Here is a 70,873-nt window from a genome sequence, read left to right on the forward strand (position 1 = left end):
TCTCTGTTTATCTATATAATAAACTGAAAAAACAAAAACAAATTTGAATCCCAAAGTTGATCATACCAATCAAATGTCATATAAAATAGTACTAACACATCAACTTTCAAAGTAGTGTGGCACTCGTAATCTTCAAATTAAATCCTGGATCCGCTTCTGAATCCTTAACAAAATGTTAAGTAGTTAGTTATCTGTGGTTTAATTTGCAGGAATTTTTGTCACTGCCGGATCAACTGGAAGAAGCCGCGAATTACATAAAGAAACTGCAGATAGATTTGGAGAAAATGAGACTCAAAAAAGAAAGCTTAACAGCAGCTGTTGGTACTTTAAATTCAAATTCAAGCAGTAATACTAATGGGAGAACATTGGAAAATACATTGCCATTGCCACATATAGAAATTCACAGTGTGAATGCAGCTCTAGAAGTTCTTCTAATTACTGGTTTAGATTATCACTTCATGTTCAACCATATCATACGTATGCTTCATGAAGACGGCGTACAAGTTATTAATGCAAGTTATACTCTCGTGGGTGACACCATCTTCCATTCCATACATTCTAAGGTAATTAAGAGCATACGTCTAAATTCTGAATCTGTCTCAGCGTATTAAGTTTGTGGATTGATGTGTTTGTTTGGTAATGTATGGTTAGGTGGGAGAAAGTGCAACGTCGTCGTCAGGATACGGAGCTGCAGCAAAGATTATCTCAGAGAAATTAAAGCAGTTTGTGGGTGCAGCTGCTACCTAGCAACCAACCAAGTTATAATGTTTTCTATATTTTGGGCACGTGTTAAATTATCTAGCTAGCTGTTTTAGTACTTGTTCAAGGACAAGGTTTATAATTTCCTGCATGATGATTGAAGTTCGACTCTTGGGTTTTCCAGTTAATTTATAATAACTATTTATTAATCGATTGATCACTTGATAAGTTTATATTATAACTGGTACAAATTAATATATATACATTATCGAGCTTGTAGGAGTATTAGATTACAAATATTTAGGAGTTTAGAATGATTTTGTGTTGTTCCACCCATCACTTTCATTTTGGAAGTTTCTCCTCAAAGAAAAACAAAACAGAATGAAGAAAATAGCTTTTCTAATGAAAAGATGGAATAAGCATTTCACCAAAAATGATCTTTAATGGTGATAGCTCAATTGCCGTTAGTATTTTTTAGAGGCATGTTACTAGTGACTACTATATTTTAGCACTTTTTGGAAATGTCGTTAAAGCTTATAGCTAGTTATATTGTATCTAATGATAATTAACTAATGACGATAATGACTTTAACAATCCTTATTAATATACATATTTATTACCGCTAAAAGTTATTTTTGTTATAGTGAGTTGTACAAGTAATATTCCAACTTCGTTGTCTCTGAACCTCACCCGCCCAGCTTATGTTTTTACTGCTTTAAATAAAAGATAGTTCTAACACCACTATCTCTTTAGTTAATTAGCCAGCCAATACCCAAAATGTGTGTATGTACATTCTAGTGAATAATCTTTATATAAACTTTAATTAGGACAAGCAAACCTCATTCATTTAATTAGGGATAAGTAAAAAAGGTAAATGATAACAATGCTTTATTTGTGTTTCACTTCAGCTTAAAGTTTATGTCATTATGTCTTTCTTTATTATTATATAAAATAAAGGATCATATTTCTATATATGCCTTTCAAATCTTATTGATCCAATATAATAGTGCTGTCACTTAAACATTTGGAAAGGTAATGTTAGTGACACGTCACGTCATCTGAAAATATACATTATTTATATTTTATAGTATGGTTTCATTGATCCATGAGTTTAAGTTTTAAAAAATGAAAAAGGTATAAGGTACTTGTGGTCGTAATATAGGCAACGTGGCTTAGTACAAATTGTCCTTTAGTAGTCTCATCCCTTCCACACACTCCTCTTTTGTACTCCATAATAAAGTGTACATTGTTTTAATCACATCTTCTTTCCAAAGGCTTCTTTAGCATCTTCATTGACTTTAGATAAGACACAATGCTCTGGCTATTTCCGATACCGTTTGAATAGACTTATTTTTATTATTTTTAGGGATGGCAATGGGGCGGTGTAGGGCGGGGCGGTGCAGGTTGAGCTTAATCTGCAAAAATTTTAATCCTTCCCGTCCCGCCTCGCATAGCAACTCTTTTCACTTTCAACCATCCCCACCTCGCCCCGCATAATTTTTTTAATATTTTCTTTTTCTAGTTATGTTTGATACTAAAAAAAAAATTCATAAAATAAATTCATTTTTTCATTAAGTTGTATTATTTTTATAGGATAATGACTTAAAATTTTATTTTTTCAAGATCAATTAGGAAACATGTAAGAAATTGTATTATTTTTTATTGAACTGGTCTTAAGCATATTTATATGCCTAAGTTGTCAATATTTTCCCATGAATTGATTAGATTCAAGAATGATCTTTAGTTATTAGCTTGATTTTTGGTGTAACTTGTGATGATTGTGCACTTACACACATGATTAGTTGTTTCAGGAACTCTCGAAGGAATTGGAGTTGAAATGAAGGAAGAAAGGAACAAAGACATGCAAGAAAACGACTAAGGCAAGAATTAACAGTGCCTGGCGTATTGTTGGGTGCGCCGAGCCAAGGCCTGAAGGACAGAGTCATATTTGTGGCGTGCTGAGAGGCGCGACGCGCCAAGGGACACACTTTAGAGACACTTCTCAGGCGCACTAAGAGGCGCGACACACCAAGGAGAAAATGCAGGGCACTGCCTGGCGTACTACCAGGCGCAGCGCGCCAACACTGATACAACTGGAGCATGTTCGTGGGGCGATAGGAGGCGCGACACGCCAAGGAAATCCCAATTTTTCTAGCTTAAGTTGTGTTAAAAAGGATTCCAAGTTGAAGTAGATTTTGTCTCCAATTTTCCAAATCTTATAAATAGACCCCTTGGGCTACATTATTAGGGTTCGACTTTTATTGGGTGTGCAAGAGCAAGATTTCACGTTTGTAATAGGTTTTAATCTTCTAACTCTTCTATTTTCCGGAAATCGCATGAACAATTGTATTTTGTGGTTTTCTAATAGCATGAATGGCTAAACGCCCTTGTTCTGGGGTTGTAGCTACAAATGAATTGTTGATTATTAAGGGCTTTTTGAATTAATTCTTGGTTGTCGTTATAAGTTGCTTCTATATTCTTGTTTTAATATTTTATACTTGATCACCATAAAATAAATATATTGTCTAATCTTAAAATCGGGAGAGGAGAGGTTAGATAGACAAGAGAATATAGAGAGCTCGGTCCACCCATTAGATTGAGGTGATTAGTGTTCAGGAGTGACGCCTAGACGAACACCTTGCTTGGTTACGAAATAGGATGAAATATAAATGTTCTCCAGTTAGTCTATTTATCCCCGGTCAACGATGTAGTTAGATAGCTAACTGAAGTAGGCGACGAGAGGTGTATAGCCCGACTCATATAATTAACCCTATAAATCAGTAACTTGACAACTGAAATTATTTCTAAGTCGATAATATGATACATGATATTCAGTATATGCTGCAGCCCTGGAATTGTCTCTTACTTGCTTGAAACATCATATTAAAGTCGTTCACAATTGGTTACTTTTAGTTAGTGCATAATTTGTATTAGTTAACAATCATCACAATCTCTTAAACGGTTACTTTTTGCTTTTATTTGTAGAATTAAGTGTTAGATATAAATTGATCATAAGTCTCTTGGGAATGATAACTCGTTTCTTGAAGAATCTATATTACTTGCGCGACCACGTACACTTGCGTGTATATTGGGGAGCAACATGAACCATTTTCATTTATTATCTTGAATATTTTAGTAGCTTTAATGAAATTATCTTAATAAATGATGCTCTATCACTCTTATAACATGTAAAAAGTTAAAATTAAGTTTGAACTCACATAAAATCACATATACCCGCAACCCACCCCGTCCCGCATTAAGTAAAAAAAATTCACTTCAACCCTCCCCGCATCCGCCCTGCCCCACACAACCTTAAACCCACCCCGCCCCACATAGCCTTAAACCCACCCCACCCTGCATCTGCCCTGGCCCATTGCCATTCCTACTTATTTTAGGTATTTTTAAGTTTAAATAACTTTCAAAATGTTTAGATAGGATTGAAAAGTGTCTTTACGCATTTGTTTTTAAGTTGAAAAATATAAGTTGGAAACCTAACTTTAATTCTTTAGCTCATAAGTTATAAGTCATATTCAATAAGTTCATCCATCGTGGTGTTTCAAATATCTTGAATTTAAAATATAGTTAATTATTTTAGTACCAACTTAAATTCAATAAAATTCAAATGTATACGATTAAAACATATTCCATGACTGAAGAGGCTCCGAATGAAACTGAATATATAAATGTAAAGATTATATAAATCTCATAGTATTATGAGCTAATCACATTTTATCTCTATTATTTCCTAAATTACAAAAAAACCATAAATTTCTAGAATCTCGAATACATTAAGAAATATGTGGATACATAGCTCACGGATTACAAATGATATATCACTTAATGGAGGATGTATTAGAGACAAGATTTTTATCACTATTTTAAATAGTAGAAATTTTTAGAGATTATGGTAAAATAAGAAGCTTCATCGTAGTGACAAAGCATGCATACTCCGACACAATGCTTTGGCGATTTCCGATACTGTTTGAATAGACTTATTTTTGGGATGGCAATAGGGCGGTGCAGGGCGGTGCAGGTTGAGCTTAATTCGTAAAAAATTTAATTCGTTTTGCTCCGTCCCGCATAGCAACTCTTTTCACTTTCAACCCGCCCCGCATGAACCCGCTCCGTATAATTTTTTTAATATTTTTTTTCTAGTTATGTTTGATACTAAAAAAAATTCATTTTTTCATTAAGTTGTATTAATTTAATAGGATAGTGACTTAAAATTTTATTTTTTCGAGGTCAATTAGGAAACATGTAAGAAATTGTATTATTTTTTATTGAACCATTTTCATTTATTATCTTGAATATTTTAGTAGCTTTAATGAAATTATCTTAATAAATAATGCTCTATCACTCTTATAACATGTAAAAAGTTAAAATTAAGTTTGAACCCATATAAAATCACATATACCCACAACCCGCCCCGCCCCACATTAATTTTTTTAAAAAACCACTTCAACCCGCCCCGCATCCGCTCCGCCCCACACAACCTTAAACCCACCCCGCCCCGCCCCATTGCCATCACTACTTATTTTAGGTATTTTTAAGTTTAAATAACTTTCAAAATGTTTAGATAGGATTGAAAAGTGTCTTTACACATTTGTTTTTAAGTTGAAAAATATAAGTTGGAAAACCTAACTTTAATTCTTTAGCTCATAAGTTATAAGTCATACTCAATAAGTTCATCCATTGTGATGTTTCAAATATCTTAAATTTAAAATATAGTTAATTATTTTAGTACCAACTTAAATTCAATAAAATTCAAATGTATACAATTAAAACATATTCCATGACTGAAGAGGCTCCGAATGAAACTGAATATATAAATGTAAAAATTATATAAATCTCATAGTGTTGTGAGCTAATCACATTTTATCTCTATTATTTCCTAAATTACAAAACTTGAATGAGCCCATAAGTCGCCCGGGTTTTTATCGTTGGGACACTGTATAGTTAGGCCCAATCTCAGGTATATCATTTGCAAGGAAAATACATACACTGTTAGTAAATGATCTTACGTTTGAAGTAGGGGTGTGCACTACTTGGATTAAATCGAAAAATCAAACTGAATTCTAATTTGAATTGATTTTTTGGATTAATAATTTACTTTGTTTGAATTCGGATTTAGAAAAATGAAAATCGAAAATAATAATAATATAATATATATATAGAGAGAGAGAGGGGTTTAGAATTAAATTGGAGTTAACCATTTTGTCCTTTTTTAGTTATTGTCCTTCATTATGATTTAGTTTATTTTTTATGTTTGGACATCTATAATTGATATACCTTTAAGTATTGTGTTTTATATTTTACTTGTGATATACATATATAAATATAATATATTATTATTTTCAAATTGCAAATATAATTTTGATTATGTTTCTAATTATTGAAATAACCGAATAACCAAGAATAAAACCAAAGCGAAAAGAGAAAAACCAAACCAAATTTATTTTGGTTCGGATTGGATTACACTTGTTCAAAACCAAAAATAAAAATATCCAAACCGAAAAATCAAATGCACACCCCTTTGAAATTTTGATATTAACAGCTGTAAAATTGCATATTCGATATGCTTTATGGCTTGTACGCTTTTGCTCTAATTTTTTGTTTGTTATTATATCACAACACATATATCTATTTATGGGAATATAATATAACATGTGATTTCCACTGAACAAAGAGAAAAAAACGCTTATACCCGCAAAAACATGATATATGAATGAATATATCAACTCTAACAATTTTCAAATAGATTAGGCTCTTTGAATGGCTGAAATGTAATTTCTCTATGTATAATAGGATTGTATTAAATAAAGAATATGTTACTATTTCAAATTCAACCAATTTGATGAATTATTCTTAAAAGCTAACATTAATTACTTTGAAAACAAAAAAGGTAAAGTTAAATTTCTCTGAGATAGTATCTCAGTTCCAATAAAATGTAATTAAGTAAAGTATGACTCAAAATATGACCTGGTCGTAACATTGTTATATCTTTTAAATGGAAAGTACGTGACTCATTTATTAGCCACTTTAATAGATCAAAGAAATTTCAACAAATAATGTTTATGTAGTATTTCGATTGCAGCAGATAGTTTGAAGTTTTATAGAATTATGAATCAACAAAATTATGATTCGCATATTCGACTGAATTTTTTCAATATTTTTTCCAACAAACAAGACGATGTTGACTCTACAAAACAACAGGTGCACATGCTTGGTTTCAAAACTGAATCCAACATCAGTGGGAGTGTGTTTGCATATTGTTTGGTTTCAAAATGAGACATGTTTTGTCTATGTTTCTCGTGATTTTTCGACGATACGAAAGCTTCTAGATACTCTCTAGTTCTAGAGATTTTTTTTTAATTAGTGAGTTAGAAGGATGGACCACATCTCCAAAATCCTCCAGGATCTTTCAAAGTTTCAATTCACATGAACCATGATATCAAAAATATCCAGCCTAGGTAGCATGTGAGCATCAATAGTAACACACAAAACATATATGTATATATTTCACTACTTTTTCCACTTCAAATTGTCAAAAAGGAATCACGTTGCATCTTTACATATTCTAGTAACATTATCAATATCACGGAGACCATGCAAATGATGGTTCATTGAACGTTAAAAAACCAGTCTCATGCACAAACAATAATATAGTTGAACGACGATTCATTATCAATTCACATGAACCATGATATCAAAAAATATCCAGCCACTGGTTTTTGATATATTCTCCAATACAAGATTCATGCACACATACAGTTATATTTCCTTTCGTTGATTAATTAGAAAAGAAATGGATTACGATGCTTTCCATGAACAGGTTCAATTACATGTATAACATGCAAGTGCAACATTAGTAAAGTTCAGTACCAACTTTGTGGTCCTTATATACTTTCTGGAGACACAACAACAGGGATAATAAATGCGCGATATTTAATTTCCATTCAAGATGGAGAGGAGTAGATGGGCTTACATACCTATAGGAAAGGAAAACCAAGTCTCTGCAAGTTGATGAAACAAGTAGCAAGTAATTTAATGTGCAGGATGGCAATCACATTATCTTCTTTCCTTTAAAAATGTACGGAACTATTGGCCCGGGCTATCTTCTCTGACCTGCAACCTGCATAGCAAAAGTCTAGCAACACATGAAGGATGCAAGAGGGTGTTGGCATAGTTGGAAACAAATGTTAAATGCAAACAAACAAGACGAGTGATGCGCCTCAGCAGCACCAATTCATCTTCACATATCTACTATTTAATGGTGTAACAAGTGTGTCCTGTGTCAATTGCAACAATCTCAATTATGCAAAATATGTAATATAGTCCCTAAAAGTTTATTCATACAAGCCTTTGGCAGACAGATATAATGAGTCGCTAAAATAATCCAATGTTAACAAATCAGCTCCTCTAAATCAACATTGTTAACTCTAAAATGATACCAGTTTACCGTGTGGCAGTGTTTCAGTTAATATTACCAATAACAACATGCAAAAGAAGAGTAGAAAAACACATGTCAACAATTAACAAGCAGCATTAGTTATGTCACTAACAATCAGTAGCAGTGGCTTGTAGGTATCAAGCTTCAACAAAATATAAATCCGAAAATCACAAACCATCATTGACTCGAAAATCACTTGAAGCAGAAAGCAGACAATGCATTTCGAGGATCTTAAGCAAGCAATACGCTTGCAATATTGAAGGTAGCAGAAAACTTCAAGAGTAATGTGTAATGCAAGTACAAGCACTATTTTTGTTAATCAGCAACGATTGTCTTGGCTTAAGAATAATAGAGAACCACTCAAAAAGTGTAGAATTTATTCTATTCAGCTTAACCTAGCCTTACCGATGGTGTATTTTGTCTGATGATCATATTTTATTTCACTTAAAAGTACTATAAGTTTATTAGCAATGGTTTTCTGATAATCTTACTTTGTGTACCTATCATGCAAAATTACAAAGGCCTTACCAAGCCTTACAAATGGCACTTGCATTCAAGAACTGATGATCATACTTTGTGTACCAAAATAGGTAAAATTACAGAGGCCACCTCAATGCACACCTACAGCCTAATAATTCACATTCGCTTAATGATGGAACAGAGATATACAACAGTATTTAACCAAAAGAAGTTTAATTACACAGAGACCTGGTAAAACTACAAAAGTCGGATCATCCAGAAAACTCAAGCGAACTTAGGTTTTGGCATGGGCATTGATAAAATATTTTGATGTAATGAAGCATTTTGATGTACATGACCAAGTTTTTGGATCCAATGATGAAGCCCTTTCTTGTGATCTAGACACATCGTCTTCTGAACAAGATTCAGAGTTCCGTCACGAGCGACTGATGATTCAAACTGCTCCAGTACCTTCACAATCTGCCAAAACTCAGGTCTCTTATCTGGTTGCAAAGCCCAACACAGTTCAATTAAAGCTCTCATGGCTGGAGGGCAGTCCCCATGAATAGGTGGTCTCATATTCTGAAAGGTCCCAAAAACAAGTTCTTTTAGGATTAAATATATTCCTAATTCACAGTTTACGAAGAAGAGCATCAAAGAGAGAGGAGTTCTGTTGGGAGGGACGGTGGAGGTCTGGGGGGACATGGGTTGCTATCACACTAAAGTGTTCAGCCATGCAGAAATAGAAGTTATTCATTCCACTATCCAAATGTACGAGCCACAATATAACTGATTATAAAGTTCAAAATGATAACACAATATCACAATAGTTCCAGAAATATAAGAATAAGAAAGTACCAAATGTTGGATCATACCTTGTTTACAACAGCAAAAGCAGCCTGTACTGGTGTCATATCTTCATAAGGAATGGTACCAGACACCATTTCCCATAGAATAAGTCCAAAGCCGTATACATCAACCTTTCTTCCGTATGATTTTCTCTTAATCATCTCTGGTGCCATCCAACGGTAAGTGCCTGGATCATCCACCAGGAGATCACAGTATGCCTCCTCACAAGCAATTCCAAAGTCAGCAATTTTCGGGTGAAAATCCTCATCGATAAGTATATTCTCTGGTTTGAGGTCCCGATGAATAATGCCTTGCGAGTGGATATATTCCATTCCAAGAGCAATGTCCATGGCAAGTGCAATCAATTTGTTCAGGGCTAGGGACTTATGCTCAAGCTTATGCAGGTGCGCTCTCAAAGAACCCTCCGATATATACTCAGTAACAACACAAAAAACTGGAGGTTGTTTGCATGCACCTACGAACTGCATTAAAGGGGTCATGTGAACCAAATCACAAAGAAATTTTATAAGGACAAGAAGTTGACACAATTTCTTTATTGTCAAAAAAATGGAAACTCTAGTTATAGAGATTAGAGGCAAATAATGGAACTAATAGGGCCATGGAACTTTTATAGGTAGGATAACCAGATACAGTTAAAAAAAAACCTATCAAAACAAATCAGATACAGTTAAATATATGAAACAGCAGAGTTCCATATACTTAAAATAAAATGAACCAAACAAGAAAATGAATTCTATTTACTACCTTTATAATATTTGGATGGTGGAGACGAGACAAGAGAGTAACTTCTCTGATAAACTGATTCTCCAATCGAATTCCTAGAGCTCCAATTTCGTCATCATCTGGTACTCTTATAATTTTCACCGCAACAGCTTCATCCTTGTATTTCCCATGGTAAAGCTGACTGTGTGCACCGTGTGCAAATCTTAGCCCAAGAAACAGCTTAGAAAGATCAATTGTATATTCATCAGCCGTTTCCACAGAACTAACCCTCCCAACACCATGATCAAAGTACCTACTCCATGCTGAATCCTTTCGGCTCTTTGATTTGTCATGGAACTTGAATGATGTGAAATGCCGAAGGGGACTTGTATTTGATGGAGATCTTGAACCAGGAGATCTCAACATAGGTGATTTCGATTCCCGAGAATCTTTATAAAACGACTTACTCACAATCTTCTTCTCATGTTCCTTCCTTTGTGGACGCGGAGTTGAAAATCTCTTCTGACTAGATCGAGCTTCCTTAAAGGTATCTGGCACTGATGTTTCTGGATGAGGTGATACAGTCCTATGTTTGTTTGTAGTTGGATTGCGCTGAAGTGGCGCAACAGTTGGCTCAGGTCTTGAATTAAAAGAACCTGTTCCAGGTCTAGTTTTTGCACCAGCAATTCTTCCTGACTGAATAGTACTAATAGGAATAGAAGTCAATCTAGCAGAATCCAACCTATGACAAACCGTATGAGAAAACTTTGTTCTCCTAATCCAAGAATTAACTTCATCATCCATTTCTTCAATCAGCTTACAACACCTGATAACCAATAAAAAAATATGTTCTTTTCCTCCTTCACCTCAGAAAAGATTCAAATTCAAGAATTCTCTTTGCCAAGTTTTCTATTAACAATTTCTTCAAGTCCATCAAAGGATGGTAGTAAATCAAGAAATCAAACTCCAACCTCCATACCCATATGCAGATAAACCATTAATGATCAATCAACTTTATAAACATCAAAACTAAAGCAGGTAAAATCCCAATATCTCTGTAAACTAAACCAAAGATCAAAACTTTTTAACCTCTAACAAACAACAGTTCATCAGCAAAACTATTCAAACTTGTAGACCTACCAAATGCCACTTTCATACCAACCATCAGACATAAAACCAAACTGTTACCTCAAAAAGCAAAACAAACCCTCTTCAGCTCCAAAGTCAAACACCCCACCATCTTCTCTCAAAACCTGTAAGATCCCATACACAGATTAAAAAAATCTGAATACAAGTTTTTATTAAAAAAGAAAAAAACACCCAAATAAAATAACATTAAAACGCATACTTAATTGGCTTAAAGATAAAGAAATACCCATCATGATAAACCCCATTAACCCACCAACTCAGTTAATCATTCCCCCAAATACAAATCACAAATCGATAAAGTTAATCAAAAAAAAAAAAAACACCCATTTTCCTTCAAAAAAAAAGAAAAGAAAACCTTCCCATAAAAACAAGATCCGTGTACCAAACACACTTACCCAAAGGATAATTTCTTAAAGAACCAATCTTTGATACAAACTTTTGTATTCTTGCTTTTTCTTATTTATTTATTTATTTCCACTTTTCTCTCTTCTCTGCCTTAAGTCATCATTAATAATAAATGTAAGAGAGGGAAGAGAGAAGAAAAATCGAACACCCCATTTAACACTAATATTTTTTTTTCATATAAAACTACTAGTAGGGGGCTGGGTGGAGCTAGAAGTATGGTGCAGATTTGGTCAAAGTATTAATTTTTGCTCTATATTAAGAAATTTATTAAATATATATAAATATAAATATTAAATTTAGAACTAAGTTATTAATAATTTAAGTTGCCACTTAAAATTTTAGAACTTTTAAAGTAAATCTTAATTGTATCTAAATATTTAAAAAAGAAGAATAAAAAACTACCTAGTTACTCCAATCTTCATATTATATTTACTATTTTTTTCTATAATTTAGAAATAATTGCATATTATTTCACTAATTAATAATTTAATATCATATTTCAAGTCAGATACATGCCAAGAAAAATAGGTTAGCGAGACGAACGAAAAGGTTGGATACATGCAAAACTATTTGGATACAATATATCTATATATATAACACATAATTTTGCTATCATGCAACCAAAGTTCAAATTCTAATAAGATTAATGGATTAATTCACTCATAAACTAGTGAAATTTGTGTCGTTTAAAAAAAAGTTGCAAAATTATACGTAGGTGTTTTATGTGACCAATTGTTTTACGTAGATGATTCATGTGGACCCGTTTTTATTGCTGACTACAAAAAAATTGGGCCTGGGGTAGAGTGGGCCCTAGGAGTTCGGGTGGAGAGTGGGGCCCATTAGAAAATAGTCAATAAAAGACAGAGAAATAAGAAAATGGGAATAAAGCAATTTAATTGGGAAGAATACAATTGTCACTATCAGAGAATTGAGGTACGGAATAAAGGAAAAAACTCAGATATTTTTAATCTTTTTAAAATCTTTTTCTTTTTGTCTTTCTACTGTTCTTTTTTTTAATTAATATTTATATACGGTTAAATGGTACGGTGTCACGGATATGGAGATTGTGGTTGGATGAGTTGGAAGTAAATTTTTCATATAATATATAATTTTCTTTTTCATTTTGTTTTTGGAAAAAATAATTAATTTTGTTCACAATTAATTTTTAAATTTATGAGAGATTTTTATTTTTACCTATAAGAAATTTTCAAAAGTTATTTTCTTCTATTTACTTTGTAAGTAGTTTAGAGATTTGAATTCGTCAAACATGTGTGATTGTGATTCTTGATCACTTATTAAAGAAAGGATGAAAATAGTTTTTTTAGATCTCGTATGTGTTTGAATTTTTTTTATAAAAAAGCCACGAAACTTTTTTTTTTCTATAAATAACTTTAAAAATCAATTCTCCTTGAAGTTAATAGAAGGTGATTGTGCTGATGTGTATTATTGAAGAAAATAAGAAAAAGGGAAAAAAATTCAAGTCCTTCTTCTTATTTTTTTTAAAAGAAATTCCAGGGATTGATTGGAATAATAGAAAATTATTAGGGTTTGGAAAATAGGTGAAAAAGTCTTTTCTTTCTTGGTTGGTATCCACTTGAAGACATATTCATCGTATATTCTATGATTTCTCTGCTTTTTTAAGTTTTTTATTTTTATGTACAAACTTACTGAGTCAATTTAATAGTAGGTCCACTCACGAATGTTTTGTTTTCTTAAAAAAAAAACTTATTAACAAGAGAATTTTATCAAAACGCATATCATCGAGATATCTTTTTCATATTATTAAAGTTTGAATTCAATATTTTGTATTAAGATACAAGAAATTTCCCCATAATTATCTCACTGTATTTCACTTGTGGCACGTTTAGGGGTTGAAGTATTACACAAGATTCACGAAGAAAATTTAACATATAAAAATATAATTTGTTCAACTAATTTTAATTTACTAAAAATTGGACTAATTTTAATTTATATATAAAAAAATTAGTTAGTACGTTGGTCAAACTTACCCATGAGAAATCTTATCAAAATAAACTTTAATTTTTTTATTTTATTTAAAATAATATACAGTCGTAATGAAGAAAATATATAATTTTATGAGGTACTAAAAATTACAAAAGAACAATTAAAACTTATTTAATTTAAAATTGAATGAGTTGGACTATGACCCGTATTTTAACCTTTTTATCCAACTTATTTGAGTCCAAGTAATTTTTTGAGCTAATCAATAAATGCTTAATTGTTAACTCAACATACGGTATTTTAACTTATCTAAATTCAATTCAACTCGCTCATTTAACACGTCCATTAACTCACTGACTTGAAGGAAACTGTAGAAATATAAATTTAGGAAGAAAAAAAAAACACAACCATAAAAAAGGAGAAGAAGACAATTAGAATATGTTAGGAGGCATTAATCATAAATATCCGTTGTTGTCTTAATAATAAATCAAATTATTTGTCTTCTTCTCTTTTAGATGGAACATGTATGTCTCTTAAATTGTTCGATGAGACATTTTGTAATCAAAACCATACAAAGGAGACAACACACACACATATATATAATTTTTTAACCCGAATGGATTACCATCCATTCATAATGTTCATTGGGTGTACTGAATGCTGTTAATGGATGGAATCTCTTGTTAATTTTATTTCTTCTTTATGTCTCTTTCTTCATGACGTAAGTGCTTACGTTTTATTTTTGTCGATTTTGACTGCCTACATCTCTGCTGTCTTGTATATATATATATTTCCTCATATTATCTTTCTATATTTGGTGTATTCTCAAAATAATTACATTTATTATTACTACACCTTGATCTATGCATTAAGTTTAGTTAGTTTTAAAAGTAAAAATCAGCTTACCGTCTTAATTACACTATTCAGTTCAAAATAATTCGATGTGTAAAAGCATCAAAAACTTGTTTTTCTAGATTATTATTTATCATATATCATATACAAGATATACTTGTATTTTAAATTTTTAACTACTAATAAGTCACTACAAAAAATGATCGTTAGTAACAATTACTCCCTTTGTCCAACAATTGTTGTCCATTATTGACCTAGCACGCTCTTTAAGAAATAATAGATAATAGGGGTAATATTACTATTTTATCCTTTGATTTTATTAAATTTAATGTTTTGAGAAATGTGTTAGATGATAAATAGTAATTTAATAGCAAGGGTAAAATAGACACAAAAGGTAAATTATCTCTTGATTTTATTAACTGATCAAGTATTGTTGGATAACTATTTTTAGTATAGTGGACAACTATTGTTGGACGAAGGGAGTAACTAATGACAATACCTTAATTATATTCTTCTAGAGGCAATAAACACTCTTTGTAAATGTCCTTAAAGTCTATAACGACATAGGATCTAATGACAATTAACTAATGTCGGTAAGACTTTAACAATTTTTGTTAATGTGCATATTTATTACCTCTAAAAACTGTTTTTTGGGTAATGAGTATATACTCCCTCTGTCCCTAATTACTTGTCCATATTTCTTTTTTTAATTATCCCTAATTACTTGTCTATCTTGACAAATCAAGAAAGGACAAATTTTTTTTACCTATTATACCCTCAATTAATTATTTTGAAAAAGATAGAACTTATTGAAAATCTTAAGTTTTTAATTCGTCCACTTCATAATTAATATGGGTAAAATGGTAAACTCACTATGTCAATCATTGTTTTCTTAATAAGTGTGTCAATTCAAAAGTAGACAAGTAATTGGATACAGAAGAAATAATATATAGTATAGTATAGTATATTTATTGATTTATTATATAGCATACACTAGCTAGCTAGGTATGTATAATAAGTGATTCTGAAACCCACAGGGGTCGTTTGGTAGAGTGTATAAGAACAATGCAAAATAGGATGCATTAGTAATGCTTGCATTAGTAGTGCTTGCATTAGTAATGTCTGCATTAGTTATACAAGCATTATTTCTTGTACATTGTTTAGTTTGATGTATTAGTAATAATAAATCTTGCATAATTTCTATAAAAAAATATATGTTTACAAAAATACCCTTCACACTTTATTTATTTGTACACTTCCTTTGCAACAAAGTTCTTTGCTAAAATATCAAAAAAAAAAAAATCTTTCCTAAAACGTCATTAACTCTTCTTCTTTTTTTCAAAAATAATATTAAATAGTTGTACTATTGCGTCAAAATATATTTGTGAAATTTGGCTATTTTTTTAAATTAAATTTATTGTCACAATAGTATAAATTTTGATTAAACTATATTGAAATTAGATTTTTTCTTTAAAAGATACTTAAAAGGCCATAAAGCCTATTAAGACACGAGCAAATTAAAAGACACTGAAAAGCAAATCAAAATAAAAACAAAAACTTATGACAACAAAGAAAATGAAAAGACTTCAAGGGTAGTTTTGTAATTATTTAATCTAATGCAAGTGTTAATATGTTATGTATTACTAATACCTAAAATTTCTTGGTATTAGTAATACACAATAGAGTGTATAACTAATGCATTAGTTATACATGGCATGAAAAAGTGTACCAAACAATGTACTACTAATACACACACCTAATGGATGCATTATATTTTCTAATACACTCTACCAAATGACCCACAATGTTTCCTTTTTCGTACATTTTAAACCCCACCATGTGGTTAGGGTCTTAGGGAGGTACAAAACCAAACATTTGAGCAGGACAATTCAAAATTGTTATTTGTGAAAAAAATAATTCAAAATTTATACCCCTCAAATACATTTTAACGAATGAATTGTGATGTGATGATTGAGATTCCTTCGTTTTTACGAGTCTATGTGAATGCAAAAAGAATTGTTGGAAATGTCGTCTACTCGTCCTCATAAATGGGTCCTGCAATAAACAAATTTAAATTAATAGAACCTCAATGAAAATATCAAACAGTGAGAAACGAATAAAAGAGAAAATTCAAAATTGATAAGTATGGAATTTATTTATATTCTCTACATATCAAGCTGCTATTTTTTTAAAATGTAATGTCCTAGTTCCATATTTGGAACGTTAGTTAGGTGAATTAATTATTGACATGTCATGGACGGTCATTATTGATCATTGAGATGGTGATTACTCCTTATATTTTCATTGAATTAACTATAGATATAAATTTGTTTGTTTATGTTAGTCAACAACTCCCTAATACATTAGTAATATCTCAACATTATTGCGTTGAAAAAATTATCCATAACGTAACCCCATCCATTATTTTCGTTTAGTCAACTAAATTGTAAATAATCAAAAATATAATCATCAACAAAGCATTATTGTACTTGATTTTGTCCAATATGTGAACGTTTAAATATATGAAAAAGACTAGCTCATGCATGAAAATGGTCCAAAATCATGTAAAAATTATTTTTTCCTATCCACTACAACTAATGTGGTTCTCAAATACTCTCTTGTACGGACTAGCTAAAAATCCGAGTTTGAAGCTTAGATGATTACATTATTTTAATTAATTGGTCTTTATAGTCATTCGATTTTGTTTTATTTTTCAAAAGTAACTTAACTTTGTACTTGACCTCCACAATCACTCAACTTTGACAACTGACAACTAAATAGTTGAAATTAATATTTAGTTATTGAGTTTTCGTCATTTTAACCTGACTTATGCCTCAAAAGCTAGTTTGGTGAAAGGAGAATTGCCCGAACATTATAAGAAGCTTAAGAATTTTTTCCCCATCTGATGTGGGACACTTTTCATCAACAACTGCTGCAATATTCAATGAACTACTAATTGTAAAATTTAATTTTTAAAACCCTTTTTTGTCAAAAAAAAAAAAAAAAGGGACTATATGTTGCCAATTAGTAAAATGGGATGTTGCATTTTTTCCAATGTATTTGAACTCAAGAATTTAGGGCCAGTTTTGTTTAGTTGATCCAAATATCAAGTTTGATTTGTGGGCTTTGGAGATACACTGTATCAACGTTTTTAGATTAGAATAATAAAGCCCAAAACATACTAGAAACAATTCTGCCATACTCCACGGGCTCACTATAATTTATGGAAAAATTACCTAAGAGCTTCCATTACCGAAATACACAACTTATCTTAAATTTTCTATCATTTGAAAAAAATTACAAAATACCTATTCTCTACGATTCTTGGATATATCACTTTATGCGATGTATCGATCGGATACATCACTTTACGCGATGTATTGGGACGTTGAGGATGTATATATTGGGATATTGAGTGATGTATCTGAAACCGAGACGCGATATATCGGAATGCTGGGATGTATTCGGATTCCACCAAATTTAAGGAATTTTTGTAATTTGGAAATGAATAGGGATAGAACATAATTAGCTCTTAGCACTATGCGATTTGTGTAAAGTTCCCATAATTTATTTGAGAAAACCCCTATCTTCTTTTTTCCTCTACGATCTTAACATTTTTAGCTCCACTAAAAAAATTGAAAAAATAAGTGAATTTCTTACTTATTTAAATGATTGAAAAATAATAATAATCTCAAGACAAAACACTATAACGGTGGGATGTAGTGGGGAGTGGGGTAGGGGGATGGAAGGGGTTAACATGGTTGAGGGAAGGGGGTGGGGAGAAATATTGAACTCGTAATGTCACTTATGTAACTATTGTCTTCCCTACTTTGATTAAGAAAAGAAGAAGTTATTTTTATCATTCTTAAGGAACTTGTTTTCCTAGAGAAAATATTTTATCAACCAACATGAAAAAATAAGAATTTTTTTCTTCATTACCAAACACATCCCACCAACTATATACTAATAAGTTTGTAATAAATACTCACATAATTAGCGAATAATCAGTTTACATATATTGATTATACAATAATTAGGCGACTTCGGATTTAATCTATTTAGTATTTACTTAACTAGTAAAAATTCTTGAGAAATAATTAAGACAGTGAGTACATATTTTTTTTTTGTTTAATCATATTTTAGGAGGCTAGGAGCTTTGAGTATAGTTGAGATTTACGCATTATTAAAAGGAGAATAGTGTATATGTGTTTTTTAAGTTGTGTTTAATCAACTTAAGCTCGCAGTTTTATCTAAAACATAATTAATAAATACCTACCAAATCCCTTAATTTTTCTAGGTTACACAACTTAGTGACCGTTTGGATTAACTTATTTTTAGGCTCTTTTGACTTTTAATTAAGTATTTATTTTTTTTAGTTTTGGAGGTGTTTGAAAAGGTTATAAGTGTTTTACAATCATAAATAAGCTGTAAATTAAAAAATTTGGAGTTTTTGCGTTTATTAATTAGTTGTTAAAATTGGATGTTGTTAGAAATATTAGGAGGAGTTTGAAATTAAAATTTGAAGTAATATGGACAAAAATTGAGTTAAATTACTTGAGGTGCGAGAAAGAAGATAAATTTAAGTATTAACAAAATATGAGCGCACAAGCTCATGACTATCGATGAATTCAAGCTTAAGAGAAAATAGAGAAAGAGAACTTTATTGATCATAATGGTTTATACACTCAATTGTAAAGGAGAACATTAAGCTGAGTCTTATAGCATAAATCTACGAAATATATTCTAATTGACTTCTAACTAGGGGTGGCAATTTGAGCCCATAGAAATGAGTCTATTTTGTCTATATTTAAAGATTTGGATCACTCATATTTTAATTTGTTAAATATGGGCTTCAAACGATTTTAAGAGTCTCTACAAATATGATCAAAATGGGTTAAATATGGGCATCCATATTGACCCTTAATAGATCACTTAGTATTCACTTCCACTCAAAACTCTTAATTGTGCTAAAAAAAAATAAAAAAAATATTAATTTTCAAAATTCAATAATTTTTTAAACTTAATTGAAAAAACAGTTTTTTTTTTGTTTTTGGAAAACAAAAAAAATTTAGGGGTAGGTTTATGGAGGGGGGACGCCCTTGGGTGGGGGGTGCCCGGGGGAGGGGATTTTTTTATTTTTTTTTTATATTTTTTGAAAAAACAGATATTTTTTTATTTTTGGAAAACAAAAATAATTATGGGGTCGGTTGGTGGAAGGTGGGGGGGGGGATGTAAAACCCCGGAATTTTTTTGAGCTAAGACTCGAACCGTTCTTCGTTGTGAGTGAGATTTTTGCAACGAATTTAAAATTTCTTGAGTATTAAGGTCACTAGATGTAGCACCTTGAGTTCCAAGAAGAAAAGAGAAAAGCATTCGAGTCATTCTTAAGTTTTGGGTCAACTTCAAACGACCATAACTCCTAGTACAAGATGAGTTAGGTAAGATATAAGATAGAAAATTAAATCCCTTCGAGTCCTCTTTCCAACGCCACCGAGTTTGCTCAATTCCGAGCTCTAAGTAAAAAGTTATGACGGAGTTACTAACGTCGCTCAAACCTGGCAGCAGCTCTGCGATGGCTCCGCGTTACGGAGCCAATACGGACCTCATTGCCTGGTGAAAAATTATTCCGACTCCCAGCTCATTTAATTATTTCTTTAAGGGAATTTTAGTCCTAAAAACCTTTAGGAGGTCATCGAAATTACCCTAAGCGAGTAGAAAATCAATTTTCTTAAATAAAAAACCCTCTCATTCACTCCAAAGATTCTATGCTAAAAAATTCAAGAAACGCTAAGGCTAGGGTTCATCTCTCAAGATTTTCCTTCAAGTGCTGCAAGAAGATGGTTCTTTCAGGTATGTAAGCTTCCATAGTGTTGGGTTTGTTCACCCATACGCCAATCATGTTAATTTCAGCTTTGAATTCGTTCTAAAAGTTGAAGCTTTGATGTTCTTGTTATGTATTCATGAATTTGCTTTCGTTCTTGAATTGGGTTGAGATTGAGGAGTTCTTGAGGTTAATGTGTCGATTTATAGAGGGGCTAGAGTTAGATTCTAGTGTACATGTGCTGGTTATCTGAATCTAAAGAAGGGTTGAGTAAAAGAATTGAATTTAGGGATTTGGGGTTAGAAAACGAAGAAGAGAAAAGTCGGGCAAATCTGGCACGTGGCTCCGCGTCGTGGACCTGCCTCCCCATTTCATAAAGTTGTCTTCACGTCGCGGCGAGGTCACAAACCTCTTTGCCTCAAAAGTTATTTTGCGACCAATTATTTTACTGCATCTCTGCGTCGCGGACTAACTTCCAAGCAGTGAATTTTTTTATTTTTTCTCATGTTTAGATATCTAAAATCAATCCTAAACATCATGAGATCTTTCCTATCACAAATCACAACCTTGAATCCATAATTCAAGTTCAAGGTAGAGTTAAGAGTTAAGTTTTTGAGAATTCTCTCGAACATTCTAAGAAAGTCCTTTAAGTCCTTTTGAGGAGTCTTCTACAAATTCTAATAACTTGGTTCAAGACTCGAGCAAGTGAGTATCAGAGTGAGAAAAATGTATTCATGAGTCTACCTTGTCATCATGAGATCTTTCTTATCATGAACCATAACTCTTGAATTCATAATTCACATTCAAGAGAGAGTTAAGAGTAGAGTTCAAGAAAGCCTTTGAGTTCAGTTGTGAATCCTTTGAGATCAACTATCAATTTGAACTAAGTTTTAAGGAAGTAAGTCAATGAATAAGAAGAGTCGTATACATGAGTTCCATATAGTTATGTAGACCATCGAGTCGAGTTGTTTCATGCCATAATTTCTCATGAACTTCGTGAGTTGAGCATCTTTCAGAAAAGTGGTATATTCAAGTTCTAAGCCTTTAAGTGTTGAGATCCTAATCCCTTTTGAGAAGTATCTTTAAGTCCTTGAGTTGAATATTTCATGCTCATAATTCCGCATGAATATTATAAGTCGAACAGTCTTGAGATGAGAAGTATCTTTGAGTCATTGGGTTGAGTAGTTCATGCTCATTGTTCCGCATAAACTCTGAGTTGAGCATTCTTGAAATGAGTAGTATCATTGAAGTTCTTGAGTTCCAAGTATTTGAGTTCTATCTATGGTTATTGAAAACCATGCATTGAGTCGTGCATGTCCATAATTCGGCATGAACCATATTTTAAGAAGTCTTTTACAAACGTTTTAACTGTTTTAAGACTTAAGTTTTGAGTTCAGTAAAGAGTAAAGTTGAAGTTCTTTTCTTCAAAAAGTATATGGGGACTAAGTATTCCCAAAGAGATTTAAAATATTTTCACATTTAAATAAGAACGGAAACTGAGATTTCCAAAGAGCCTTCGGGCTAGTTTTCAAAAAAGAGTAATCGCTTTCTAAATAAAGCAGGAGGGGAAACTTTGATTTCCAAGATTGCCTTTGAGCTAAGTTTTTGAGCATTAATCTCAAATCACAAAAGAAGTATGTTTTTAAACATAAAGAGCTAATATAATGTAATATTTTTAGGAGTAGTATTGAGCACCGATGGGGAAGAGTTCATACAACTATCAGCCCCCTTAAATCATGTAGTCATCATGGATAGAAAAGGGTCATACTTTTAGATGAATCTTTTTCGCATAGACTAGTGGATCCACTTAGTAATTCAGGTCCTATACATTTGGCCAGGTATAAGATGCGTTGGCAGCGTGCGGAAGATCGATGTATCATCATAATAGCTCTTATATGATGGTTGTCGGTTAGAGAAACTCCCACAACAGTATTTGCATGGTTCCTCAAAGGATTCTGCTTAGTATGAATGGAGGTATGTGACTTCATTCATGCATTGCACAAGTAGACTTTGAGAGGGAGCATGGTATGTCTTTTATGATATTATGATTTTGAGTTAACATTATGTTTTAAACAGTTTTCCTTTTCTTTATATTGCACTTGTTTTAAACTGCTTTATATTGAAATGAGTTTAGTTATGTTGAGTTGAGTTGAGCCAGGTAAGTTCTTCAGTTTCGTTCAGATTCTTTCAAGGTTATGTTATGCTTTAGAAAATCCCCTTACATGCTCGTAGATTCCACGTACTGAGTCATTTTGCCTACATCTTTTCATGATGCAGACACAGGTATTCGAGATCATCAACAGGAGATTCGTTGATACATCCGGGAGTTCGAGTTAGCTATGGTGAGCCTCCTTATTTTCGGAGGATTTCATTTACTTTTCAGTTTAGTCAGGATGTCACGGGTCTTGTCCCGACTTTCATCTTTATCAGTTAGAGGCTTCATAGATAGTCAGTATAGTTGAGAAGTCTGTATTATTCATTTATTTTATTAAATATTTTAAAGACTTAAGTTGCCTATTTTATAGCGAGTTGAATATATTATTTTATTCTAAGTTGTTCATTTGAGTTGAAGTTTTGAAAAGTTGAGTTTATTGAATTTTATTCAGTTTTAAACTTTTGCATGCTTAAGTTAGTCTTCTGCTTGTAGTCAGCTAGGATGAGGGTTCGCTTGGGGACCCGCAATGGTCTTCGAGAGCCGGTCATGTCCAGGGTGTAGACTCGGATCGTGATGGGGGGTTCCCGGGGGAAGGGGTAAATTTTTTTTGTTTGAACAACCAGAATTTTTTTGTTTTTGGAAAACAAAAAAAAAATTAGGGGTAGGCTGGTGAAAGGTGTGGGGTGGGGGGGTAAAAAAAAAAAATTTGAAAAAAATAGTTTTTTTTTTTGGAAAACAAAAAATTTAGGGTTCGGTTGGTGGAAGGTGGGAGGGGGGTGGGGGTTCCCGGCGGAGGGTGTAATTTTTTGAAAAACATATTTTTTAAAATGGGTTAGAACCATTTTATCCAAACCATATTTGACCAAATCCATATTTACCCATATTCTATTTGGGTGGATTGTAATCCATACCATTTTTGCTCACTTCATATTCAATCCATCCAAATCTGATCCAATCCAACCATTTCTCACCCCTACTTCTAACAAACTATGCCAGCTCATCATCAAGTAACTAATGGAATGAATCGTTACTAACTAATGGACCAAATTCATTATGTAGCGTGAGCGTGACTAATTAATGGATCAGATTCATCATGTGATGCATCTGAACACCTATCATATATTTTCAAAACAAAAATATTCTATTTATCTCAAGATAGTCCCAACAAAACACAATTTCAATTTTTTCTATGGGATCAAAAATTCAAATCAATTGCTGGAATTTGAACTTCTTAGGCTTAATTTCTAAATTCCTTAAGACAGATATTACTTTATCAAAATTGGAAGCTAGAAGGATTTATTATTTTACATTCAATGTCTGTACATAAAACTTCGGAGTTTTAATTCAGGACTAAAATTCTTTTTGAGAATTGATTAATCTTGCGATTAATTAATTATGGAGTGGCACAAGAAACAATTCGATGTTATTTTCATCAGAGAAATCAAATTTATATTGACTAATTAATTGTGCACATAAAAACAAAAACTAAAGATTGATATGAAAGAGTAGCACGTCTTGTTCGATAAAAGCCAAAATAACACTGGTAGGAAATAGGAATTAAATATAATTGAAGAAAACCTTAGAAGATATCAGATATTTGCTACGTGGAGCTTTAGAAGTAACATTAGTGTAAAGTATAAAAATAGTGTATATCCTATCAATACTTATAATTTGAATGGGACATAGTACGTAGCTGTGGTCAGTACTCGTCTAATAAATGTAAAACACTCAATACCACCACAATCACCTATTGAAGATAAAATGCTCCCTAACAAAGATAATTCTTTATTCAGGATAACTGGATTCGATAACTCTTTACTCAGGGCAACTCAATCTTGAGACATATGATTAAGAATAAAGAAATATTTATCACTCCACCATAATTCTTATTTGGTTGTATTATGAAGCTACCTTTACTTGTTATAGCCTGTATCTAATTTTGTTTTTGAGTTTACAATCTCATATTTAAAAATGATAATTTAATAATATAAAAATTAATTACACAATGTATATACGTTAGATTCCGATCCATGTGCGGTAGAAAACTATTAATACCACTCACCAATTTTCTTGTCGCACGTTGATTAATGTCCGGTAGAAGATAAGGATGGTGTATAGTCAATTTCACTTTCTATCATACAATTCTGACAGGTATGTATATCGGAGCGGAGTTAAAAGTCTGGATTCAGATTTTGTCGAACTGAATAATTTTTGTTTAAATATTTGTATTAAGAAATTTAGTAAATATATAACATATTAAGTTTCGAACCTCATTATTAACACTTTAAATTATCTTATAAAATTTAAAATTCATAAAATTAAAATGATCGACTTCGCCTCTTTAGGTATATTTCAGGACAAGAAGGTTAAAAGTTTTAGAGTAAATGAAGAAAACCATTAAAATTGTGATACATAAGAGTCGTAAATAAACGATACTTGTTTATTTTCGTGTAACATCCCTGATCCCAGACCAGCTATATTTTCTTATCTCAATCGTGTGACAGGTATATGTATTATATTATAAGAAAGAAAAGATAATTTAGGGTGTTTCTGTCGTAATAAAGAATTAAAAGATTTAGATGGTGTAGATAGATATGCTAAGCTGTAAGGCGCGGCGAACAGAAATTGCATATGGGCTCCAACATCTGCCAGCTAACGTGACATTGAAATACATGTTTTAGAACGTAACTGAACACATGTTTCAGTTAATGCATGTCAATTTTTTCCAAACTATATTCAGGGGCGGCTCAACGTAATCGGAGGCCTAAAGCGAAATCTTAATTAGAGGCCTAAAATCTAAATAAACTTCACATGCATTTTAATTTAAAATTTATTTTTCTTACTATTTTTAAATGCAAAGTATTACCTAATATTTCTTTTATATATAAATGATTTATTCGATTTTCCTTTTCAATTATTAGTTTTAAATAAGATTTTATTAATTTCAACATTGAAAAATATTATTTTACTCGGGCAATCATTATATGAATTGTTAACATAGTTCTACAAGTAATAAGTTGACAAATTTCAAATAAATATAAGAGTTAGAACCATAGCTTTGATGAAGTTGATAATTTGGTTACCCCACATTTTACTATGGTTGTTGTAATGCTTGAAATACTAAGAAGAATGGAAAAGAATTTACAATTCAATTTGTTCAACACTTTTTGTACTATTAATTGATACTTTTGACAGAATATTTCTATAACTTATCAACAATTTAAAGAAGAGGGTGTAAAAGGAGTTAAAAAGAAAATAATGTGAGTATTAGTAGAGAGAGTGTAAGAAAATAAAACAATATTTTCTTGATTTTTTCTATTTGAATTGGATTGAAGAGAATAAAATAATTATTTTAAATATATACTTTTTATCATAAATAATTAATGTTTTTCTTTAAAAAATTAATACATAATTTATTTTTGGTAAAAAATTGAGGCCCCCTAAAATTGCGGGCCTAAGGCCAATGCCTTATTTTTGTATACATAGAGCCGGCCCTGACTATATTCATATAGAAAATGCGTGGATGGGATAAGCTCTTCATAAATGAGGTTCAAAGCTAAGAATTGAAACCATAGTGATCCACAACCAAAAGAATATCCGAATTTTCCCACACCAACGGACCCATAGATTTTGGGTTCAGACTCTGAATATGAAACATTCTGTAGCGTGAATCAAAATATTTAAGCTTTAATGTAGATATTGGACAATCAGTGGGAAATCAAAAAGAATAACCTAGCCATAACCTAATGATTTATGTTTCGCCATAAATTTTGATATTAAAAAAATTGAGTTTTTTTGAATTTTGAAGTTGTTTACATCAAAAATGATCTGTGCTATTTGAAGAAAGTTCTTAAAATCTAATCTAAAATTTAAGGCTAAACATACGGAAGTTTTCAATATTTGAAATTTCACGTTTTGCCGGCATTATTCCACGTAGATGAAATGTAGGGTGAAAGTGATTGGCTAGTACCTTCTCGGTTATCACCTTCTCTTTGGAATTGTTTGCTCTTTTTTGTCGTTAAAAAAGAAAAGATTTTTTCTTTTTTGGCCCAACTCCACCTGCAAGTTAGTTCAAATCAATTTTTATTTCGTGGGAACTCATAAAAATAATGAGCCTAATTTTACTTTAATAAATGAATTCAAAAGATTAATATTATCAAAATTATATAAGAAGATAAATTATCATTCCAACAGAAACGGAGTTATGATATTGAATTTACAATTTAAATTAAAATTACTAAATTTCATCGAATTAGTACTTACGTTTGCGTCCCATCCATGTGGACTACTAAACAATTTGTGTTCTTCTTGGTCCTCAAATTTGACTGGAGTAAACTGGGGAAACAAACAAAATGGCACTTGATGTTGTTATTTTATATTATATTTTTATAGATTAGAATAATGTAGAATGACTCAAGGGTGAGTCAGTACAAATAATTGAAGATGCAAATAGCCAAAAATTTCATAATTATTGTGTATCCAGTACATTCGGCGATGACAAAAAAACCTTTGGCGCAACGCCGCGTATATGCGGCGATCAAATCAATTACTGTACTATTTGGTTTGTTAGATGGACCTACTTACATCATCCGGTAAACATTATTTTCATATCAGCACCACAATTAGTATTCATGTTTTTTCTCGTGTCCACTCGAAAAATAGTAATTGTATATTTCTCTGCTAATTCTCCAAAAAAATATAATTATCTTGTATGCATTAGTAAATATGAATGAGTTTTAAAAGTGTATCAAATAGAGTATTGATGTTAATATATAAAATTAATGTATTTTAGTTAGGAGTGTCAAATAACCCGCAACCGCTACAATCTCGTCTGTTTTATTATTGACCAACATCATATCAAAATTACATGGGTCCACATGTTTGCCACTTTCTGTTCAGTCTCTTTGGTGGGCCACCAACCTACGAGATTAGGATAGGATATCCGAATATAATGGAATTAAAATAGTTAGGTAGATAATTTTACCAGAATATTCGAGTATATCCATAACAACAAATATAGGCAATGAAAGTTATAGAAAAAAACAAAAATAGGAAATGAAAAATAGAAAAAGATGAAAATTTGAGAAATAATTGACCTTAGACTGACGTGTATCCATGCTGTCTTGGTGTACCCTTTTAGACTTGGGATTTACTTTAACGAATCATCATATGCCACGCTGGACAAATGGGCTCCACGCGTCATGTGCATGTACATACCACGTCAACAAGCGGGCCCTACGTTTTTGGGCATGGTAAGTGGTATATAAAGCCGGTTCTTAAGATTGGTCAAAAACACACAAATATTTTACAACAAGTTTTTAGTTCTATCTACATCTCATTACAATAATGGTCGGAGTTATGGCTCGGAAACCACTAAATCACCGGATTTTGACGTGGGACCACCGGGAAATTGAGATTTCCGGTGAGCCTACGATAAATAATTCCGATACCGTTTTCAGCTTTTTGGATGAAGAGGTTCAAAGTTCGTCACCGGAAAGTATTAACGATGATGTTTATGTTAATAACCGAGACGATGAGGACGATGACAAAGAAAATGTTGAAGATAATCAATTTTGGGAAAATCAACATCAACTTTTACAAGTAAGTTTCAACTCCGGCTTTTTAGCGCTATAACAAAATTCTCATTTTTTATATATTTTTCTTATTTTCTAGTTTAATTAACTCAATTTCTTTGTATTTGCAGTCTGTATTATGCCGAACAACATCGTTGGAATCACAAATCCGAAGCATTACTAAAGAAACAAAGCAATCGGAAAATGGTTGCTCTTGCCGGAAAATGGTCGGAGACGGCTGCCGGAACTGTCTGATGAAAGAGGTGTCCAGTCGTTTACAAAATGCTGGATTTAACTCAGCAATTTGCAAGTCTAAGTGGAAGAGCTCACCAGATATTCCCTCAGGTAATTAATTATATACATTTAATAGGCATTATATTGGCAAGTGACTAATCCCAATTTATGTGTCACATAAATTAAGGCAAGGCAGAGAAGTACAATTTTATTAGAGAATCGTTAATTAACATTTGTTCTTTACAATGTAACAGGTGAACATACATTCATAGACGTGGTGGACAATTCGAGCCTTAAAAAAGGAGAAGTGAGAATAATTATAGAAGTAAATTTTCGATGTGAATTTGAATTAGCGAAAGCAAGCGAAGGATACAATCGACTGGTGAAATGCCTACCAGAAGTGTTTGTAGGAAAAATAGAGAGATTATTGTCAGTAATAAAGATTTTGTGCAATGGTGCAAAGAAATGCATGAAGGTGAAGAAAATACATGTTGCACCATGGCGGAAACAAAAGTACATGCAAGCTAAGTGGCTTAAAACAGTTGAACGGACGGCAGCAAATGTTAAATTGCCAGTATCAAACGCTGAATATACAAGTGATCCACTGCCACGGCGGCCAAGAGCATCGATGCTTACAATGGATTTGTTGGAATTTGTACCAAATTTGCATTGCACTGCAGTTAAAGTTGCCTGAAGGGATATGATATGTATGTAGTTTATTTTCTTTTGGTTTTTGCAGGGGGGAGGGTTTGGTTCTTTTTTTCTTAGGATTTAATTAGACCTAGTTGTAATATTCTTATTAGAAAAAAGTGAGCAAGTTCATCATAGTGTCCAATTTCAATTGAGTTGTTTCTATTTAACGTTAATTAACGGATTGTGATAACTCAATTTTCTTCTTGATTGACATATTTTTACATTTTTTAAGCATCCTTATTTTTAATATCATAGTGTTATAAATTCGATCAGAAAATACTTAGTTCTCTCTAGCTCTTATTTTCTTCACGCTTGATAGGTAGCAGAAGTTAGATACTTCGTTAGGATTAGTAAGGTTAAGGTAAGGCCTAACCTCCCTTGCTTTGCTTGTACTTGTCCATATTGATATTTTTTAAAAAGAGGAATTGCTTGCATGGTCGCCATCAATATATTTAGTGTACTAAATTTTTTATTCAGATAAAAAAAAGGATATTTTCTACATATTATTGGCTCAAGGAAAACTATATAAAAAATAAATCAAAAAAAAATACTTCATATACATGAATATACTTCTGCACAATATGTTTTCCAATTTTTTTCAGGTTGATAAAAAAATTGAAAAATACATTTTTAGAAAAATAAATTCCTTAAAATGAGGAATTTTTTTTTTCCCAAGAGAATAGTAGTACTGCTGTTAGCTTACAAAAGAATCGAATATCTAATCTAATGAAGACTGATTAGTAACTCATTTTTTTAATTTCATCTTTCCACTTATTTCATGAATAATTGAATTAATTAATCATAGGTTATTTTAGTACTTTACTAACAACTAACAACGCATCAACACAATTAAATAACTTGACCTTATATGTCATATTGTTTGAACTGGTTGTGATCTTCTTTCACAAAAGAAGTTTTTGGAAGGGGATAGGAAGATTCCCTTTGCTTAGCTGACTAATTAAGAAAAGCGACTAATTAACCAAAAAAAGATTTGATTAATTGAATAAGTCCGCTTTGTTTTGATATAATCAATAGGTAATAGAGTTAGTTTAACTAGAACACTCCATTAGGAACAAAGACCTGATTTGCTAGTCTACACTTCAATCTCAAAATGTTTTTTTTTTGTTAAAAAAGTATTACAAAAATTAAAATTATATTATCTCTAATAACTTAAGTTTTCAAATTAAATAATCATAAATTTTAATGTAATATCAATGTATGAAATCAAATCTCACGGTCACCTATATTACAAATAATTTAAGCCCAGTAAATTATCACAAGTTGGTTCCCATCTAAATCTTCCACCTGCCTATTTTTGTCGTCTCATTTTACGATCCAATCTCTAGTCAATGGGTTATTTGCCATCCTAAGATTTGTTTAGGATACCAACTTGAAAAATTGTTTAATCATATATTAAAGGGGAGTAATATGTTGATTATTAATTAATAAAAAATTTGGGCCAGCTAAAACAAGCTGGAAATGGTGGCGACCCGTAAACCTACAATTAGGGCGATTACTAGTTTTTCATTTTATTTTTTTGGCCAGAATATTGCAAATTATTCTGGAGTTTACTATCTTTGACTTTTCAATTTTGCCCGAATTTATGCAAATTAGAATGAACGAGATGCTACAATAATAAGTTTAGAAAGTTAAAAAGAAAATTAGCTAAAGTTAGAATAATTACAAAGTTAAAAATTCATGAAACTTCTATCTACTTTGTGGAGTTAATAATATATATAATTTTATTTATTTGTGGATTCATAATTAGATGGCATAATAAATAATTTAATTTATCATGTCAAATTTATTTTAATGATAAATGTAGTTAAATGATTTTTGAAAACAAAAGTACGTTTTATCTTGAATGAATTTATTGATACAAAATAAAGTTTAATGACTTTGCCAGAGAATTTTTCCACCCATTTTATGGCACAAAAAATATGTACTAATCCTTATGAAAAAAAGTAACAAATCGTCGTGAATTACAAGATAATTTTTTATCTATTTTAAAATTACAGATAATTAAGTTAGAGCTTAAAATAAACTTACAATTAGAATTTGTACTCATACAAGCAAATTAAAATAATCATCATTACAAATAAGTCAAATATACTTAATAACAAAACCAGACATGCTCTATTCTAGAACTAATAGCACAATTTCAAGTTAAAATAAAATAAATTAATGAAAAAACATAAGATAGGTAAAATATTCATAAAAATATATTATATATACTTTATCGTTCAATTTGATTTGATCTTTTCTTTGGTATTTTTTATAATTAAAAATCAAAACTAAATTAAATATCATCAACTATTCAAAATTTATAACCAAATCAAACAAAATCTAAAAAAGAAAATAATTTATTTAATTTGATTTTGATCGATTACTTAATAGCAGATAAAAATATATAGAGAGTGATCATATATAGTCAACTTATTTGTCTGTATCAATTTATTTAGAGTAAAACAGGTCCAATTAGTGTGCAGATTAAAAAATCCCACAATAATCTTCTGGATTTCTCTAATATCCATCCTCCACATTCTAGATAATAATAATAATTAACAAAAACATAGGCAGGACGCTGCGTATTCCTACATCAATCATCAAATAACATCCTAATAATTATCATCAATAATCTTAATGAAATAATAATACTATGCTTTAACAGTCTAAAAGGTTAAATTAATTATTAGTATGTTAATGGTGGTACCCTCCATAAAACATTCTGTATTTAGGTGAAGAGGCAAGATGGACCCATCCACAACATCGGATAAACATCCACTTAATTCCCAACTGCATCACATAGGAAAAATTAGAGGCATCAAATGAATGAATTGAGTTGAATTTAGACGGATCAAAACTATTTCAATTAAAATTGATATAGACTGACGTGGATCCATGGAATATATATGGGCTCCACTACTCATGTTCATGAACCTTCCTCTGGCCACGTCAGACTTGTGGGTCCTACTCTAGTGGCATGATCGCGATATACTAATACTAATTACGCTATAAATCCAGAAACACAAATATTATAAGAGAGCTTTTTTATCTTTATTCCATTTAAGAATTTAGAGGGAATAATGGTCGGAGTAACAGCTAAGAGACCTCTAAGTCACCGGATTTTGACGTGTCACAACCGGGAAAGTGAATTTTCCGGCGACCATGCTATTAATATTTCTGACACTATTTTTAGTTTTCTTGACGAGGAGGGTTCGTCAATAGAAAGTGTTATTGATGATGTTTACGTTGAAGATGAAGAGAGAGAAAATGTTGAAGATAATAAATTCTGGGAAACTCAACATCAGCTTTTACAAGTAAGTACTCTTTTAAGGTCAAAATTATAATTTTCAACTTCCATTATATAATCTTGACAATATTCACTTCATAAACTAAATTTTAAGATTCGTATTAGAGCGCTAAACTTATCACATCTCAATTCTTATTAATTAACTTGATATTACACTCATCATATTATACTGTCCACGCTTCACATGGTCTTGACCATAATTTATTTCTTATATGTTTTTAAGGAAAGATTTTCCAAATAACGATAAGGTGAGAATTCTAGAAAAGTTAAAAAGATTTCTAATTTCATAATTTTTTTTTAAAAAATCAAGAATAAGGAACTTGTTAGAAATTTAAAAACCTATAGTTTCTTAATTAGGATAGTTGAATTTTATAGACTTCAATAAATCGAAAAGGGATAAATGTAGTTGTAGTGGTATATAATTAAGCTATAGTCTTAATTAAAAGGGTCTAATTTTTTATTTCCCAATTTAGCTCTCATAGCTTTAATTTTCTTCTTTATTCATTATTAATTACTCATATTTTAATTAATTACAGTCAGTATTATGCCGGACGACAACATTAGAATCACAGATCCGAAGTATTACTAAACAAACCTTAAAAGAAGCATCAAAAAATTGCAGCTGTGAAATGGTCAACAATATTATTACTACTAGTTGTCCAAATTGTCTCATGAAGGAGGTGTGCACTAGCCTACAAAATAGTGGTTTCAACTCAGCAATTTGCAAGTCAAAGTGGAAGAGCTCACCAGATATTCCCTCAGGTAATTACTTTACAATATTATAATTAGTCACATAGAAGTTTTGTAAAGAAAAAGTAAGTAAAAGGACATGAATATCTCTAATTTTTAAAAAAAAAAATATACATCATGACAACTTTAGTTTAGGCCTAACTTAATATAATTATATATGACAAGTGAAGACCTTTTTTTAAAAAAATATATATATATATATATAATAAAATATACATCTACCACGTTATCCTTATCAAACCAAATTAAACAATTTTTACCTACCACTAGTGACTAATTTTCATTTGAATTTTGTATTTTTATACTGAAGTATATATATATCGATCATTATCTATTTTTTTTTAATGTAACATTAATGTTGTTATACCATGTAACAGGTGAACATACATTTATAGACGTGGTAGACAATTCGAGCCCTAAAAAAGGAGAAGTGAGGATAATTATCGAATTAAATTTTCGAGGGGAGTTTGAATTAGCGAAAGCAAGCGAAGAATACAATCGACTGGTGAAATGCCTACCAGAAGTGTTTGTTGGGAAAATAGAGAGAGTAATAAAGATTTTATGCAATGCTGCTAAAAAGTGTATGAAGGAGAAGAAAATGCATATTGCGCCATGGAGGAAACAAAAATACATGCAAGCTAAGTGGCTTAAAACATCTGAACGTATGATGAGTAGTACTTCTAAATCTCCATTGTCAGCTGAAGAATATTGTTATTCGAATCGATTGTCGCGGCCCAAGGCATCGATGCTTACTGTTGATTTACTGGAAAATTTTCCGACTTTATGTCGTACTGCAGTTGAAGTGATGTGAACTATGAACGAAGAAGAGATCCTAGGCTCGATTCGATTGATGTAAACTGTTGGAGTGTTCCATTTTTGTAGTGTAATTTTCTTATTTAGGCTTCTCAAGTAGTGTGAGCTTAGAGTAAAATTTATATAATCTATATCTATATTATATTTTATTATTTTTATATATATAAGTGGGAATAACATGTGGGCCCCTTTTCCTCTCTATTTCACACCTTTTCAATTTGCCATGCATTTAATTACAATAATTAATAATTTAAAAGATTTTTACTATCTAATAAGAGCCTACAAACACACTATACGTTATATGTTCAAAAAATTCTATAAATCACAATAATTAACAACTTAAAATATTCTGTTATATATTTAAAATGATCCTACAAACACACTATACGTTATATTTAAAAGTACTATAAATCATAATTAAAATATATTTTTTTTAGAAAATTTTTTGTTGACTCTTGAAATGGTATCAGTGACACGTGAATTTAAATAGATGGAACAATATATATTATTGAAAGTTAACGATAATATTTTTTATAAATTATAACAAATTAGCAACTAAAATATTTTTGAAAAAACATACAAAATATTAGTTGGCTAGCTGCAATGTATTTTCAGAAGGCATTTCGGAACATTAAAGAAGGCCATTTTCAAAAGAAACTAGAGTGTTTTAATTTAAATTACTGCATAGCTTTTTAAAAATGGTGAGACCAACTTTAATTATATTCTTTAATTTTAAGTTCAAACCCTTAAGTTGTAGTTTTACTATTTTAAATATCGATAATATTTATGTAAATTTTGTAATCATTTTGACTAAAAATTAACAATCGATAAAACAAAATTCTTTAATGATGGATATCAAATAGGTCTCTTCATATTTTAAATAAAATCATTCAATTTCATATGATTTAAAATTTATTACTATAAATAACATTTATTGAGTATTTATTTTACATTTAATGAGATTATTTAAAATTGTTTAACTAACACCGCTTAAATAAATAAATTTATGAATAAATATTTGGTCCGTGCATACAAAAATTAAAATAATTTAATAAAAATTACTTAAAATGATCAAAGTTAATACTTATATTTATCATGTATTCATTTTAGAGTTAACATGAATGTTTACTACCATATAAATATATATAATTTATTCAAATTTAAAATTTAAAATTATTTATTTAACATCAATTAAAAATTAACTTTTAAATAAATATTGGGCCCGTGCTATCACGGGCTCTTCGTCACTAGTATATATATAAAGCTGAATCTAAATTCGCTGATGTGGCACCCTCCAATGGTCAGCATTTGCAATTATCTATTTTTAACTTGTTTTTAATTATTTCTGATTTTTTACTTCAAAACAAATACATAAATGAGTAAAAATATCACACTAAATAAGAGTAATTACAGCCCAAACCGTTTAAAAATCAGCCCACTAACATCACATTAACTATCCAATTGAATAGGTTAGGTTATCCTCAAAAGAATCTCTCTCTATATATAAAGCTAGATAAAAAAAATGTGATGTGGCACCTCTCTTTGGCCAAGGATCCTATTTATCTTTTTTCTCATTTTTTTGACATTTTTATTTATTTATTTATTATTATTTTACAAATATGAATGTGGCAATTACTATTCCTTTCATTTATTCACATTCTTTAATATAAATTTTTATTGTCTTTATTTTCATTATTTTCATGATCATAACTCCTAAATTTTATCAATAGTCATGTTCATGATTTCATTTTGATATTCCCTATTATAATCTTATAAATAGAGGCATTGTAATTTTTTCTTACAAAAGAAATGATCAAATCTATATAGTATATATATGTGTAAAGCTCTCAAATTTGTGGTGAAGGTGGTTTGAGATGATTCAGCTAAAAGAAAGGCACAAGTATTCTATACTTTTTTTCTTTCGATCACCATAATATTATTTTGAGTTTGGTATTTATTTGATTTGATTATAGGTAGATATCTACAGAAAATATAAAGAAAATAGATAGGATGGTGATAAGAAATTGTAAGCAATTCTTCTCAAACTCTCTTTCATATGTATTTCCTTTTTCTTTGTATGTTTGACTAAAGAAGTTATACTCCTTGATCATAAGTTTTGCTAAGTAATAAATATATGAGGTATTCAATTATACTCTTACTTTATTGTCAATTTTTTTTAAAGAATTTATGTATTTTGCAGTATTTAGAGAAGGGGAGGGGGAGGATGAAAGAAAAGTGAAATTTTATGATAAAATTAAATTCTGAACTTAATTACAATTCACAACTGTAAAAATAATATTGTTTTATCATTTTGCAGGTATAGATAATCTGATATACGGAGTGAAGAAAATGAAATGGTGAAATAATTAATTTAAGATTGAGAACAAGGAAATGAAAAATATAATAATTTAAAACTTTTCGTAAAATTGAATACTTAACTATACGAATAATGCTTTTATTTCTAAATAGTCATTTTGTAATAACAACTTTATTGCTTCTGTGTTACTCTAAATCTCCATAATTTTATATTTTTCTTTTCTTTTAATTTTGTTAATTGAGAGGTAAATATCTCTCCCATGAATTGTAGTACTTTAGACTTTCACATATTTTGAATTATAAATTTATGAAAAAATGATTACTAATTTTATGTCATGTGATAATTGTTTGAATTTTATCTTCTTTATTTTTATTCCACATAAATACACTAGATATGAATCTAACAAATAAGTGATATGCTTTTTTTTCCCTCCTATTATTATTTTTCAATTAAATGCATGAAATCTATAAATATTATAAAGCTAAAATTATAGAAAAGTAATGTGTCACCTCTGTATAACTTCCAATTGCATTATTTGTCTTCTCTTCTTCTTGGCATTTTACTCCCCCATTTCATTATATAATAATACAAGAATCTCTACTTAGAATTTTTTTTTTTTAACTATGTTAATTAAAAAACCATCTTCATAACTTATATCACTCTTTTTAAATAACTTCTATTATAATAATATTTATTAATTTTGTGACTTCAAATCACATGAACCTCCAATTGCATTATTTGTTTTCTCTTCTTCTAGGCATTTTCTTCTCCCATTTCATAATAATAATAATATCTGTTTAGTATTATAATTATTTTAATTAAAAAAATCATCTTCATAACTCATATAACCTTTTTAAAATAACTAATTATATTATAATAATAATCATTTATTTTGTGGCTTTAACTCACATTTCCATCACTCCTACTCTTAATATTCTCCATTACTCATATGTTTTTCCAAGTTTTGACATTTATAATAATGATATTTTACTTATAAATTTTGACACCTTATCATAATTTTCTCATTATGAATTTTCATATGATCTCAAATAAAAATGATATGACACCTCTTATAATTCAAATTTTCATTCTTTTTGATAATGTACTTAATTTTTTTTTCATGTATGTGCTATAATATTATAAAAAACTCAAAACTCACTTCTTCAACTCTCTTAAGTATATAATAAATTTGCCTATGTTAAAGTTGTGAAAAATTAAAGGCGTTACATTGATTATTTTTTTAGTTTTTTATTAATAATATTTAATTATTTATTTATAATAGACTGTAAATAGTCAATCATATACAATATTACAAATTTTCCTACAAAAGAAAGGTCATTCTATAATCTGAAATAATTGTATAAGTAGTTGATTTAATTTATAAAATTAAAATTTATATGTGTACATATGAAAGTTTTATATACTTTATTTTCTAAGTTCATAAGATATCCTTAAGAAAAATTTACTAATAACTTTCATAATCGCGCGAAGCGAGAACAAGTTTACTAGTTTGTAATACTTGTGAAAAGTGGTTGAAGTTGGCTACAGTTAAAATGTGTACAAAAAAAAAGAAGAGAAATGCGGTGAACGTGGATCGAACACGTGACCTTCAGATCTTCAGTCTGACGCTCTCCCAACTGAGCTATCCCCGCTATATGTTAAAAACTTGTACAGTAAAGTATATATATATATAACATAAGTGAAAAAAACTCACCTATTCTGTTTCACGATACCATTGAACATTTCAAAAACAGGTTTCTAAGAGATATAAAGTTGAAAAAGAGTTTCAAGAGAAGAAAACTTCAACACACCCCAAGAGATAAATTCGTGAGCTTTGTTGGATGATGTATAAGCCGACAATATTTGTTACATCCGATCATCGAGCCGCGCATGTACACTCTTTCCTTTTATTCCACCTGATGATTCAACTGATTTTTTTTCAAGCAAGAGTATTTAATATGGTGCAAAAAGTATATTAAAGTCAAATTATCTTATCAATACAATGATATGACAATCTAAACGAGAACATTAAGTTCATCGTTAAGAGGTGGGTATAGGTTTATGCATATAACTTAATGGTATATGTTGCTTTTTTAATTAAATATTTGACATCCTAGCTAAAGCATTATTACAAGTTTACAACATATAATATTTATGCATTAGGTAGCTCCATCACATTTTGTTTTTCCATTTTGATTTTATAACATTGCATCGAGTTCAATTTAATATCAAATCTCTGGCAAGTCCAACAAAAGATGGAGCACCATCTTGTATAATCCAATTGTTAATGTAGATGAGAAATCATATGATATGAGCACAGAACTTTCTCCTTAACTCAAGATCATATTGTCTAAAGCAGATTACTTAATTATAAATAAACATACTCATATAATATGAGCACAAATGTTTTCTTGTGTTGCTGTTACCAAATACCAAGTTATAATTAAGTTGGAAATTGATTTATGCCGGCAAAAGGGTCTAGTGGACCCCTATACTTGTATGTGTTTGTATTGTGGATCCTTCTACTTAATCTTTTACCAACTAACCCTTAAACTCAATCAAAAATAGATTTTTAAGCCCCTCCTACCATGTGTGTATCTCACTCTCCATTGAATAGATGACATGTCAAATTCATGCCACATAAATTAATACCACGTCATAATTATCTTTTTTAACTTTTCATTTAAATTTATCTTCGTATAAAAGAAAAGGGACATTGAGAATGAAAATCTTAAAAATAAATCTTGAATCTTGAAAATATACAACTGACAACAACATAATGCCCAAGAAATCAGTAGTAATAGTGGCTGGAATCACAAGCAATACATAGAGGAGAAAATGAATTAGACAAATTGAAGATCGATTAGAACGTAAAGTTCGATGTCGATTTGTGGGGAAGAAACCGGGGACTGAGAAGAAATCCAAAATGGGTCGCTGAAAATTCTAGTGTGTCGCCGAAAATTCTTGATTGAAACTATAAGATCTACAATGTCATCTTTCTTTGTTTCCTTTCCTTTTTCTTTCTGTGTTAGCCTTTTATGTCGAAGAGAAAATTGAAATTTCTATTGGAATCGAAAAAATTAAAAAAAAGGGGGATGGATCTACTGAAAACAATGACAACAAGGTATGAAGAAGGAAAATGGAGATTGGAGCGTGGATGGGGTGAGGGGTTGATTGGAAAAGAGGATAATGGCTGGAAAAGAAGTGTGGTGGAGGAGAAGAAGAAAATTATTTTTTTTTTTATTTTTCTTTTATAAAATCACTTATTGTATAATTTAATATTTTTTTAATGTAAGTGTGATCTTCACTTGCCCTTTTAACGCGTGTAGCCATGCTTTTGTGCCAACTCAATCATTTTAATGCCACATAAGGCTGGTCAATGGTCAGAGGGTTTGATATATTATGTTTTACTGAGTATAAGGGTTCAGTTGACCAATAGATAAGTAGAAGGGTTCACAATACAAATTGATACAAGTATAAGAGTTCACCAGACCATTTTGCCATTTATGCCCACTCTTAACTTTTATGAACACTCAATTTGACTTGAAAGTTTCAATATTAGAATAAAACGAGGGAACGATGGAGCAAAATAGTAGTTTTGCACTCTATAATCTGCCTATTCTCATAGTCAAGAATGTGAAAGACACCAAAAATGAACAAATTTTCAAACCAACAAATAATATCGGTCAATATTTCCTTCGTAGTTAAATATCTCATTGATTAATCAAATCTTAGGACTTAGATACACCGTGTCCACATGCAAGACTGAAATTCTAATTTCATAACATTATAGTTATTATCGCGCATCATACCGAAAAACAATTACATAGATTGTTTTTAAAATCATTTTTTTCCTTTTTGAACGGATCAACCTTATTCCATCTATACAAATTACAAGCCCATTTCTTATCCAATTTTTTTAAAAAAACAAATGAATAAAACAAAATTGGCTTTGCCAAAAAAAATTGCACCAGCCGGGAATCGAACCCGGGTCTGTACCGTGGCAGGGTACTATTCTACCACTAGACCACTGGTGCTTCATGTATACCACTTCCATCATATTTCTTAATATCAACAATAACATTGTAATGAATTTTATTCTATTTTAAAATATAAACAATCATACCATGAGTTTCATATGTATACATTATCAACTTATCTCGTGTAAAATGAAAAAGATAAAGAACAAATTCTATAGTTAAAAAAAAAAAAAGAGAACAAACTCTTCCACTGTAACTAGCATCAAGGTACAAAAAAAGAAATGAATACATGTATATATCTCACAAGTCATAACCAAATCCTTTTTCCTACTCCATCATATAAATTTGTACATGAAGCAGCATTGCCAAATGCAAATTCAATCAAAGCTAGGCCTTGGAAGGTAACATAAGTTAAATCAGAGTGATGGACATAAACCAACCAAATGTTAAACTCATCTACCATCCACCAGAGAATTTGTCCAAGAAATTGACATGGAAGAAGACAAACCTTCTCTAATTTCTTCAAATGTTGGATGTGAACCATGGCTTAAACTCAAGGAAAAATTGGACAACATGGTATTAGATCTCAAACTCTCTAGAAGGTAAGCATCCATATCCTCAGTTTCATATTCATCAATATCACTATTCCTGTCAAAGAATTTCACTACTTGTCTCATGCTTGGCCTAGCTTTGGCGTCTAGGCTCGCGCATATCATGCCTAGTTGCAACACCCTTAAAGCTTCCTCTTCATTGAAATCTTGATTAATCCTTAATCGACTATCAAAGGCGTTAATCAATTCGCCTCGTCTCATTAGTTCCCACAGCCAATCCACTAAAGGTGGCTTGCCTTCCTCCTCTATAGGCCTCCTTCCACACATCACCTCCATAATTAGCACTCCATATCCAAACACATCAGTTTGTGTGGAGGCACGGCCAGTCTTGGCAAACTCTGGCGCCAAGTATCCCACCGTGCCAACAACTCGAGTCGTGCTAGCCACTTGACTATGATCATGCATTCTAGCTAGACCAAAATCACCTAGCCTTGCATTCATGTCCCTGTCAAGTAAAACATTGCTAGCCTTAATGTCCCTATGCAACACTTTTGACTCCCATCCCTCATGCAAGTATAGAACCCCTGATGCCACGTCTTTCAAAATCCTAATTCTGTCTTCAAAACTCAGCATGCTTCTCTCATTAGATTCAAACAGCCTTTTATCCAAGCTCCCATTTTCCATATAATCATAAACCACAATCAGGCTGCCTCTATCTTTCTTGCACCACCCTCTTAATGACACCAAATTTCTTTGCTTTAGCCTACCAAGACTCGAAATCTCAGCCAAGAATTGCCTTGCCCCTTCACTGTTTTGGTGAGAAATTCGCTTTACTGCAACCTCTGAACCCCCAGCCAAAACCCCTTTATAAACCTTCCCATTACCTCCAATTCCAATCACATTTTCATCAGCAAAACCCTTTGTTGCAGCATCAATTTCTTGATAAGTAATCCTATGTGGCCAATATTCCAATTCCCAATCTTCCATATCCTCTCTTTCCTTTTTCATTCTCCTATTTCTCTTAATCAAAAGCCATGAAGCTACAGCAATGACCACAACAAGAAACAAGAGTGACACTGTCATACCTGCAATGAATCCCTTCGATCGATAAACTGGATCCTCAGGAAGCTCAAACGAAGGCAGCCCTTGTGTGATCAAACCATCACCTATCGAAAAATTCGAGTTACTAAAACTCCAAGCTAAAATCTTGTGACTTTGAGCAAGTTCTCCAGTGGCTGCTGTAAACCCCACATACATCTCTTCCTCAAAAACCTGGGAAAGATTTAGGTGAAAATCCAACAAAGGCTGCTTAGGCCTTTTCACACCAACTGGTGCCATAGTTACACTAATGTTGAAATCAGCATAATCAATCCAAACTTGATAATTTCTTCCATTATTCAACTTTAAAGTCTCTAAAGACTCCTCATTTAGGCTACCATCACTATTATACTTATTTTTCTCATCAGGCCAATATCCTGCTTCATGAGCAAACTCTGATGCAAGAGAATTAACATCAATTCCAACATGATTCTCATTTATGTCATTGAATTCTTGATTCTTGAAAACATCAAACTCAACCCCAAAAACATGATTATCAGGATTCCCATTATTTGTGAAATTCAAGAAACCTAAATTCTGTGCAGAAGTAGTACCATCAATACCTGTGTGTGGCACAAACAAGAAAACTATACCATGTCCTGGCAGCCTGTCTCTGTAAGGAGCCATTGCAAAAATGAAAGATGTTGAAAAGGGAAGAACTTTAGATGAATTGGCTTCTTTTGTGACAATCTTTGAAGGGTACAGAGCTCTACCAATTGAAAAAGTTGAGTCATTTGAAAGAGTAAGAACTCTAGATTCGATTGTAACATTCCCAAAAAATGACACATCTGATTGTGTAAAGCCATTGAGGACAAAATCAGTTTCTGCAACTGATTGATTACAAGAAAATAGGGTTAATAACAGGTAAGAAAGAAGAATTTTTGGATAATATTGGTTCATTCTAAGAAAGAAGCAGAGCTAATTCACATGGATAAAGAATTATGGGAAGCAGAGAAAATGGGGAAATATCATTCTATTCAGTAGTCACCAAGTATATTTGACAAAACATACTTGGTCAAAAAAAAGAAATTCTCCCAATTTGGGAAATATTACAAGAAGGGTAATTAAGTTATTATATTATTAATGACTCGAAATCACAATCTTAATACTTAGCAATCTCCTTAATCTGACCAAACAAAAAAAACTTAGGCTGCAAATGTGAAGATGAAGAGGAAAACTGGCGGCTGCTGCCAGCTTGAAGAAAAGTCTGAGGCATGAAGTTTTGACTCTTTATATTCTTTTGACGGACGGGTAAATAAAGGTCTAATAAATCAAAGATATAATGTCTTTTTTCATATTAATTTGATTTTTAAAAATATTAGTCAAAAGTTATAATAATTTAGATTTTTAAAAGAGGAAATTGAATCAAACGTGTATATATTATTTCTGAAATTGGAATTGGAGAAATAAAGGTGCAGATGATATATTTTAGGAAAAAACTATATAATTACGTATATTTCATTACCATATTTATTATTATTTATATTTTTCAAATATTACGTATCTTACTATTAATTAAGAGTTTCATACCATATATATGAGAAATATACATTTAGATACATGTATTTTTGCTACCAGATACACTAAAAAATAGGGAGAGGCGGGCGAGGTTGAAGAGGGAGGCGAGTGAGGTTTGTATGTATTCCAAATATATACGAATCACACTAGATACATAAATCTGCAGTGATTAGTGGTCAGCCAGATGAGAGCGAGATTTGTTATGTATCTCAGTTACATGAGAATTCTCTTAGATACAATATATCTATACCAAATTTGACCCATTGTATCCTTCAGATACATGAATCTGAATGTATTTAAACGCATAAAAATATAGTAAAATACGTAATTTACAAACTAGAGTATATCTAAATAATTACTCAGTTTCTAAATTAGCGGGATCTACGTAAGTTCCTCATTTTATCCTATAAATTTGTGACATTTAAAATTCAACGCTTAGACTTATTTAATTATCTTTGTCGGCATCATAATTGTATATTTAGGATTATAAAATCTAATGGAAAAATTGCTAACAATTGTTGTTGAGGCTCAATAATTTTAGGGCTAAACATTAAAGTCAACTGTCGTACACATCTTTAGAATTTATCAATTCCAATATTTCACAATTCTCAGGTACGTAGATTGTTTTTTTTATTCGATATTATTATTCGTATTAAAGTTTGATTAATTTGTATTTACATCACGCAAAGCTCATTCGAGACAAATCTTCCAATTAAGATATTTTTCATATTCAAGACTTGAAATCGAAATCTTTGATTAAGAGAAAAACAATGTCATCCTTACACCACCTCGATTGATGACAATTTGGGTATGTAGATAGTTAATGACATGTTGAATTTTGTTTAGCCAAAGACAAATGGATTGTCAAACAAGAAATGAATGAAGAAGAAGAAAAAAATGCATGGGACAGTGATTAATGTAATATATTTAGGGCAAATATTTGGCATTTTGCTTATCCGTACGTAATAGTACATCCAAATGTTGTATACTACTCGATATAATAAATGTAAATGGCTAATAGGATAAGCTTTGGGAAATAATCGATATTTTACAATATTATAAGCTTTTCGGTCAAACTAATATTAAGAAAATGAAACAAGAAAAAGGAAGTGATGCTTTTGAAATGTCACCCTGATGAATGCCATTGAAATTTATAGCCTTTGGCATTTGATAGTCAAAGGTCGAGGTAGTAGTACGCATGCGAGTTTGATTAAATTTGTGAGTAAATTTTGTTTAAATAATATATTTATATTAATAAATTATTTATATATAAAAAAATAAGAAATTTAGACTCAGTTATTATAATTTAAAGTTATTATTGTAGTCATCAAATTAAAATTTTAACAAAGTTCAGATCATTGAAGAGGAATAAAAAATTCCTATCAAGTATATCCTTTGAGAAAATAAAGAGAGAACCTTTCTCTACTGGAGAAAATGAAAGCGGCTTTTTTCCAAAATTCCGAGAAAATCAAATGAAATTCTTTTCGTAAGGCAAAAAAGTGATTTTTTTTTTGCTGAAAAGAGAAGGTACGTAGACAACTCTCCTAAAAAAGAGTGAAGTTTTGCCTGCCTTTGAAGGCTAGCTCCGAAGATAACATACCTATGCAAGTATGAAAAGTAAATGGAACATACATCTATCCTTTATCTTTTAGATGCTCATAATTTGACTTTTGTTGCTCTTTCAACGTCCATTAAATGTGGTATTTTTATACTATAATTTTCTAATAGTTGACATTTGAAATCTGTCATTTAAAGACCCCCTCTAAATTGGCAAATAAAGATATTTTTGCGATTTGCGTAGAAAGGAATTTGCAAAATTAAATTATTAAGTTGGATCTTATGTACCATAAGAAATTTGTTTTTTTTTATTAATTTGCGAAGAATATAAAAATATTTAAAAATAAGTTATTTATATATAATTTTACTTTAAATTACAGCATAAGTTATTCATGTATTGTAATTTTATATAACTATCAAATTATCTTTTATTAGTTCAAACAATTAGGGAAAGAGAATTTCGCGTTGGCTGATGTGTGTGTACATATTAATAACTTATTGTGAATATAGAGTATACTATGAGAGGTCCAATTAAATGTGTTATGGACTATCCACCAACCAATTTTGCTAATTTTATATTTTTCTTGAGACCATATTATTTCTGGGAACTTTTAAATAAAGAAAAAAAATTATGATTTATTTTTGTGTCCTTGCCACTTGGTTGAGTTTTTACAATCAGACATAAAGCCTATTGGTCTTTATATTAAACAATTACATGATTCTTTACAAAAATTGAAACACTTTATCATTAGAATATAGGACCCCGTGCCAGCACGGGCCCAATATATATATATTTTTATTTTTATTTATGTTATATTATGAAATTTGAGAAGTTATTGAAAATTTGATATGATTTTTAAAATATTTTAAATTGTTAGCTATTGTGATTTGTAGTACTTTTTTTTTATTACTATAATTTTGAAAATAATATTTATTACTCTGTTTGTTATAATTTATGTGGCACACGCAGAATTTCAAATATTAACCATTTTTTTATATGTCTCTTTAATATATTAAGTTGTTAATTATTGTATTTTATAGTACATTTTGAACCTAATTTTTTAATAATATATGTTATTTGCCATGTCCCAATTTATGTGGCATTAATTGATAGATTTGTTGGAGTCGAGAGATTTATTTTGTTAATTATTGTAATTTATAGTTTCTTTTTCGTCAATTTCAAACAATATATGTTGTTAATTGATAGAATACTTTTAATGTAATTTTTTTAAAAATACGTGTGACTCTTCATGTCCCAATTTATGTGGCACATGTAAAGTTTTGACAATTAACCAAAATTTTAATACATTTAAAAAAATATTTTTAAGTCGTTAAATTTTAAGTAATTTAAATTGTTGTATTATTTATTACAATTTATAATACTTTTAAAGTAGTTGAAATATTGTACTAAGTATTTATTATGATTTATAAGACTTTTTAAAAAAATTATGTCATATTATGGAATTTGAGAAGTTATTGAAATTTTTATATGATTTTTAAAATATTTTAAATTGTTAGCTATTGTGATTTGTAGTACTTCTTTTTAACATAATTTTGAAAATAATATTTATTACTCTATTTGTTCTAATTTATGTGGCAGATGCAGAATTTCAAATATTAACCTTTTTTATATGTCTCTTTAATAGATTAAAGTTGTTAATTATTGTATTTTATAGTACATTTTGAACCTAATTTTTATTAATATATGTTATTTGCCATGTCCCAATTTATGTGTCATTAATTGATAGATTTGTTGGAGTCGAGAGATTTATTTTGTTAATTATTGTAATTTATAGTTTCTTTTTCGTCAATTTCAAACAATATATGTTGTTAATTGATAGAATACTTTTAATGTAATTTTTTTAAAAATACGTGTGACTCTTCATGTCCCAATTTATGTGGCATTAATTGATAGATTTGTTGGAGTCGAGAGATTTATTTTGTTAATTATTGTAATTTATAGTTTCTTTTTCGTCAATTTCAAACAATATATGTTGTTAATTGATAGAATACTTTTAATGTAATTTTTTTTTAAAAAAATACGTGTGACTCTTCATGTCCCAATTTATGTGTCATTAATTGATAGATTTGTTGGAGTCGAGAGATTTATTTTGTTAATTATTGTAATGTATAGTATTACTTATATTATTTTTAAATATATTTAAATATTATATGTTAGGTTTTTTATCCTAATTTATATGGCATTGATAGAATTTAAAGTGTCAAATAATTGTTAATTATTGTAATAGATAATATGGAGTATTTAAGTCATTTATAGTATAGTAATTAATATATAATATCTAGTATTGAAGTGGAAGGTGGTGGGACCCACTTATATATTTTATAAATATATTAGACATTAGTAGTGAACTTATTGGAACATTGGTAGTCATTCCTACACTCTTCTATAATATAGTAACATCAACAATAATTATAGTTAATAATAGAAATCATCACATTCACAAAACATCATGGAACAAAGAAACACTTATATAGAATTGAATTGACTCAAAATCTATTTCTTTTATCATATTATCAAAGACATCCTCATTTCAATTGAATATTTTCAATATTAGTTTTTTCATTTTATATTATCCACACTTCAAACAGTCAATTCTAAATATATATATACATACAAAGGTGTTGAAGAATCACATCATAGACTTATAAAAAAAAATTATTTATCAAATTCACAAACAAGATACACAAAATATCATGTAATGGGTTAGTGGCTAATATAGTGCTGATAGAGGTGACAATGACAACAACGACAATGGTGATGATAGTGGCCATGGATATAATTTAATATAATAACGAAGATAGTTTATCGACTGACAATAGTGGTTGACAATAGTGATGGTTATGAAGACAACTGTGATTGATAGTAATGATCTACGGGGGATTGACAACAATAATGATAATGTTGATAACATAAGTGGTTAGTGATGGTAGTTGACAATTGTAGATAAATTATTGATGAAAGTTATCTATATAAAATACGGCCTTTTACTAATTTCATTCAAAATTTTAATAATTAAAATCTACTTAGATCAAATTAAGTGCTCAAACCTATGAGGCTATGAACAAATAATTTAAGAATTTAAAATCTAACCCATTTAGATATAGACTTTTTTTTTAGTAAGTAGAAACAAATAAGACCTAAGTGATAGTTATCATAAGTTCTCTAGGTAAGATGCTACCATATTGTAGGAAATATTAGGCTACCACCATTTATAAGGCCAAGGAATAATGGTGTGTTAACATTAATACAACTATTTAGTACGCCTAGTAGAACTTACCAATATATAAATCTCTGTCATTTGATACGGGACTAACTTTTCTTTTTTTTTGGCTCATAATTTCTAGAATAATTTTTTTTTACTGGGAAAATGAGATAGAATAAGGTGAAATAGTCCATAATTAAATGTGACTGTATTTAATTAACCATATAAATAAATATAAAATAAGGTAAATTGCAAAAAAATAAAAATAAATTTAAGGACAAATTTAATTGTTTATTTATGATATACTATTTATTTGATAACATAAATCACCACATTCACAAAACATTGTGGAATCGAAAAATGCTTTCGAAGTTGAGTCACACTTAAAATTCATTTCTTTATCATGTTATCAAAGACATGCTCACATGCATATGCTCATTGTTTGTAACAAATTTAAAATATATGAAAAATAAATCACCATAAATATAATTTTGTTTCTAGGCTATAGTGGCGTATTTCTATATTGATCTCCTTGAGATTTATTTGATCTCCATTGATCTTTATGAACATTTAATGAATCTGTAATATTCGAGAGATTTCTTTAAATGAATATAATATTCTTTATATATGCATAAGCTAGAGTAACCTCCAGAAATTCTAACTAAAGTTGAAGTAGACCACAGTGGGATGAAAACATATAAGTATAATTTTAGAGTGTGTTAATTCTTATTAACAAACTAAAATGTCCCCCAATTACGTTGGTGTAGCCCACATAGACCACGATACCTTCAATAATCTTATTTGTTTGTAAGAAACATATTATTTTTTTGGTAACAACGGTAAAAGATTACCATTACCATCAAACCCAGTACAAATAAAGAGCACATATACCTAGTAACAGGGATTAGGTCTCCTACAAAGCAAAAAATTTAATTACAAAGTAAAAGTTGAACAAAATTTCTACAATTTTGTGTTTTCTTTGAACTATTAAGTAATATGTAAGAAACATATTATTATTTTGTTTTATTCCTTAAATAAATTAATTCCTCGTTGCTAATTTTCGTTTAATTCATTTCTTGAATATAGGAAATTTCGCAGGTATATCCTACATTAAATTGGAAAAATAATCTCCTAAATTGTTGATTAGACTCCTGATCCTGAACTGTGTGATCTAAGATTTGATTGTCCCACAAAACCCTAGAAGTTAGTGCTAGTTTTTTTTCCCACCCCCACAAATCTCAAATTTAGCGACATTTATTTCTCCATCTTTTGTTATATTTTTCAATTTTTGTGCCAGTTTTGATTGGTTATGTTAATACTGTGTTCTCTTGGAAGTATTGCTGGGTTTCTGTGCTTGTTGTTTAGCTTCGAGATAAGTATTATATGTGAGAAAAGAAGAAATTAACTAGTTGCTGTGAAAAAAAAACTCAAAAACTCTCTTGTTGCATTCTCACATTGTAGGACACTGCTGCAGTGATTTTGGCGAAGTGGGGTGTCATTATTCGATCGAAATATAGTAAATTGAGGATTGATTTTGATTATTGAGATCATTTGGTGAATTGGGTCTCGTTTTTCTTGGTGATTTTAGTGTATTTTTTCCATTATTTTGTGCCAAAAAAAGATAAATTTAGTCTAAAGATCCAGACTTTATAAGAAGATTTAACAGTTGGATGTGGATCAGAGATGAGAGGTGAAGTTAAAGGATTGAGAGGACAACAATGACTACAGCGTCATTGGGTCTTCGTTCTTCAGGGAGTTATGGATCATTGCAACAACAGCAATTCCAGAACGGTGGCTCTCCTTTCCAGGCGTCACCCCCTGTTCCACCACGAAAGCCCCCAAAAATGTTCAAGGAGAAAGAAGGATTGTTTCTTTGGATCTGCAAATTTGCACCTAGAAAGAAGATTGGGATGATGCTATTATGTGTTGTGTCGGCCGCAGTGTTTTTGTGGGTCTTGTATGTTGGCAAAGGTTTGATCTCTAATCTTGGCCCATTGCCTAGCATATATCTGAATTAGTCCTATTGTTGGATGTTGTCTCTCCAATCAGCATATTGGAGCACTATCACTTTACATAGATGGTACAGAATTCTGTCTTGACTTTAATGCTGACTGGAATCTGAGCTGCAGGTGTTCATGCACACTTGGAGATATTAATGTGGCACATTTTGGTTATAAGTAATAATATGGCATTGCCAATCCCATTTACTGTCTATTTTACTCATAATGCCATAATTTCTGTGGGATTTTAAAAAATGATTACTGTCTCTATACAGTTGATGTTATAGTGTTTATTATATCAACAACCGGAAAGCTTTGCACGTGATGACATTTTGATTGTATGCTTTTTCTTAGGTCTTTACTTGATTAGGAGATTTCCTGATTATGTTTAGTTTACACTGGATTCTCTTCCATTGTCCAATCTTGTTCTTCTGCCTCATGGCTAAGGAAATGGTCTTTGATCTGGCAGTTCCATATCCATATCTAGGAACTAGCACATAGAGATGCCCTCCCTTAGTCTTTACTTTTGCCTCTCATGAGCTGAGCAATTTCAACTTGGTATCAGGTGAAGATACACAGGAACTTATCATGTCCATGAATAGTGGGGTGTTTCCTCCAGATACTGGACAGATTAGGCATATCGATTCGATAGAGAAAAATGATGTTGGAAAAATTGCATCAATTGAATCTCCTCCACCTCCACCTCTTGCACATTTTAAAGGATATACTCTTCCTCCTGGGAATCCATGTGAAGGCTTCACGCTGCCACCGCCCCCAGCAGATAAGAAGAGAACTGGACCAAGACGTAAGTTTGTTCATGACATGGAACTCTTAAATGTGTTTTCGTTTGATGTATTGTTTGGGGTGGAGAAATATAAGATTTTTAAAAGTTCTTAAGCCAATTATTTTCATGCTTTCGGTACTTTCAGCATGTCCAGTATGCTATCTTCCTGTCGAACAAGCTATTGCATTAATGCCAGATGCACCTTCCTTTTCTCCCGGAGTTAGCAGTTTAACTTACATCCATGAGGAAAATTTGAGTAAATCTGAGTTTGGAGGTTCAGAATTTGGTGGATATCCTTCACTGATGCAGAGGAATGATTCATATGACGTAAGAGAGTCCATGAGTGTGCATTGCGGGTATGCTTTTTTCTTTTTCCACGTTGGCAATTTATTTAGAAAATAGAGTCCAGGAGTGTGCACTGGATCATCTCTAAATATTTTTCCTTTTGTTTGTACTTTGGCAATTCTATTAACACAAGAAGCAGCTATGACCTTTTATCTGTTCGAAAATATTATAAATCTTTCAGTCACAGGTTTTTTATTTTTTTAATAATGGTTGCAATTTGTAACTTCGCATTTTAGATATTAATGATGATCGTTTACATTATGGCATAGTTTGCCACATTCCTGAGTTTGTTTTGCTCTATTCTTCTGCACATCCTTGTGACAGATTTGTCAGGGGAGCCAGGCCAGGGCATCAGACAGGTTTTGACATTGATGATTCTAACCTTCTTGCGATGGAATCTTGTCGAGGTGTTGTTGTGGCATCGGCAATATTTGGTATTGATCTTTCTATTCTTGTAAAGTCACATTGAGTCGCTGAACCTGCTGACTGTTGTTGTAACAATAACAATTCCATTTGTGACCAGGTGCTTTTGATTTGATTCGGCAACCACAAAATATAAGTGAATATGCTAAAGGGAATGTCTGCTTCTACATGTTTGTGGATGAAGAAACAGAAAACTTCCTGAGAAATTCAAGTGAACTGGATAGTAGCATGAGAATTGGTTTATGGAGAATCGCTGTTGTTCATAATCTGCCTTATGATGATCCACGACGAAATGGAAAGGTAACCACCGCCCAGTTGTACATTGCCAATATTGAATATTATTGAATTTTGCAGACATAATCAGTAGAAACAATGGCTATTTATGAGGGTTCTTACTACTTTTCATGCTTATGTATATGAGAGAGCATTGATGCTTTCGAAAGGATTTTTGTGAAGTTGATGCAAGAGTAAAACATGAATAACTTAAAGGGATATTTGGTGGTTTCTGCATTTTCTTTTTTCACTAATTCTACTTTTTAAATATAAGAATTCCCAGATCTATGTAGTTGTTTATGAATCCTTATTCCCCAGAAGTTGCTTTTCAAGCAATATAAGGTAACCGTTATGTTTCATTTCCATTAAATGTTTTGAAGAAAATGAATGCAACGAGAGAGATATTTTATGGGAATGTCTTTAAGTTGATCAAAATCTCAATGAATAGCAGTCTCTGGATAACTGCAGCTAAGGTTTAGCAACTAGAACTGCATATTCATAATTGACAAGAAGCCTATTGATTTTTTCACGAATTATGAAAAAATTTACATGACAAGTGAACTTGTTTTCTCTTTATAGTTTGGATCCTTGCTCAAACTTGAATCTGATTGGGACTTGAATATTTTACTTGTACAGTCAAACCCAACTAGCTTGGAATTGAGGTGTAGTAGTAGTTGTTGTTGTGTAACTTGAAGTCTACAAATGGAACATACTATTATCTCTATTCTAAGAGGGAATTCTTGAAAGGAGCTGCTGGATTTTTTTAAAATTACGATAGTGTCAGGGCCAACTCACATGCACCTCGAATATTCCACCGGGTATTGCTACCTCCCACCAGTACAGTGAATTCTCTCTCTCTTTTTAAAAAAATCAGAAGGCTGAGAGCTACCATAAGTGCATTACGTTTGGTTGTTTTCTTAATAAGCTAGTTTGAAAAATGCTCCAAGATTTGGTGGAAATTTTCTTGTTTGATGCACAACCATCTTACATTTTCTTCCTTTGGAGTTAGTTACATCTTTGAGACGCGAGTAGTTTTTTGGCTTTAGCTGTCACTTTACATGAATAGTTTTTATCCACACAAAGAGACTAGACAATAATTTTTGGATGGTTTTCTTTAGCAATTTGACTTCATGGAATGGTCTCCTATCATTATTTGAACTAGCAGTAAGTTTTGCCCCGTATACAGCCAGATTTGTGGCCATGTTAATGAATGAAATACAGTTGCCTGATTTAAAAAAATAGTAAGTTTTGCCCAGTCTTTGTATTTTCTATTATTTGCTTCCTGGAATTTTCGAACTCAAAGAATAGGGAAAGAAACGCCTTTCAGTTAATTAATCAACTATGCCCTAATCCCAAAATTAGCTGGATTGGCTATATGAATTCCTTATATCCACTCCCCCCCTAAAGAGAAGTCTGTATTATTAGCTTTTTTACCTCTGGTGGTGCCATTAGAAACATTAATACTTCTTATTGAAGTCTAGCAGGAACCGGATATTTTCCCAAAAAACAAAGTTGCTGTTGAGATTTATTTACGTTTCATGATTCCCATAAGTTCGTTATAATAAATCTTTTTTTGATGGGAAACTTCTCTTCCCTATTGCATATGTGTAGTGACTTCATGTAGGAAGATTTGTGCTTTTCTAATTGGATTAGGATTTAGGGTGACACACATATGCTTTTTTCTTTTATATTTTGCTTTCCTTCTTGTTATATTTCTATTTCTGTTAGCCTTCTGGTCCACTTGGTATTTGTGTGTATGCTGCTGACACTATTATCAACTGAGTGATTTGAGAAAGCTGCTTACCAGTTGATCGCCGAATTGTTGCATGGTTAGGCGAGTGCTTCTCCTTTATTAAGGAGTATTGTAGATAGATTTTGTGTAAGTGACAATTTTTGTTGCCGTTGCAGGTCCCAAAGCTTTTGCTGCACAGGCTTTTCCCGAATGCCCGTTATTCTCTATGGGTTGATGCAAAACTTGAGCTTGTTGTGGATCCATATCAAATACTTGAAAGGTATATCTAAAGCTCAACCCACATTTTCATATGTACATAAGAAAATCTCAAGCTTAGCTACCATATGGTCTCCCATGGGTTTAATTTCATGTCCTGACGAAGGACACCAGGTTTGCCCTTGAGAACTATAGAATTAGGGGCTGGGTGGCTCTCATTCATAGTATCTTGCACATCTTTAATCAACCCGGCAATATAGGAGACAATAGTTGTTTGCTAAGTGTACATCATGGGAGATTGCCCTAAATTCAATCACCTCCTCGAATTGACTTACTGTGACATGCCACTTATGCTTAGTATGAGATATGCTCATGATTTTGGCGTGATAGTCCAAAATATTTTGCAACTTTTCAACAAGGCTTTTTATATGTTTGACACCTTACAGAGATAGAGAAGTCATACTGCTCAATGCTACCTGACTTAAGTGTAAAACTAAGCATGTGAGAGCCCCGATTAGGCTTTGTTATCAGAAGAAAGTATCTTGCTTTGAAGGTCAATGTACCACTTATGCTTAGTATGAGATATGCTCATGATTTTGGCGTGATAGTCCAAAATATTTTGCAACTTTTCAACAAGGCTTTTTATATGTTTGACACCTTACAGAGATAGAGAAGTCATACTGCTCAATGCTACCTGACTTAAGTGTAAAACTAAGCATGTGAGAGCCCCGATTAGGCTTTGTTATCAGAAGAAAGTATCTTGCTTTGAAGGTCAATGTACCACTTATGCTTAGTATGAGATATGCTCATGATTTTGGCGTGATAGTCCAAAATATTTTGCAACTTTTCAACAAGGCTTTTTATATGTTTGACACCTTACAGAGATAGAGAAGTCATACTGCTCAATGCTACCTGACTTAAGTGTAAAACTAAGCATGTGAGAGCCCCGATTAGGCTTTGTTATCAGAAGAAAGTATCTTGCTTTGAAGGTCAATGTACCACTTATGCTTAGTATGAGATATGCTCATGATTTTGGCGTGATAGTCCAAAATATTTTGCAACTTTTCAACAAGGCTTTTTATATGTTTGACACCTTACAGAGATAGAGAAGTCATACTGCTCAATGCTACCTGACTTAAGTGTAAAACTAAGCATGTGAGAGCCCCGATTAGGCTTTGTTATCAGAAGAAAGTATCTTGCTTTGAAGGTCAATGTACCACTTATGCTTAGTATGAGATATGCTCATGATTTTGGCGTGATAGTCCAAAATATTTTGCAACTTTTCAACAAGGCTTTTTATATGTTTGACACCTTACAGAGATAGAGAAGTCATACTGCTCAATGCTACCTGACTTAAGTGTAAAACTAAGCATGTGAGAGCCCCGATTAGGCTTTGTTATCAGAAGAAAGTATCTTGCTTTGAAGGTCAATGTACTTCTGATAAATGGTTATTGAACTCTGCAATTACCGAATCCTAGCTTTCTGATTCAGATCTCCCTCTGTGTTCAGCACAACTTGCTTAGTTGAATTATCTCATTTCTATGTCAGATTCTTGTGGAGAAAAAATGCAAGCTTTGCAATATCAAGACACTACAGGCGCTTTGATGTGTTTGTAGAAGCAGAGGCTAATAAGGCTGCTTCTAAGTTTGACAATGCTTCCATCGATTTCCAGGTTGACTTCTATAGAAAGGAAGGTCTAACTCCATATACCAGAGCTAAACTTCCTATCTCAAGTGGTTAGTGTGTGATACTTGTGTAAATCGTCTTTCTTTACTTCTTATGAATAATTCCTCTCCCGCTGATCCCTTCTTAAAATTAGCCATTTTTTGTTTGATAGGCCACTTGAGCATACTTATTATGTTTGCAGATGTTCCTGAGGGGTGTGTAATTATAAAAGAGCATATTCCGATCTCCAATCTCTTTACTTGTCTTTGGTTTAATGAAGTGGACCGCTTTACTCCAAGAGACCAAATTAGCTTTGCCATTGTGAGAGACAAGATCAGGGAAAAGACAAATTGGACTTTGAATATGTTCTTAGACTGTGAACGGCGAAACTTTGTGATTCAGGTGAGCTTTATGTCTTTACCTTTTGGATTGAGTTGATTTGTAGTCTCGTTAATAGAATCTGAAAACAAAAGACCAGAATTCATAAAAACAGTTGTAAAAGGTTAACGTGGGTGCCTGATTAGTATTACTGCTATATATCTATGGATTGTGCAGTTGCTATTGCTTGTCCACATATCTGTTAAAGTTTTTCTGTTGTAAAGCTGGCCTTTAGTTCTTCAAATGCCCTGCTTCGCACTTTGTTTCTGGAATGATGACTTACTTCCTGTGTGCTTTATTAGGAAACCCTGCCAATGCTTATTTCAGAAATTCCGTTATATGATAGATTGACCAACTGATCAAAATATGATAGAAGATTAAATACCTGCCATATTTTCTACTATCTGCAGGGTTATCATAGAGACGTTCTTGAGCGCTGGCCTCCCCCACCTCTACCTGGTGCTATTGCGGTTGTTCATCCTCCACCACCTGTAATTGATGAAACTCTGCCCAATATTTCAGCATCAAGTTTTGTTACTAGTCCAATCAAAAAGATACCCACGAAGCGTGGGAGAGAAAGGAAATCCAGACGTCATAGAAAAGTTATTCCGGGTTAGTTAACTTGTTATAATATTTATTTAGGCAAATTCTTATTCTTTCCTTCCCTGAAGTCAAGGATATTGATTATGGAAGGAACTGTGCAAGATGAGTTTTATAGCTTTTGTTTACAAGAAAAGACGGTATTAAAATTTTCCGTCGATTCTTTTAGGAGGTGACCAATTTATTATTTTTTTGTTGTATATAGTTGAGAGTCTAAAAATGTTATCAAATTACAGCCCATCATATATACTGAACATAAATTGCAAGCTTCCATGTACTTTTTGCCCTTAGAACTGAGAAAAAAGAAATTCACTTTTATGGTGACTTGAGTCTTACTGATAAGTAGTGCATTGCAAGTAATACATTTGTTGTGCCTAAAAGCTAGTGATTTATGTTCTCATGGGACTTTCATGGTTAAATCATTTGATTTGGCGTAAATATCAAGTGTTTTCAATATCATATAAAAGGTGATGACGGTAAGGAGCACAACATGGGATATTTTTGCGATATCTTTTTATTTAGGCCTAAGTCATCGACAGCCATTCAAAGTTGTCCGCATAATTCATTTAGACACCTTATCTATAAGTTATACCTATTGAGCACTTTTCGCTGACATGGCATGGAAAGTGTATTACACTCCTATTCCGGCGTGTGAACTTACATTATTAGCTATATATATATTTTATTTTATTTTTAAAATCTCTTTCTTCTTCTTTCTTCTTTGACCATGGCTTCTTCCAACACCATCACCATTTCCACCGCACCCGCCACTGTCATTACCACCATTCATCCATCTATTTCTCTCTTATCTTCAGCCACTTCATCTTCTTCCTCACCATTGTCTTTTTCAAAAAAAAATTATTCTTCTTGAATTGAATTTCCTTCGGTATCCAAAACAAAAAGGAAGAAAATGGAGATACGTTCAGCTGCAAATCAAACAATTTAAATCTCTTTTTCAAAAATGAATAATTTCTTCTGAAAAAGCTTAATTCCACAATTAATTATGAAAGAGAAAAGGGATAGAAATGAAGAAATTGAAGAATGGTTCGATTTCAAACAAACAGTTTCAAAATCCCTTATTTAAAATTGAAAAATCTCTTCACAAACAGTTCAATTCCATCATTAATGATTGAATTTTCTTCAACTTTCTTTCCGAATCTGAGACGAAAAAAATGATAAAAAATGAAGAAATTAAATAAGAACATGTAATTTGCTATTTTATTTTTTTCTTTAAAAATGTATCTGCATTTATTTTTAGTTGAATTAAGAAAAACGATGGATTAAGCAACCGATAGTTGAATTAAGAAAAACGATGGATTAAGCAACCGGTAATGCTGACAATGAGTGGATGATAACAGTTTGAATAGAGCTTGCAGGGTAGGCGGACATGCCCTTTGTTTTCTTTCTCTTCTTTATAAAATTTTAATTATTATTTTAAATCAAAAATGCCATATGTACATCATTAATTCATCAATTTACCACGTCATCGTGAGTGTGTTACACACAGTTTTTACTTTTAGCTGATTGTTAAAAAATGTTCAAATGGTTCAGATTCAGGTAGAGGTGTTCAATAGGTATAAGGTTAAGTTGAGGTGTTCAAGTGAATTATCCGGACAACTTTAAGTGGCTGTGGATGACTTAAAATCTGTTCTGTATTAAAAGTAAATTATATATATGTATTATAATGTAGGGATAAGGGTTTGAAAAATACTCCAACTTTGGTCGGATTTGCTGTTGCGATACTAAACTTTCATAAGGACCTATTACCTCCCTGGACTATTTAATATCGTATATTTTGCCCCCCTGAACTATTTAATAGTGTATTTTAAAGGTATATATGTGCCCACGTGGACACACTACTATTTCTAATTTTGCATTATTTTTTATGTCCACGTGAGCAAATATATATGTTTAAAATACGGTATTAAATAGTCTAGGGAGGTAATAGGTCCTCATGAAAGTTTAGTATCGCAACAGCAAATCCGACCAAAGTTAGGGTATTTTTCAGACCATTATCCCTATAATGTATAAAATATGTTTGATACTTTATAAGTGTATTAAAGTGTGTGATAAATGTATTATTCATGAATAAAATTTGTATCATATATATTGTTATTTGTAACATGTATTAAACTGTATTATAAGTGTCCAGTGAATTGCGATCAATGATAAATATTAGTATTTAGTATTTGAATACACTAATATTTAAAAGTGAGCTAGAAAACAAACTATAAATTATTTTTTAATTTAAAACATAACGTAAAATTGATTTTAAATTCTCATCGGTTAAACATAAATTTTCAAATAGAATCAATTATTTCCTCTGTCTCAATTTATGTGGCACTTTACTTTTTTCGAGAGTCAAATAATTTAATTTTGACCGAAAATTTACACTTGAAATCTTCAATTTTTTTGAAAAGAAATTTATATATTTGTAAACTATGTAAAAAGTATTATAAGTCATAACAATTAATAACCCAAAATATATAAAAAGATTTTCAATCAAAAGAACTCCATAATAGAACTGTTTTGTTGAAGGTTGGATGGGAGGGATCCACAGTAAGTATCATTTAATCTCAAAGAAGCACATAGACAGATAAAGCAAGCAAAGGATAAATTTGTCTCAGAATTCCAGAAAAATCAAAAGAGCTACAGCAAGTTGAAAATCAAAAGCTGTAAAATAAAGTTAAATGACAAACGAACCCTCAAGGTTACATAGTAATTCAGGAAAGCACACACGTCGATCGAGACGTGCGTTCTTATTCCCTCTTATATATTAGTAGTATATATATATAATTATTGAAAATATTTAGTTACTTTCTTATAGCAGATTACAAATATAAATACAATTCTTCGCTCACAATATTGTTGAAAGGTTTAAGTTTTGAATTTGTATTTCAAGTTTCGACGTATAATATGATAACAATGAAATGATGAAAGTGAAAGTTTTGACATATATTATAATAACAATGAGATGATTAAAGGTTCAAGTTTTGGATTTATTTTTTGAGTCTTGACATCTAATATGATAACAATGAAATGATGAAAGGTTTAAGTTTTGGATTTACATTTCAAGTTTCAACGTCTAAGCAATGTTTTTTTTATGAGATAAACGGTATTACTTTTTGAATTAAGACATTCCCAATATTAGTTCTAACCAGTGTTTTAAAAAGCGGGGGCGTGAGCCAACTCGTTTTATACAGTATGGGACGAGGCGTAAGCTCCGGGACACGGGGCGTAAGTCTCATGATCTACGGGGCGTAGTATCATGTATATTCAATTTTATAGCTTTATTACTAATAAAATAAGCAAAAGTAAACCTTTCAATGATTTTACAAATAAATTTTTATAAATAACCTATATTATAATATGATTTTTACTTGAGATAAGTATTAATAATCAATAATGAAGAAAAAAAGTATTATAATTACTATTTGAGAAATATCATTACACCAATAATAAAAAATATGATTTAAAGCAAAAAAGGTTCAAAAAAAAATAAATTAAAAACGTCCGGCCCTACGTTTTTACGCCTAGGGCTTACCTTTTTATACCCACTACTCACGTTTTTATGCTCGAAATTTACGCCTCAAATTTTAAAACTTACGCCTTATGAATCTACGTCTTTAATTTACGCCCCGCTCCGAGACTCACTTGGTTTTGAAAACACTGGTCCTAACTGAATTTTTAAATATAATTTATAAAATATGTTGAGAACATTATCATTAATCTTTATTTCTAAATGTGAGTCGTATTACCGAATCCATCCAAACCTTCCGCCTCACTCTTAAAACCTAGACTAGATTTTCATCAACTCCTAATATTCAACACTTCCTTAATATCCTTTTGCAATGACAAATGTTTAATCTTTAACTAGACATAATAATTAAGCACAGAGATAATGAATTATCCAATTCGTTACTTTCTTGTTACTAATCATATATTTATATAGAGAGAGAATCCTAGGTCCGCCTACGTGGCGCCACCACAAATTAGGATTCCCTTTTAATTTATTTATTTTCAAAATTAGCATTTCCTTTCATGAAAAGTTGTGACTTTTATGAAAAAATGTGACTTTTACGAAGAGTTGCGACTTTTATGAAGAGTTGTCACTTTTATGAAGAGTTGCCACTTTTATAAAAAGTTGTGATTTTTATGAAAGACTATGACTTTTCCAAAGAGTTGCGACCTTTCCGATAAAGCACAATAAACATTCATTCACACTACCCTTTGTTGTCTATAAATAGAGGGATTTCCTCTAATTTTAAAACAACGAAAATTTAAACTTCTTCTTCTTCTTCTTCTGCACAATTAAATATTCGTGTACTTTGCTCCTGTTAAGTGGCTCACTGACACAATTATTTTTGTATCAATACACTGGTGAATAGAATCGTTCTATCGTGAGACGATCTATTCATTTAAACCTTGGGTACTAGAGGGGAATACTTTTCTTAAGAGGACAATGTGCATTCAGTGGGCTTGACTTTTTCCTTTATGTTTTATTTTATTATTACAGATCCTGATATGTTTTTTACAGTCATTAATTTATGCTTATGATATTAATTGTTGTTTTTGAGTAAATGTTTTAAACTTTGTTGTTTATGTTTATGCTTTTGATCATTATGTTGAAGTAAAGATATGTTAATCAAGAGTTTGATGTAATCAATACACTATTGGTGTCATGTAGATTAGAATACTTAAACTTGTAAAATAAATGACTTCGATCTTTATAGAGTTTTCAGTGGCTAAAAGATCCATGGGATGTCCAAGAATGGACTTTTAATTGTTCAAAAGTTATGGCGGTTCCACACTACCTTGGAGGTTTTGTTATTCAACTTTCTATCTTATCGATGCATACAATCGATTAGTGACATCCAAAAAATAAAGGAATGTAGTGAGATGGTAAGTATTGTACTCAACCTTAATCAAAAGTTTGGGGTTCAAATGTTGGATTGGAATCAACAAATTATCCCTCGAAGTAGGATGAATCCATATTAATCAAGTATTAAAGAAATAATTATCTCCTTAAAAACATTAGATTAAAAGTCGCAAAAAAATAAAGTTTTAACCATATTGATCGAAACATAAACAACAAAATATGCTTTTTTGGCTATCAAAGTAGTGTCATCGACTGCGAACGATTTTGAATAAGGGACTTGCCAAGATATCATTTATCCAAATATTTGAGCGACATACGTTATTTCATTGAACTCCAAGAGATGTGTTTTTAAATTTTAATTAACTTATCAAGTACACAACTAATTATATAAGATGTATAATAGTTAGATTTTGTATGTAGAGGCCTTGAATAGGAGAAAAACTCTCGCAATTGATGAATAAAATGTTTGTACCACTTTTGAAAATACAAATATAGAGAATGAAACAATTACATAGCTTTTCTAAAAACTTTGGTGATGAATAACTACAGTAAAATGAAGAATTGATAACAAAATGCATAAACACTTAGAATCAAATCTTTTTGGTTTTAAGATTAAAAAAATATTCCATTCATCTTTGGGTAAAATATTCTTGACAATTTATCATAGGGCTGTACCCACTCGAAAACACTTACATCAAATGTTCAGAAGTAGATTATTGACGTAGTTCAACACCGCGCGAAGCACGGCCAATTTACCTAGTACTCATATAATTTGTTCCACCTTCTATCCCGCATAAATTATACATAGATTCTCTTATAAATTAGGTAAGTAATAATTATGTAGGATTACAAAAAACGTAATCAAACACCGTATAAAAATAATAGATGAATAACTTTTACACAACATTTGAAAACCTACCAACCAAACATTGTATCAAAATTAATACATGAATAACTTTTTTCCTATTTCCAAACCAAACATGCTACATGAATAACCATGTTATTCATGTATTAGCTTTGGACTTATCGAGCTACCAAATTGTTTTCAAAAACATATATCATGAGGAAAAGTATTTCAAAAACATGCATCAATCATGTTTTAATAGTTGTAATGTACTTTGTGAGCATTGCAATAACATCAGGAGATACTTGGGAGGCTGCTTTCTTCAGATGTTGAATCTTTTGCTCTGTTTCTACCTCGAGCCTCTTTTCAGTTGAGTCTGAACTTCCACTGGTCTGTGTATGAATTCAATGAACAAATGAGGTATTTAATTGATCAAATGTCAACCTGAATATCCTAAGAGTTTAAAAACTAATTTGTAACGAGAAATATTAAATTTGTTTGTCTGGTTTTAACTTGATAAAAAGTTTAAGAAAGTAAAAGAGAAATTAAAACCTCAGATAGTTTCTGCTTGTATTCAGCTTCTAGATGGGAACGATAATTTGTCACTTCCATCTCAGCCTCTTCTTTTGCTTGCCTCAATCTTGTCGTTTTAACTGAAAAGTACCAAAACACATAAAAATCCTTACAAAGAAAAAACAGCTCAATTTCCAAAAATTTACCATTTCTTGCAGCATAAACAATTTGTTGGGCTTCCTGTTCAGCAGTTAGTAGCATTTGGATGCCTCCTTGTCCTCTCATTGAATCCATCGCCACTTCTAAGCCTCAATATGAAAGCGGTGGTAGAGTCAGAATTTTGTTCACTAAAAGTGTTCAATATATATATATATATTAATAATTAATTAATTTTAACCAGGTATAAATGGTGTAATCGTCAATCCAAAGGGGTTCACATAAAACTCTTACGCCTTTTTTGTGGAAAAAAAAATCTTGAACACAAAAAGGTAGATAAAAAATTGAACCTAAAAATGAAGACCAAGAAGAATAAAATCCGTCATAATCCACATCTCATCAAACTATTTGGTTGATAGGGCAACAGAAGAGTATATATATATATATATATATATATAATATACATGAAAGATTTGTAGAAAGACTGCTGCGGAAAAGATAAAATATACACAGATCTTATTCTACTGCAATTAATGTTTTATATTTCAACAAAAAAGTATGTTTATCGAATAAATAAAATATGTACCTAAAAATGATTGTATTAAAGCTTGGACCTGTAGAGAGTTTCTTTTATGAACAAACAAAGTTTGAATTTGGATATCAAAGGGAATAAGGACGGTTCAAATGAAAAAACATGGATCTGATTTTAATAGGATAAATTATAGGGTTCCTATTTATCATCCTTTGTCCTGGTAAATAGGATTCTTGTTGCAACATATGAAACAACTCGGTCAACAACCAAAATGTAATAAGCCACTTTGGCCTATTCATTGGGAAAAATACAAAAAAAAGTAGTTTTTTGTTTTCAAAATTAAAAAATGGCATTATAAAATAGGAGTTGTAATTGATCGTGAAATAAAATTGAGTCGTTTTTGAATTTGTGTGAGTAATTTAGAGTAAAATATTTTTTTTCCAGATATTATGGCCAACTATATTTTCCAGAGTTTAACTCCAAGAAAAAGTGAAAAAATTTAATGGCCAAATGTGTTGGGTATTTTTCTTAAGTTTCTTACAATAATTGAGTTTTCCATATTTGACTAGTTGAAAATATAATTCTCCATTCACAATGTGTGAGGAATTGTAGGAAAGAAAGTAAATACTTAATATAAAATAAAAATATTTTATAAATTGAGATATTTCATCAAATTATTTTATATCTTTCATACTCAATAACAACTATTTTGATAATATTATTTTTATCCTACCAATCAAATCATTCCGACCCTGAGGATGAAGTTTAGCGGTAAATCTAAATCGGGTTAATTGTTAGGAATTGTTGTTACCGAGTAAACTCGACAGAAACTCCATTTTCAACCTCACTCTTAAACCCTAGATTTTCAGCAGTCCCACATCACTCCAAAACCTTTCTTCTTCGTCAGCTCAAAGCTCAGCCAAACAATGGCAAATCGGCGATGCCTTCAAACCCTAACCCGTCATTTATCATACCTTCTCTCTCCAAACCCATCTCTTTGTTCACTCAATTCCATTTCCCCTCAAACACTAACCCCAGCACTGCTCAATTCCATCAACACACTAACTTCGTCTCCCAAATGCCCCCAAGTTAGCACTAAAATTTCATCTTTCCACCGGCATTTCTCTTCGAATCGACCGAGCAATAGCGACGACGAGGAAGAGGATGAAAGTGAAGACGAAACAGATTATGATGACGACGGTGATGATGACGTTGAGGGCTTGGAGTCGAATAGTGAGCCCGGTAGAGAGTACACTCCGGAGGAGAAAGAGCACGAGGCGGCAGAAATTGGGTATAAGGTGATCGGCCCACTTCAGAAATCGGACCGGGTTTTCAAACCATATGAACCCGTTTATGCTGTTATTCAGGTTCTCATTTCCTATCATTTTGCTGTTTCGTATATAGCTCAATCCTAAATTAGTTGGGTTTGGGATACACGAATCCTCAATATCCATTAAGCTGTTTTCTGACTGATAGGCATTGCTAAATGACACTGATCTCACATGAGCCAGCCTAAAAGGCATGGCCAAGTCCAGTCCAGTATTTTAGGGGAGGAAAATGTAGTGAAATAGACAATGAAGATGATATACATGTTGGGATAAAATGAAGTAGCTCTACTTTGTTGTTGAAGTTTTTGTAGCTGTATGAGGATTGAAGAGGTTTTCTGTGTGATGTAGATTGGTTCCCACCAGTTTAAAGTGAGCAATGGCGATTCCATTTTTGTGGAGAAACTGAAGTTCTGTGAAGTCAATGACAAGGTGAGTTTGGTTTTCACTTTCTGAATGTTGTGTAGAAAGTTGATGTCCTTTTGTTATAAACATTGTTAACTGAGGCATATCTTGGATTTTAAGTCAGTGGATGCATAGTACAACTGTAAATATATTTTAGAAAGAATTGGCTCAACTATAGCTGTAGTTCAAGTGGAGGATCCCTCTTCTTCATATTGTATCAATACTTACCTGCTAAATATTCCTTACAAAAATTAGAAGGTTGGGGGTTGATGCTGTCAAAGGTCAGGCTGAATTTTGATCCTGTTCATTTAAGCTCTCTTATTTGTTTAAGTAAGGGAAGGTGATGCTAATTATAGGCAGTAATTTGTAGCTTTATTGGCCTCATCCTGGGGATATGTTAGATGATGCAGAACTGATGAAGCATAAAATACTTCTTTTCTTACTGAACCTTCGGTAAGAGTCTGATAAACAGTATGACCTCTTATCGCAATGTGTTCTTTTGAGAAGTTTTATACTTACTATAATCCCCATTTTTTTTATCTATAATTTTTATTAATTAAAGAAACCTTTTTTTTTATAGAAGCAATGCAACTTTCTTCCTTATCCAAAAAAAGAAAAGAAGAAGAAGAAGCTATGCAGCTTTTCTTTAGTTATATAAAAAAAACATGCAACTAAGAAGAAAAATCTTGAAAATCATGCAAATAGTCCCTGTCGTTGACTTATTCTTTAAATCTTCACCTTTCTTTTAAAGGTGAAATATAAATGCATGTTACAGTTTTCCATATAGCTCTATTATACTGATTATAAAGTCTGGTAACCTTTTCTGTGATTCTGAAGACCCGCTCATGTCCTATTATGTGCCATGCCAAAAGTTCAGTATACCATATCAGTTGATCAGATTCTTTAGAAGAAGAGTCTACACGATGTAATATGTAGGTGTAATGATATTGGGAGGGTTCATGAGACTTTGTTCCAATGGAGAAGAATTAAGAAGTTTTTTATCATCAAAAAAAGGGTAATATACATTTTTGTTCTACAGTAAAAAGAAAAGAAAAAGGAAACTTGCATTCTGTTGTTGAAAATGAACATCTTTTGAGATGTGCTTGCTTAGAAGTCTTGGTTTCCCTTTAAAACTGTAATTGTTTTTTAAATCATAAGAATTTGTGGTTGCCCTTTGAAACTGATTCTTTTGATATGATTCCATACTAAAGCCCATCTTTTTGGTTTTCCAATTCTGTTAGAAATAACTACCAACATATTCATTCTTTACAAACAATCTTATGTCTCAGTTTTAACAAAAATAAATGAGAAACAACCTTATCACCAATAAGTATAGTATGGTTCGTGTTTTCTTGAGAGATTATTAGTTCTAATACAATCTGAAGCAAAGGTCTACTGTTCAGAAATGATGCAAGACCAAATGGGGAATCAATGTTGATCCATCTTGTGTTTTCTGCCATAGTCACTGTGAAACCAAGGGGTCATTTGTTTGTTGACTATGCTGAACTGCTCATACTAGAGAGTTATGGAACATATCGCACTGGCTTCACAGTCGAAGCTATTTAGCACACACATTGGATCATCACTTATAGTGAACTATTCAGAATGGAAAATGATACTCACAAGCAGCTCATATTTTTAAATTGATGTATGCTAAAACTGTTCATTCTATCTGGATAGTGAGAAAATCAGATAGTAGTATTTTAGAAGAAAGCAAGAGACTTGGGAAAGCATTGCTAGGGAGATAGCCTGCATACTCAACATCAGGGGAACTGTTAAAAATTGGAGTGCACTGCAGTATTTGCTTTTATAGTTTATTTATCTAGGTGTTGAGAGGGTATGTGTCCTAGTTTTTTCTGTGTCTGCTCAGGGACTACAAGATACCCTCCCTAGGAGGTGAGTTCCAAAGCCTTGAGTAAAGACATATACTTTGTATTTGTTTGTTAGGCTGGTCTGGACAACTTAATGAGTTAAGATTTAGCTGTGGTTTTGCCAATATTTACTTTGGTAAGTAATAAAGAAGTTAAATTACCATAAGGTTATTAGCTACATAATGTAGGATCGTATGGCCTGTGCTTGACCCTGATGAAGCTTGCTCTCTGGTTTTCCTTATCTACTTCTTTAGTTTGTGCCTGCTGTGTCTGACTGCCTTCTACTTGTGAGAAAATGCTTGTACATTGGAATCTCTGTTGTGTGAATATCTTTATCATAACAAGAACTTTGTTGACTCAATACATAATTTATCCTGCCATTGTTTTATTTTCAGTTGATTCTAAACAAGGTTCTGCTGCTGGGCTCAAAGACACAGACAATCATTGGCAGGCCTATATTGCCAGATGCAGCTGTTCATGCTGTAGTTGAGGAGCATGTAAGATAGTTGTGTCATGACTCTTACCTTTTTTTCAGCCACTTTGCATATTGATTTGTGGATTTTCTGATCCTCTCTGACTAGTATACTGTCATTCTCATATGCCTAAGCTTTGGTGGTCAGAGTTACCCGGTACTTTGAGAATAGGAGGTAGCAGGTACCCAAAAAAATAGTTGAAGTGTGCGTAAACTGGCGCGGTCATTAAAAAAAGATATACTCTCATTCTCGTAAAGTTTGGTTGGATATAGAAATTCCTCAAACCACTCTTTGATGCAAATTTTCAGGCTCCGAGCTTGGCTGTTTAACTTAGTTTAGTTAAGATAAAATATGTATATGTACAGCTTTATCTCAATTCAGATAGATTAAGAAATTTAATCTGTCCCTGTCTTGGTCCAGGCATTAGATGCTAAAGTACTGATATTCAAGAAGAAGAGACGAAAGAATTATCGACGAACACGAGGGCATCGACAGGTTAGTCATCTTTTCATCGATAAGAAGGTTAAAGAAATATGTTTGTTACTTTTAACTTGTCAACCTCTTTTCCTTTTTATTTTTTAGGAATTAACAAAGTTGAGGATTACGGATATTCAAGGAGTTGAAAAGCCTGAAGTGGCACCAATTCTCAAGACAGAGAAGAAAGATGCAAAGAAGGTAGCAGTAGCAGCTTAAAAATGGTGAGATGGTTAAAGAAAGCTGCTTGAGTAGGGGATTTTTGGCATATACAGCAGACACAGTCGGCATTTTCCATTCTCGTTTTCTCTTATAAATTTTGTGTTAGAACTCAGATGCCACATGAGGTCAGATGGAAGGGAATGAATTTGTTGTAGGCTTTAACATAGTCAAATCTTGAGGATGTGTATTTGGTTATGACAGAATATAGCTCATCAAAGCTAAAGAAAATAATATTTCTTGCTAAGGAGTATTTCCTACTCTTAAAGCAGTGCTGATTATTTCTCTTCTATTTGCTGTTACTTCCTTTCTCTAAGTAGTAGTCAGGCAGTAAATACCTACTGCACGCATTGAGTATTTACACTAAACCATGTTATCTTTGGTTTCTGCCTTGTATCAGCTTACACTGAATCTTTGGTTTTTGCATTGACTTGTATAAAACATTAGCATTGTTTTGTTCCAGTTTTATCGGATGTACCCAAAGGGACATATAACATTAGCATTGTGACCTTGATTGAGCTAAACCTGTAAAGCTGTTCTGGTAACAGAAATCAGAATAGGTCTAAATTTTTTCATATAATAGTTGCATTATAGTCTACAGACATGAAGTATCAATCATATTGCTTTGATCTTTTAAGTTCTAGATAATATTTGACAAACACATGTGGCATTATCAACATCTGATTGAGTAAGTTGGATAAACAGAGATTCAAACAGTAGCCACCACAGACATTTCCCAAGTCTACACTATCCCACTTGTTTTGATAAGAGAAAATGTTTGGTGTATGCAAAACCTAGCTTGCAGGTATATCTTCTTAGTTGACTCCAAAACAATACTTAAGATTAGGATGAACCATCTCTCTCTCTCTTCACTTTCTGTCACCTCTATGATATAGTAGTTCTTTTGCTCCACTTGTAAACTTTGCCCTACCATTTCTTTAAAGGCATCTTACTTTATCCCATGCAATTTTTCTTCATTTTCTTTGTTTCGATTATTATATTGGGTACGTTCAACTTTCAATTAGCCAAGGTATCACATAACATTATCCACCAAAATTTACACGAATGTGATTTTCTGTGCTAACTGGCTAAACAAGTTCATTGAACATCCCTTTCTAATCTTTGTAATCATATTTCCTCTTTAGAAACTCAAACTCTTATATAATCTCTCCTTGTTTATGATTAAGTTGTGCTCTTTAGAGCTAATGATTAAGCTTTTGGGATATAGCTTCCCCCATAAATACAAAAGTACTTGAAGTGGACCTTGATATATTTATTTATTTTACATTTTTTCTCTTTTTGAAAAAATAAGTGGATATCATTAGAGCTAGGTATTATTGATGAACAAATTAAAGCTAGGAAAGGAATAATAAGACCTCTTAGTGCTCCAATTTGTATTTTTTTTTTAAAAAAAAAGAACTAATAATGGAATCCTTTGTGTCAATATAAAATAGTCCCTCCCACTAACGACGACTCTATTAGCCTCCCACTCCACTCACAAAACTTCATTTTCATTAGCATGTGTAACCATATTCTACAGAAAATAAACATAATTAATATCTTAGTTGGTATCTATAATGTAGGACTATAATTTGGTAGTAAACGCTTTTTCTAGTGAGTTTTACATTATATGAATCTGAATCAGTCGGATCAATGAATACTGAACACCAGATGATCATACATCAAATTGGTCACTTACTAATCAATTGAAGAATAAATTACTTTGTGGCCATGAAGTTCATCCTTTTTCTATTCAATATCTCTATGGTGTAAAAAAAGAGTTAAAGAAAAATGAATAATTAAAATTTCTAAGTGGGCAATAACATACTATTATATAAATTTGTTTCCACTTAACTTTTTATGTATTCTTTCCAACTCAAGATTTGTATTTTATGATGGTAATGTATATGTGTTAGTGTCCTTTTGAGTTGTGGGTATAACTATATTGAAGTGATAGAATATTGTGAAAGAAGCAAAAATCTTGAAAAATTGACCAGTTGATCAACACCAAAAATTAAAACACATGGCATGAGCACTTTGTGCTTCTTTTTTCTGAATTAAAAAATGATTTTTTTTCTTTTTAAATTCTATAACATGACTTCCCACAAATAATAATGTTAATATGATCAAAGTGTTCATGGTCCACCATCTTTTCCTCCTTCCATTAACCTCTAACTAGGGGTGTACATGATCGGGTTGGTTCGGGTTTTTTAAATATCAAATCAAACCATTTGTGTCGAATTTTTAAATCTATAAACCAAACCAAACCAATAAAACTCAGGTTTTTCAACCTCGGGTTTTTTCGGATTTTTTCGGGTTTTTCGGATTTTCGGATTTTTCCGGTAAAGTATTCATACAAATATATAATTTACTTGTACTTCAAATATTTCTTTAGTCCTACCAAAATATAACTATCTAAGGTGTTTCTTAAGAAAATAACACAAAATATGATATGAGCAATGACACTAAAATATCCAACAAAATAATAATAATAATAATAATAATAATGAAATCACGTAAAACAAATATTGCAAATTAACAAGTCATAATGAAAATGATCATAATTTAAAAGTACTAAATCATGCTAAAATAAGTTTAATAAGTATTAGTTACATGACTAA

The 70,873-nt window shown here is 31.4% G+C and overlaps 8 protein-coding genes and 2 non-coding genes across 12 annotated transcripts in view; 5 read left to right on the forward strand and 5 right to left on the reverse strand.

Annotated features, from left to right (window-relative positions):
• The window catches only part of LOC102588456 (uncharacterized), a 1,948-nt gene extending 1,011 nt beyond the window's left edge, over positions 1 to 937 (forward strand). Inside the window, exons 2-3 of the mRNA XM_006346967.2 lie at positions 210 to 563; positions 652 to 937. Of these exons, the coding sequence (XP_006347029.1) occupies positions 210 to 563; positions 652 to 747 (450 nt within the window). The 3' untranslated portion in view covers positions 748 to 937. The remainder of the gene's footprint in view (positions 1 to 209; positions 564 to 651) is intronic.
• Positions 938 to 8,673: 7,736 nt separating this feature from the next.
• Positions 8,674 to 11,897, reverse strand: LOC102588783 (serine/threonine-protein kinase HT1-like). Of its 2 annotated transcripts, XM_006346969.2 has the most exons (5): positions 11,725 to 11,897; positions 11,369 to 11,433; positions 10,223 to 11,006; positions 9,484 to 9,939; positions 8,674 to 9,190 (listed from the first exon to the last, which is right to left on the reverse strand). In XM_006346969.2, the coding sequence occupies exons 3-5, from the start codon at positions 10,982 to 10,984 to the stop codon at positions 8,894 to 8,896; spliced, it is 1,515 nt and encodes a 504-aa protein (XP_006347031.1). In that variant the 5' UTR covers positions 10,985 to 11,006; positions 11,369 to 11,433; positions 11,725 to 11,897; the 3' UTR covers positions 8,674 to 8,893. The 2 variants fall into 2 exon arrangements, with proteins under 2 accessions (XP_006347031.1, XP_006347030.1); XM_006346968.2 differs by having other exon boundaries at positions 10,223 to 11,433.
• Positions 11,898 to 27,832: 15,935 nt separating this feature from the next.
• LOC102589326 (uncharacterized) lies at positions 27,833 to 29,212 on the forward strand. The gene is made up of 3 exons (XM_006346970.2): positions 27,833 to 28,125; positions 28,229 to 28,442; positions 28,586 to 29,212. Exons 1-3 carry the CDS (start codon positions 27,871 to 27,873, stop codon positions 29,023 to 29,025), a joined length of 909 nt encoding a protein of 302 aa, XP_006347032.1. The 5' UTR covers positions 27,833 to 27,870; the 3' UTR covers positions 29,026 to 29,212.
• A 2,863-nt stretch (positions 29,213 to 32,075) lies between these two features.
• LOC102589652 (uncharacterized) lies at positions 32,076 to 34,067 on the forward strand. Its single transcript, XM_006346971.2, has 3 exons — positions 32,076 to 32,344; positions 32,874 to 33,099; positions 33,465 to 34,067. Exons 1-3 carry the CDS (start codon positions 32,111 to 32,113, stop codon positions 33,896 to 33,898), a joined length of 894 nt encoding a protein of 297 aa, XP_006347033.1. The 5' UTR covers positions 32,076 to 32,110; the 3' UTR covers positions 33,899 to 34,067.
• A 3,729-nt stretch (positions 34,068 to 37,796) lies between these two features.
• TRNAF-GAA (transfer RNA phenylalanine (anticodon GAA)) lies at positions 37,797 to 37,869 on the reverse strand. Its single transcript has one exon. It is a non-coding gene; the product is annotated as a tRNA-Phe (tRNA).
• A 2,314-nt stretch (positions 37,870 to 40,183) lies between these two features.
• TRNAG-GCC (transfer RNA glycine (anticodon GCC)) lies at positions 40,184 to 40,254 on the reverse strand. Its single transcript has one exon. It is a non-coding gene; the product is annotated as a tRNA-Gly (tRNA).
• A 164-nt stretch (positions 40,255 to 40,418) lies between these two features.
• On the reverse strand, positions 40,419 to 43,060 carry LOC102589988 (L-type lectin-domain containing receptor kinase VII.1). The gene has a single exon (XM_006346972.2). It carries the CDS (start codon positions 42,744 to 42,746, stop codon positions 40,650 to 40,652), a length of 2,097 nt encoding a protein of 698 aa, XP_006347034.1. The 5' UTR covers positions 42,747 to 43,060; the 3' UTR covers positions 40,419 to 40,649.
• A 6,108-nt stretch (positions 43,061 to 49,168) lies between these two features.
• Positions 49,169 to 56,815, forward strand: LOC102590306 (uncharacterized). Its single transcript, XM_006346973.2, has 9 exons — positions 49,169 to 50,116; positions 50,711 to 50,950; positions 51,075 to 51,285; positions 51,599 to 51,708; positions 51,798 to 51,997; positions 53,879 to 53,982; positions 55,467 to 55,654; positions 55,786 to 55,985; positions 56,372 to 56,815. Exons 1-9 carry the CDS (start codon positions 49,864 to 49,866, stop codon positions 56,576 to 56,578), a joined length of 1,713 nt encoding a protein of 570 aa, XP_006347035.1. The 5' UTR covers positions 49,169 to 49,863; the 3' UTR covers positions 56,579 to 56,815.
• A 5,497-nt stretch (positions 56,816 to 62,312) lies between these two features.
• LOC102590645 (V-type proton ATPase subunit G 1-like) lies at positions 62,313 to 63,110 on the reverse strand. 2 transcript variants are annotated; one of them, XM_015308646.1, is made up of 3 exons: positions 63,004 to 63,110; positions 62,837 to 62,937; positions 62,313 to 62,676 (listed from the first exon to the last, which is right to left on the reverse strand). In XM_015308646.1, the coding sequence occupies exons 1-3, from the start codon at positions 63,089 to 63,091 to the stop codon at positions 62,533 to 62,535; spliced, it is 333 nt and encodes a 110-aa protein (XP_015164132.1). In that variant the 5' UTR covers positions 63,092 to 63,110; the 3' UTR covers positions 62,313 to 62,532. The 2 variants fall into 2 exon arrangements, with proteins under 2 accessions (XP_015164132.1, XP_015164131.1); XM_015308645.1 differs by having other exon boundaries at positions 62,837 to 63,110.
• A 1,132-nt stretch (positions 63,111 to 64,242) lies between these two features.
• LOC102590994 (50S ribosomal protein L21, mitochondrial) lies at positions 64,243 to 68,537 on the forward strand. Its single transcript, XM_006346975.2, has 5 exons — positions 64,243 to 64,852; positions 65,162 to 65,242; positions 67,482 to 67,583; positions 67,980 to 68,054; positions 68,142 to 68,537. The coding sequence occupies exons 1-5, from the start codon at positions 64,412 to 64,414 to the stop codon at positions 68,250 to 68,252; spliced, it is 810 nt and encodes a 269-aa protein (XP_006347037.1). The 5' UTR covers positions 64,243 to 64,411; the 3' UTR covers positions 68,253 to 68,537.
• The last annotated feature ends 2,336 nt before the right edge of the window (positions 68,538 to 70,873 follow it).

This window comes from Solanum tuberosum, unplaced genomic scaffold (genome assembly GCF_000226075.1).
Source record: "Solanum tuberosum cultivar DM 1-3 516 R44 unplaced genomic scaffold, SolTub_3.0 scf00083, whole genome shotgun sequence".
NCBI classification, from domain to species: domain Eukaryota; kingdom Viridiplantae; phylum Streptophyta; class Magnoliopsida; order Solanales; family Solanaceae; genus Solanum; species Solanum tuberosum.

Bases quoted from the DNA above. Each gene is read 5' to 3' on its own strand.
- LOC102588783 (XM_006346969.2), bottom strand. From the start codon at position 10,984: ATGGATGATGAAGTTAATTCTTGGATTAGGAGAACAAAGTTTTCTCAT. The intron at 9,940-10,222 runs GTAGTAAATAGA...CCTTTAATGCAG, and splicing joins ACCATCCAAATATTATAAAG to TTCGTAGGTGCATGCAAACA. The intron at 9,191-9,483 runs GTATGATCCAAC...GGGACCTTTCAG, and splicing joins CTTTTGCTGTTGTAAACAAG to AATATGAGACCACCTATTCA.
- LOC102589326 (XM_006346970.2), top strand. From the start codon at position 27,871: ATGGTCGGAGTTATGGCTCGGAAACCACTAAATCACCGGATTTTGACG. The intron at 28,126-28,228 runs GTAAGTTTCAAC...TTGTATTTGCAG, and splicing joins ATCAACATCAACTTTTACAA to TCTGTATTATGCCGAACAAC. The intron at 28,443-28,585 runs GTAATTAATTAT...ACAATGTAACAG, and splicing joins CTCACCAGATATTCCCTCAG to GTGAACATACATTCATAGAC.
- LOC102589652 (XM_006346971.2), top strand. From the start codon at position 32,111: ATGGTCGGAGTAACAGCTAAGAGACCTCTAAGTCACCGGATTTTGACG. The intron at 32,345-32,873 runs GTAAGTACTCTT...AATTAATTACAG, and splicing joins CTCAACATCAGCTTTTACAA to TCAGTATTATGCCGGACGAC. The intron at 33,100-33,464 runs GTAATTACTTTA...ACCATGTAACAG, and splicing joins CTCACCAGATATTCCCTCAG to GTGAACATACATTTATAGAC.
- LOC102589988 (XM_006346972.2), bottom strand. From the start codon at position 42,746: ATGAACCAATATTATCCAAAAATTCTTCTTTCTTACCTGTTATTAACC.
- LOC102590306 (XM_006346973.2), top strand. From the start codon at position 49,864: ATGACTACAGCGTCATTGGGTCTTCGTTCTTCAGGGAGTTATGGATCA. The intron at 50,117-50,710 runs GTTTGATCTCTA...ACTTGGTATCAG, and splicing joins GGTCTTGTATGTTGGCAAAG to GTGAAGATACACAGGAACTT. The intron at 50,951-51,074 runs GTAAGTTTGTTC...CGGTACTTTCAG, and splicing joins GAAGAGAACTGGACCAAGAC to CATGTCCAGTATGCTATCTT.
- LOC102590645 (XM_015308645.1), bottom strand. From the start codon at position 63,091: ATGGATTCAATGAGAGGACAAGGAGGCATCCAAATGCTACTAACTGCT. The intron at 62,677-62,836 runs GTTTTAATTTCT...ATTCATACACAG, and splicing joins ACAAGCAGAAACTATCTGAG to ACCAGTGGAAGTTCAGACTC.
- LOC102590994 (XM_006346975.2), top strand. From the start codon at position 64,412: ATGGCAAATCGGCGATGCCTTCAAACCCTAACCCGTCATTTATCATAC. The intron at 64,853-65,161 runs GTTCTCATTTCC...TGTGTGATGTAG, and splicing joins CCGTTTATGCTGTTATTCAG to ATTGGTTCCCACCAGTTTAA. The intron at 67,584-67,979 runs GTAAGATAGTTG...GTCTTGGTCCAG, and splicing joins ATGCTGTAGTTGAGGAGCAT to GCATTAGATGCTAAAGTACT.